This window comes from Amphiura filiformis, chromosome 16 (assembly GCF_039555335.1).
Source record: "Amphiura filiformis chromosome 16, Afil_fr2py, whole genome shotgun sequence".
Taxonomy (NCBI): Eukaryota; Metazoa; Echinodermata; class Ophiuroidea; order Amphilepidida; family Amphiuridae; genus Amphiura; species Amphiura filiformis.
In genome coordinates this window covers 23,011,827-23,083,915 of record NC_092643.1, presented here as the reverse complement: position 1 = coordinate 23,083,915, position 72,089 = coordinate 23,011,827, and the positions used below count along the sequence as shown (strand labels likewise).

Below are 72,089 nucleotides of genomic sequence, written 5' to 3'. Positions count from 1 at the left end.
TTAGCAAAAACACATCACGATTTAAAAATTGAAAGTAAACTAAGCTTTGTTTACAAAATCCATCAGGTTTTTATGTGTAGAATGGATCTTTGTAAGAATATCCTACAACATGTTTATTATATAAGAAACGTGAACGTGATAAAAGGTACAAACGTTTTGCAATTCTTCTTGAGTATGTCAAGAGATGATCAGTTTAACATTTTGTCATACAGCTAGGGCTATATCTGTACCAAATGGGGAGTCGGCCCGGGGGAATCAGTTACATCAGATGATCTTGTTCAGTGCAGCTTTCCAGGAAGTGACCTTTACCTGATGCAATTGGTTGTCAAATGTTGACAGTTGGTAACAGGTGTCATGATAGGCAATCAGTTACATCAGATGATCTTGTCAGTCCAGCTTTCCGGAAAGTGACCTTTCACCTGAGGCAATTGGTTGTCAAATGTTGACAGTTGGTAACAGGTGTCATGATAGGCAATCAGTTACATCAGATGATCTTGTCAGTCCAGCTTTCCAGGAAGTAACCTACACCTGAGTCAATTGGTTGTCAAATGTTGACAGTTGGTAACTGGTGTCATGATACCCAATCAGTTACATCAGATGATCTTGTCAGTCCAGCTTTCCGGAAAGTGACCTTCGGCTGAGACAAGGCAATTGAATACATGAATACAAAAGCCACCTAAGTCCATGCGAAGTTATTTTGAGAGAAAAACCCGTGTATCATTTTAATTCCTTCAGTTAGATTTACCTGGTTAATATGGTAAGTTTTACGTGCAAATGAGTGGATTAACCTGTATTAGGTATGACGATTAGCATTTCAGGGACTTCGTGGGGTTCATTTTAAATTTTGGCTTAGGTGGTTTTTTGAATCATATACAAAGACAACAATGTTAGAATGAGATTACCACTAGTAAGATAATACAAAATAAAACACACAGGTATGTATAATGTTGATAAGCATTCTGCCATGTAATATAAACCACACACTTTCCTTTATTAAACCCATTTTTTGTTCAAAAGTCATTCTCTAGCAATGAATGTGTTACAAGTGGACTTTTATACATACTGGATTTCAATCAATGTGTTACAAGACTCAAATCATGGAATTGGGTGATTCTTTCATACATGCTATTTTTCACATGCCCAATAGACACAGAGAATGAATTTGAGTTGTTCTTTCATGCATATGACAGGCCTATGTATAGCAACAATTTCCCATGCTTAACTCAATTTGGCCAAAGTATGGACTTAGGTGGCTTTTGTATTCATATATTCAATTGCTTGTCAAATGTTGACGGTTGTCCCGCTGGAAGAATTTTATGGACATGGTGTACGGTTTCCACCCAGATGGAGGAGGAACACTCAGGTCAAACCAAATACTAAAAACAAAATATTGTCTTCCAAAAGTATTGTTTTAAACTCCACGCCATCCAGAGTTGGAACGTTGCCTTAGCTCATATACAATATTGGGGTGGAGACCGGAGAGAGGGGGAGACGTTCATGGACTTCCTGCATGATTAAAACATGTTGACAAAGATGTAGATGAAGAAGATGAATGGGTTATTGTCATGTTGTACAGCAGAAACGTTGCTGAGTTTGTAGCATAATGACCCACATTCAGTCTTGAATGGTATTCAATTGCGCACATAACCAATGATAACGTTCAACTGGTTGTCAAACATAAAATGCGGTGTATCGTAAAGTATCGTATCGTGTCGTATCGTATTATATTGTATCGTATCGTAAAGTTGTATCGTATCTTATCGTATCGTGTTATATTGTATCGTATCGTATTATATTGTATCGTATCGTATTATATTGTATTGTATCGTATTATATTGTATCGTATCGTATTATATTGTATTGTATCGTATTATATTGTATCGTATCGTATTATATTGTATTGTATCGTATTATATTGTATCGTATCGTATTATATTGTATCGTATCGTATTATATTGTATTGTATCGTATTATATTGTATCGTATCGTATCATATTGTATCGTATCGTATTATATTGTATCGTATCGTGTCGTATCATATGTAATTACTTTCTTTTCTTCTTTTGCAGTTGAAGTTATAGAAGTTGGAGTTATACAATCAGGTGATTATAACTACCGTATTGGTAATTATAAAAGATTCATTTTAAGTTTTAATGAACATGATTCTATCTGAACTCCCAGTCTGCACTCAAGAGCAAGGTATAATCACCATGCCTGTGCCGCAGCATTCAGTAGGTAATATTGAAATATACGCAGGACAAAAAGGAAGTCCTCACTTTATGTAACTCGTCATAAATCCAAACCTACTCATGTTATGATAATTTGATTTACACAATCGTGAGCAGCATTTTGTTGTTAGCCCCAATTTGTTACCGCATTACTACATGTACTCAAAACTACATGTACTCTAAATTGACAGAGATGGATACCCTATTCACAGACCGAAGGAGGGTCTACGCAATACTGAAATAGGCTAGTCAGAATTCTGAATACTGGTCATGAGACCCTTTTAATGTAAGTAAACTCAAAGGTTAAAAGTCTCAAAAGTGAGACGACCCGGCTGTAGTCAAAATCATTGTTTGTTCTTTCGTCATTAAAGTTGTGTGTCAAAATGTTCTAACTCTTACCTTACATTGCTATGATATTGCTTATCCATTAATGTAATATTTAGACGGGTACGACTGTCGCATTACATTTGGTGCTATAAAGATGATGAATCGGGACTCCTTGTCAGGGAGCTTGGCACAAGGTAGTTCAGCGCTATACAAGGACAAGAAAGTTGCTTTAAAGTTATTGAAAGGTAAGAGAAACATTTGTTAAGCATGTAGATGTGTGTACATTTTGGTTGCAAAACTGATCTAGCTTATACCAGAACACTTTAGGGTGGGGGTTACGGGATCATTGCTACTTGTTAGTCTTTTCCAGCTATTGCTGATTGCACTTAATTCAATATCACTAATAGTATAACGTTCCCCTTACAGCAGTGTTGACAATTTTCCAAAGGGTAAGAATGGTTCTAAAGTTGATATTACACTGTTGAATGTCCTTACCCTGACAATAAGAGAATACCATATATATCTGAAATCCTCTTAGTGCCATTCAGGTCAGCTCGAATGCACCAGTCGTTTGGTGAAGAAATCTTGTGCTCGATCTTGAACTGGAACTGTATGACCTGGACTGATGCTTGATGCCCAGGGCTTGATGTTGGTTGGAGCTTTGGTTGTGTTGGACATAATCAGATGATAGCTCATACCACTTTATAGTTCATTTCCCGAAGTTCAATTTATATCACTTATTAACTATTATTCTTCAAATATCATTTTACCTACTTATAGTAAAAGAAGGCCAAAGGTTGGATGAAAAGAAGCTTGAATCTACCGTTAGAAGGACAGTTCAGGCGACCACCAAGCAAAAAAGCGCAGTGAAGCAGAACAAGAAGAATCAAAATATAGTTCGTGTGAAAGGATGGACCAAAAATGGCAAAGGTAATTTTAAAAATTTGCTTAAAAGCAAAGGGGAAGTTCAACAACATCACGGTCACTAATATTCAACGTGAGATTTGGCAGGTACCAAATAAATAGAAAACTCCTTCCAACCCAAACTTTTGACAAATAATTGTGGACAGAAAATCTTTTAAAAGTATTTGAATTTCACTGTAAAACGTTGTGACCGATTTCTCTTCATGCATATTCCCTTTAAACTAAACTCCTCAACAAAAGTTTGGAAAGTTTGGAAAGCATCTCCAATTATTTGTGACATATTCATATCGTGTTGCATATGGCACTGGATAGCTACAATACTCCCCTTTACAATGACACCCCATTTGAAACAATAACATTTTTCACCTCTGAGTACGCGCCTTATGAATGTATTGGGGTCTCAAACAGAATTTGCCAAATTGACCATTATGATTATTCTGTGCTCAAACAACGCTAGCCACTATAAACCTCAATAGCGGTGGAAAAACCACAGGCAGCCACAATAGTCAGGCACCTTATCCTCATGCTGCTCAGCGACCTGATTACACGTTACTGTGGGATGGAATTCCATTCTTCAACAAGGATACGTCGCAGGTCATTCAATGTGGTTGCATGTGGGCTTCTCTGGCACGCATAGCACGATCAAGCTGGTCTCACAAGTGTTCAATCGGGTTGAGGTCTGGCCCCCCGGGTCTGGCCTGATGACAGGCCATTTTGACTCTACATTCATATTCTGTAGGTAGTCGTTGACTACCGTGGTTATGTGGGGCGAGCGGTGTCATCTTGAAGGATCGCATTAGGTCCCAGATTGTGAAGTTTTGGGATTGCAGCTTGCTCACTATACATTCACAAGGCGTGTACTCAGCCGTGAAAAATGTTATTGTTTCAAATGGGGTGTCATTGTAGCTATCCATTGATATGCAACACGATATGAATATGTCACAAATAATTTGAGATACAGATGCTTGAAAAAACTTTTCAAACTTTTGTTGAGGAGTTTAATAGTCAAGAAAAATATGTAGGCCCTACATACCCTAATAGTCACAGGAGATAGACGTGGCGCGTTCAAGCTCTTCATTAGAGAGCGTGTAATTTCCAAACGTAGGTATCATACGCCCATGCATCAATTCAAAATCACTCTCATGTGACGGGATTTTGAATACACGGGCGTATGATGTGTACGTTTGGAAATCGCAAGCTCTCTAGAGCGGTTGCGACTTATTTCCAAACGCCGTGATCGCACCGTATACCCCGTCTAGTCTTAGCTTATCTATTCCAAATCACTCACCTATATATCAAGGGCCCGATCAAGGGGCCCTGTCAGCGGCAACTGATGACTTGCTGCTGCCTTTTAAGAATTTAAAAATCCGCCACTATGAGCAGTCGAGAAAACCCGTGCTTCACGTTTACATTACAAGGAATGTCGAGACGCGTCATGGTTAGAAAATCTTGTCCGTTTATTACTACGCCTATTTATATATCTTCGCTCTGGAAATTAATTCTAAATTCCCACTTACTTTTTCTGCAGGTGAAATTTTCATCGTAATGAAATACGCTAAAGGAGATCAGGTTGAAAATCTTCACGACATTTTAAATAGGACACATACCACAATGAAGGCAATGACTATGGAACAGAAGTACGACGTTGCCATTGATGTAGCAAGGGGAATGAAACGCCTTAGTGAACAGAACCCTGTATGTTGACCATTATTGTATGTGTGGGGTGGGTGTGTATGTGAGTAGAGGGGTGGGTGTCAGGCCTTGAAATAAGAAAAACTATCAATTTTCAAGGGTAAAGCTTAGGTACTTTATTGAATCAAATAAAAATACTACAACATAATTACACAGGAAAATAGGGTATCAAAACGCAAGGAACCACTGCTGCGGGAGCAAAGACAATTAAACGCAGGATCATAAATAAAGACCAAAAAAAGGCTCCTATGAATTATCAACATGATTAAAAGCAATTTTGAACAAATGTCTTTTAAGCTGACTTTTGAAGTGTGCAAGAGATGAAGAAGATTTAATGTGAACAGGAAGTTTGTTCCACAAAAGGGGCGCAGCATTACAGAAAGCCCGCTCGCCATAAAATTGAGTTTTACCCCTTGCCGGTAGACGGAGAAGGTTTTGTGATGCAGAGCGCAGATATCGATCAGGATTGTATGTGATTAAAAGATCGGCAATTCTGTCGGTCCGTGTCACGTCACTTCCGGTTGATGATGCGACTCACGGTCGAGTGAAAACAAGTCCTTGATTCGATTTTTGTTGATGATTTCTGTCATTGGTGTTGTGTTAATTTGATCGCAAATAGTCAGTGGAATCAAACAATCGTTTCTAAGTCTACTGAGTGGAAGAAACTTACTGGATTTACCATGTATATACTGACAAACTTAAAATTAAATTCCATGGTCGAGTGCTTTTTTCCGGAATTCAATGTCACTCCAACAACATCGCTATGTAGCCTCCTTCACAGCCGGTTTCTGTCGTTCATAACAAACCGTGAGTCACATGCAGTTTGGGCCCGAGACTAGAGATAGCCCGGATGTTGGACCAACAGAATATAAGATGGAGCAAGACCATTTAAAGCTTTTACGAAGATGAGAAATACACCAGTCTGGGTTGATTCGTTTCCGTATGTTGGAGGCAAATTCTATCTTTGATTGGTTAGATCACCCAAACTATTTCTCTCGTGACCCAAATTTCAAAAGAAAAATATGGCGCATAATACAAATGCTGTTTAAATGTACGGAGATGTATTATTGTATTTTTCCCGAAGAGTCCCGAGACTCCTTTTGGAAGAAGCCACGTACGACCCCCAAAAGGGTCGCGATCGGTACGACCAAGGGGGTGACACTAAATTCACGGTTGTTCTATTAGCAACGCAAATCCTATGAAAAATTCCGCTGGTTTACTAGCTAGAAAGTGAGGCCAGTTTATTAATATCGATCCGTTATGAATAATTCATGTTCGACCCCTTGGATCATGATAATTGATATTGGCAAATAACAACGTTGTTAGTTTTGCGAACTTTGACTGTTCAATTAGAGTATAGCGCGCCCCCAATACATCTGGGCACAAACCAGGCGAAAACGATCCAGTTTAATGAAATGGCGGACGGGTATTCCTATCAGGCACCAGTGATATGTTTTTTCAAAGAAAGTCTACTAATTTGATATGAAATGACATGTTGCAATAGCAAAGTCAAAATTAGGACTTGCTGTCAATAATATGAAGGAAATATGTGACAGAGGCAAGGTGTGAAATACAAGTAGTATTTTAAGTTACAATAACCTTTGATACCCGACCTGACCTTCCATCATGACGCCTTATTCGTCTTATGTATTCCTATTATGCTCTCAAGTAAAATAAAATACCAATCTGCACTAAGCAGACAGAATGTTACTTGGCTCCCAGCATGAATTATTGATTTTATACGGAGGTAAAGAAATGCACAGTTGACTATACGACTATGCAAGCCGTGCAACAATACTCCAAATATTTACGGTAAATCTGAATAGTGGTCACATGTTGACATATCAAGTGTTCGGGAAATCACGTGGCAACATTTTAAGATTTCAGGCTTGTTTACTAGTTAATTGCCATTTGTACTCTTTATTATTTATCTTTGTTAATTAACATATATTTTAAATGCTGATAAATCGTGGTTGGCTGCCCATGATATCTGTTAAATTCAATGTTTTATGAATATAATGCTACCACGCAGAGGGGGTCACGCAGCAGAATTTCACACCACCTGACTTAGCTAGATTTCGAAGCTCTGCTCTTCAAATTCATGTAAATTTCAAAGTTTATACACTTAATATATTTAATATGATACTAATTTTTTGTTATAACCAACTGGTACACGAAATATACTAGCTTATTACCTATACAGAAAGGTGATTATCAGCCTTCACCCCCGCCTTCACTCAGCAATTTGACTTGCCCGGCATATGCAGCCATTCTCCGTCTGGATAACATGACTGTCGCAGTCAATACGTCTGGGCACAAATTTAAATAACAATACGCTATTTACATATCAATGCGGCCTCATGCTAATTAAAGCTGCCGCTTCCAGGAGTTCTTCTATGGTACGACCCACAGTTTGTGAACCGCTGAGTTAATCAATACGTAACTAAATATAACTGAGACGAATCAGGACAAACGATTTAATGAGGTTCGGTCGTTTCAAGTATTGAGTTTCAGTATTAAATTGGGTTTAATTTGGTCACGTATTATCCTACCTAAGCTCTTGACTGACATCATTATCGATATCTTTGCTTGTACCCTTTGTTAGAAACTTAAAACTTGTAGCAAACAGTATTGGTTTTCATTTCAGTTTGTTACATAATCGTGTGAACGCATAATCGCTTGGTTTGAAGTTTAGTAGTTTAGCTGATCAAAGTATACAAAAGAAATGTTTACATTTCGCAGTGCAATATTCACGAGGAGAGAAATCGAGCATGTCAATCTACATTTAAAAGCGTGGTTTATAAAATCCAATATACCGTAAAACCTCGTCTACAAGCATATATAGTTTTTTTATGAAAGCTTATTTAATACGACCAGCCGTAATTGTCAAAACAATAGATTGGCCTTACAATAGTATTTGTTTGTATATGCTTGTATATTATTTGCTCAAACTCAATAATGTTATATATATTTTGTCGCTGGATGAAGCCTGGATTAATTTACCTTTCATCATGAGCATTCTATGCTAGGCTATTTTACGTGTGACCATCGAAATATCTAATTGCTTGTTTGTTTTACATATTTAAGCCGATTGTCCATCGTGAACTTACTACCCGAAATGTATTGATGAGTGTTAGTGGAAGGAAACATGTTTGCAAAATTCTGATCGTTGACTTCGGCTCAGCAAGAAGTCAATCTGATGAAGCAGTGCCAACGGTAAGAAGCATCTTAAGTTGTATATCACGCAGTTTTCTCATCATTGCTATATAGCGAACGATGTTATAAAAACGTTAAAGGAAGTGTCCGGTAATCACAACATTAAGCCTTATATGTTAGAAAAATAATTATCAAGCACGAATCACATGGTTTTATTTCAAACAAACTCATATTAATCATAAAAACGAATAAAAACAGCCATCTCTCATCACGCGATATTCAAAATTCCCGCGCCGAAATTGTCTAGAGCAGTGACGTCCCAATAGTTCAATGAAGCCTGTCGACAAATGAGCACAAATAACCATGACGTCACTGCTCTAGAACATTTCGGCGCGGGAATTTTGAATATCGCGTGTTGAGAGACGGCTGTTTTTATTAGTTTTTATGGTTAATATGAGTTTGATTGAAATAAAACCATGTGATTCGTGCTTGATAATTATTTTTCTAACATATAAGACCTAATGTTGTGATTGCCGGACACTTCCTTTAAGGGTATCGATACATGATTTACCGACAAGTGACTTTCGGGATGCAATCATGCATATAAAAAGAAAAGTACTACATGTAGTCGTGGACAAAAGTTTGGAATATTTTTTATTTTTTGCATAGCCCAGCTGTTTTTAAGAAGTGCAGATTTCTACCATCAATGACCCGTCAGCCATGCAAATGATGGATCAAGGGGTGTCTAGCAAGGTCTTAGGTACCATTCCATATCACACATTACGTAATGTAGGTCAATGGCTTCTTATGCCTGACCAATGAACCATCGGGCATCCTTTTCGCAGTTATTTTAGCAATATGATTAATAAGGTAACATTGGCTTTTGCATTACCGTGTGAAGAAACCAGCTTTACGCTGTTGCATCTGTCTGACACGGTTGTAGTATTTCTGATCATTGGGTGCGAGTTGAGCGCAGATTAATTGACTTTCGGAATCGCGGCTACAAACAGAAGGATATTGGTGCCGCTTTAGGAATTACACAAGGTGCAGTTTCTAAAATTTTGAAGAGACCGGAACTACTACACCTAGACCAAGGTCAGGTCAATCCCGAAAGACAAGAGCCAGTGAAAAGCGATCTCGAAGTTCAGACTAAAATGGGGTATGAGGTTAATTTGGTCCGAAACCCACATACTGTGGGAGATGATTGTATGGACCATCCCCGCTTATCAAAATATTGGAGTGGGTTCATCCCCCCTATCCAGCTCTATCCTCCCGGATCTCCGCCTATGATCCAAAGATCGTTTTCCCCGTCGTTTTCCGGGGGTTTTCTGTTTAAATGTGGAATGAATAAAAACACATTTGGAGGCCTGTTTGAGTTTTCTTTCTCATTTTGCTTTAGACTGACGAATCAGGAACAGATCCTGCTTGGCTGGCTCCTGAATGTAAGAGGCGTGGTACGTTCGACACCAATAGTGACGTATGGTCATTTGGAACATTACTGGGCGAATTGATGAGTGCAGGTATATATTCCAATTAAAGAGGTGCTAACAAAATAAATAAAATAAATGCGAATACAGGCCAGGCTCTCGTAGTCCGACGTCTTTGCTGGCGATTTTCTGTTGCATCAGAAGGGGCGAAGATTTTGACATTTTATCTTTAACAAGTGACCATACGGTAGGCGCTACTATTTGCATCCCAAACCATCGAGTTTGTTGAATGGCAGAGATGTATTTTAAGCACAGATTTTTAATTCTCACTGCACAAACGTGCCTGGAGGTATATTAAAATAGCCCTGCTATCAAAGATCTTCGCGATTCAAAAGCTGATGCCTTGGTCCTCTTAATTTCATTTACAGAAACGACCCACACAGAATCAGAAAACAGACTCAAGGAGCAAATGTAAGGCTATTTTTACGGGCAGGTCCAATGTCCATACCCGTTTGGTTTACGTAAATCCTTTGTCTTTCTCTTGTTACTTCTGTCTTTTCTTTACCTTTTTCATTTTGTTAGTATTCCTTCCTTTCCTTTTATTTCTTTTTTGTTTTCTGGTAATATCTTCCTTTCCGCACTTCCTTTCGTTGTTTACTTAGTTGTCTTTGTTTTTAATTGTTCTTTATATTTCTTTTATCTTCTCTTTTGTTCTAAACTTTTCATTCTATTTTCTTCCATATTTCTATACGTTTATTATTGTTCTTACTTTTCAGTTTTGTATTTTCCTTGCTCAGCTTTCTGATTTTCATATCAGATTTTATTTTTATACCATATATGCTAATACTATATACTAGCGGCTTGTAATTAAACTGCTACATACATATCGTTATGAATTCGGCAGACGGCCGAATCCAGATTCGGCTTTTGGTAAATTCATTTTACGCATGCATAACATTTGAATTAGAGAACAAGGGATCAATGATGTACATAATAGAGGGCAGCATATCAATTTTTAACGGAGATCAGATGATAACAGCATAATAAGTAATCAAAAGAGGGCGACATACAGGGTTAGCTAACGGTGCATCGCAGTGCGGTCAACGACGATATCCGTTAAATAATCGATATGCTGCCCTCTATAGGTAAAGCATAGATCCCTTGTTCTCTAATTAAAAAATAATGCATGCGTAAAATGAATTTACCAAAAGCCGAATCCGGATTCGGCCGTCTGCCGAATTCATAACGATATGAAGAACTTTGTTGCAAAACCCTTTACATCCACATCCACGTACTTGAGCACTAGTCAGAAAACATCAAAAAAGTACTGATATAATTATGAGGGTTTGCAACAAAAGCCGTTTCTGGCCGGGGATGCTTGGGTGTGATGAGCATCTCGCGAAAACTGCTTTTGTTGAAAATTCTCTTATATCAGTGATTTTTGATGTGTTCTCAAAATTGCCCAAATGGAGGGGATTTGCAACAAAGCTCTTCATATATAGTTGGTTATAGTTATCCCGATAGTTATACTGTCAACCTAACAACGGGACAAACCGTTTGATTATTTGTAAAAGAACCATTATCTGACCTATAGTATCATCTTCTCTGCAAAAACGTACCTTCTTAATCAGTGATCAGCTGATCAGAGAGTTTGTGACATATTTTCACTAGACTTATGTGATGAGTCATGACTATAAAATCCGTGCGCTATTATTAGTAGGCCCCTACTTTAAAATAATTGTTTTGACTTTCCCTCCTGATTGTTCATGTAGGACAGCTATAATGGAGAAATGCAGGAATGAGGAACCGGAAGGTCGCCCATCATTCAAAGAAATAAAGAAACAGTTGAAAGAAGCGAAGGTATGCGCATTTTAATTGTGTGGGGTGTGTTTGTATTATGTGGGTGTGTAGAGAGTGGGGGTGTGTATGGATATTATTAAAGGTAACATGATTGACAGCTTCATCCCCCCTAGTTCGCAACACAAACTTAAATAAGACCACGAACACAGCCGTGCTGTGACCCCTTATTGACCTTTGACCCCAAAATATATGAAAGTCCCATAGACATTGGCTAGTGTCAATGTACATTTGCATGTGGCATCACTATGCCATGTTACTTGTGGCAGTAGGGGCATTTTGAAGGTTTTTCGTCTCAGACCGGAAGTGACCCCTTGATGACCTTTGACCCAAAATAAAATAATATCACATATACACTGGGTAACCACAATTCATATATGAACATACCGTTACTGACCTTTGTTTTTCTTAGCTAATAAAATTTTTTGAAGGTATTTCGTTTTATACCGGAAGTGACCCCTTAATGACCTTGGACCCCAAATCTGTGTACACCCCATGTACACTGGGTAACACCAATGCATGTGTGCAAGTGGTATCACTGTCCTACGTAATTTGTGGACGAAGATGCATTTTATAAGTATTTCGTTTTATACCGGAAGTGACCCCTTAATGACCTTTGACCCCAAATTAAAAAATACCACATATACACTGGGTAACCACAATTTATGTGTGCATATACTGTTACTGTCCTACGTTTTTCTTAGCTAATAAAAATTTTTGAAGATATTTCGTTTTATACCGGAAGTGACCCCTTAATGACCTTTGACCCCAAATCTGTGTACACCCCATATACACTGGGTAACACCAATGCATGTGTGCAAGTGGTATCACTGTCCTACGTAATTTGTGGAAGAAGATGCATTTTATAAGTATTTCGTTTTATACCGGAAGTGACCCCTTAATGACCTTTGACCCCAAATTAAAAAATACCACATATACACTGGGCAACCACAATTTATGTGTGCATATACCGTTACTGTCCTACGTTTTTCTTAGCTAATAAAATTTTTTAAAGATATTTCGTTTTATACCGGAAGTGACCCCTTAATGACCTTTGACCCCAAATCTGTGTACACCCTATAGACACTAGGTAATTACAATACATGTGTGCAAGTGGCGTCACTGTTCTACGTAATTTGTGGGAGAAGATGCATTTTAAAGGTTATTTCGTTTTATACCGGAAGTGACCCCTTAATGACCTTTGACCCATATAAAAAAAAATCACATATACACTAGGTAACTGCAACTCAGATGTGAACATACCGTTACTGCCCTATAGTTTGTTTAGCTAATAAATTTTTTGAAGGTATTTCGTTTTATACCGGAAGTGACCCCTTAATGACCTTTGACCCCAAATCTGTGTACACCACATAGACACTGGGTAATATCAATGCATGTGTGCTAGTGGCGTCGCTGTCCTACGTAAGTTGTGGGAGAAGATGCATTTTTAGTTGAAATCACGTTTTTGACCCATATGACCTCTGCGTGACCTTTGACCCCATGAGTTTCATGTAACTTGTAGGTGCACGGTGAATGATCATTGTGACTAAGTTAGGTCAAAATCGATGTAAGCATGTGAGTGCTAGAGCAATGTAAAAATTGACAGAAGAAGAAGAAGATCCTGTAAGAAAAAAGACACAGCCGTGACTAACGTCACGGCTGTGTAATAATGGGCATCATTTATCGGTATGACATTTTCGTGTGCTGTATTGTGCAGAGCTACTACGGTATGGGTTCCTCGTACTACATACCCCCACACTTTACCTCCATCAAAATGCAGCTTTTGGTATCAGGTGAAATCGCATATTTTTCTCCTTAGCTATAGACAAATTTAGTTCTTAGCTCTTTTTGATATTAGGTGTTCCAAATCGATATATTTCCGAAGAAAGCATAAAAAAACTGCCAAATTCAGTGCCGCAGAGAACCATTACGGGCCCGGGCGGGGGCAATGTGAACGCACGGGCCCCTTTTGATCAGTGATGACGGTGTAGGACTTCCGCCCAGATTAACTTTCTCTTATCAACTTCCACGCGAAGTGGAAAAATGTTGTCAATTTTAAGACAATTTGAAGCTAAAATGATCCAAGTATGAACCGTTGAATACAAACGCGAGCGAAGCCCGAGAAATTTGCAATTCAAAGTAGCAACTTTTGCTCCCAGATAAAAACTTATTGAAACACATTCCGTAAGCGCGGAAAAATTGCCAATTTTAAGGTAAATGGTCAAATAATAAACTGAAGGGCACAATGCGCGCTAAGTATTTCATTATATCGAGGATGAACATTTTGGCAAAAGCAAACAGTCAATTCAAGTGAAATATTTATTAGAATGTGTGCTTCAATTCAAAGCCTATCTTGTATTTTTTTTTAAATGCACGTCTCTTTTCTTTGTTTTTTACGAGCCCGCTACTTTTGTTTGCTTTTTATGGGCCGTAAAAGAGCAAAGAAAACACCTTATGACCCGTAAAGGCAAAGAAAAGAGACCGTAGTAGTAGTGGGCCCTCAAAAAGCAAAGAAAAGATATCATAGGCCCGTAAAGGAAAGAGACCTTATTGAGTATGTTAAACAGCATAAAAAGCAAAGAAAAGATACATTATTAATAGACTCATAACGAAACCAGACTTCGGAGGGCCCGTAAAAAGCAAAGAAGAGATACCTTTCGGCCTAATGGACAAGAAAAGAGACATTTGTTGCCCGTATAGTAAAGCAAAGAAAATGTGCCTTATTTTAGGTATCTTTTCTTTACCTTTTACAGGCCCCCCGGGGGAGGCACTCCCTATCTGAAATGGCAGGGATGTGCCTCGGCCATGTTAAAAGTAGGGGGCATTCAGGTCAAATGTACAATTACAAAAATATGGGGTCATTCAGTACACAACCTGAATAAAAATGGGGTCATTCGGTATGAAACTTTGAAAAAAGGATGGTCATTGGGGTAACAAAAAGTAAAATGGGAGTCATTGAGTACAGGATTGCCAAAAGAGTATCATTAAGTACACATAAATAGGTGCCAAACTGCGTAAAAACAACTTGGCCACCTTGGAAATGTGTAAAATCTCATTATTTCTGGAGGAGAACACAAATACCACCTAAATTTGGGAATTAAAAGGGGGGTCATTGGGTACAGCAGGAAATAGAAAAAGGGGGTCATTGAGTACATGATTTTTTTTTTTAAAGGGGGTCATTGGGTAATAGGTAGGACCATAACACAAAAAAGGGGGTCATTGGGTACAAGCCGGTTTGAAAAAGGGGGTCTATCTCGAGGCACATGATGCATATCTGTCATGAAAGTGCCCCCCCCCCCCGGGACAGGCCCCTGAGGTCCCTTTTCTTTGCTTTTACTGCCCCATAGTAAAGTATGTTTTCTTCACTTTTTACGGGCCCCCTAGGGCCCCGGGGTAACGCACCCGGTTACCCTCCCTTGTCGGCGGCACTGGCCATGATGCAGTCATGTCTACAGTAGAATTCATCTCGACCTTTGCAAGACTTAACCCCATTAAAAGCTATTAAACCAAGATAACACTCATTGAAACAGCTCAACTGATTAAATCGGATCTTCTCTGGTTGTGCACAAGTGACTGTTTTCATGTGCGATATCGCAATAAAGCTGGTATTCATAGCTTCAGTTGGGTAACCGATTATAAAGGAAACGAAAGGAAACAATGTTATGTGTGGCTTTGTTCACGAAATCAGACAATGTCGTGCTTTTTGTAAACCAGCATTCTTGAAAATGAGCAACATAATGATTTTTGACTTAACACGGTTTAGAAATAATTTCTTCATATTTTTGGTGTTATCTGTCGTTTACATGTCCTTCCTAAAACACAAAAGTACGACCCTCTCCAAACACCTAAATTAGCTAAAAATTTAGGACATGTTACAAAACTTTATTTTCTAGAACCTATTTAGAATAATTTAAATGTAGCTTTTACCGGTTTTTTGTGGCATCCTTCAGAAGTGAGCGGTCCGATACCAATATTTTCGGTCAAATCTCCATTCAAATAACACGGGGAGTTGGCTAGCTATGCCTTGCCCTCACTCATATTTTACAAAAGTGCGACCATTTCTGAACATCTAACCTAGCTGTAATTTTAGGTCATGTTAGAGAAATATATTTGCTAGAAGTTTTGGAGAATAAATAAAATATTGGCTGGTTATTTTTCACACAGTGATGTTAACTAGGCAAGTGTCCATTCTCCCAACATACATCATTTGTAGGGTCACGCGTCAATGGTGAGAGCACTGTGTATTGTGTATAGGAAAACGGACAGTAACTGCAGTATGCCAAATAGGTCTCAATTGTGTCGATATGTTAATGAGAAAATAGGATCCTTCATTTGATGCATGCGTGACCAACAAAACAAGTAAAAAAGGGGTGTGTTTTTAGGTTGCAAGTTTTGCGCGTGACGTATTTATGGTCTAAAAAACGCTGATTTTCAAGAATAAGGGTAGTACTGATTTCTAATACTGCATCCACTCTTTCTTTTGTTTCTTACAGGCCAATCCTTGTTGCTGTTTAAGAAGTGTCAAAGGTCAAAACACTAATGAGTAGCGCCAAATTATCGTCGACATCGCCGTTTACTGTCATCCAAGTCATCATCACTTAAATAGTCCATTTTCTTCGGAGGGAGTACAAAAAGCTGGAATCAAAAAATTGCACCCCCCTATTTCGGCAACAAAATTTTATGACCCCCACCACCAATACACCTTACCCCCTAAACAGACTAAAATTGTATTGAAATCGGTCTTTTTGAATAAAATAAACACACTACAATGTACCTGTGGTCATCTTGTGACTCCCTACATTTTGGCCATCAAAATGTTTATGACCTCCCCCTTTTGTTTCCAAAAATAAATTCAAGCGCATCCTTAAGACTTATCCAGCTTCGTATTACTGCTTGTTTTTGTATTTTTACTTTATTTGCTGCTTTGTATATTTGTGCTTGTTTGATTTTGTATGTTTTTTTCTGTTTTATTGCAAGGCGCTCTGTGCTTTGTAGAGTGCCATTAAAATGTTTTCTAACAATAATTAAGAGATTGCAATAAATGTATAAAAACAGGGAAAATCTGTTCCAACTGACCAGCAGGGAACCAAAGGATGGATCCAAAAGGATACAACAGTGTCACACTAGCAATGGATAAAATTAAAAACATTAATACTATTAATGTAATCATTTTTTATTTATTTTGTTTAAATATGACAAATTTATAAATAATCATGTAATCATTTATCCAATACATACACATAATGATACAAATAAATATATATATATATATATATAAAGCTGTTAATACATGTTTATATGTTGCCTAAAAATAGTACAAAAATAGCATAATAATTTCTAAAAATTCTCTATACTACAAAATTGGCACATAGATACAGAGCATATTTACACAGATACAAATTGAGGGTGTGGGCAAGAAGGACCCACCTGCAATAGCATGATAGCTGCCCTGTATACATTTCACATTTTCTGTATACTATATTGTACATGTACACTAGAAATGATACCTGGCTGCTATTGCATGTGGGTCGTTCTTGCACTTAACCACTCAAAATTCATTATAAAACATATATAATGGTAGTTTATATACATTGTATATATATCAAAATACACTCCTCAAAGTAATTAAAGGATCAAAAAATTTCATTCACAATTTTTCAAAAACAAAATTATCTTTCAAGATGTTTTAAGTGCCAGATGAAACATTCATGATGAGACTTTTTATAGTGTTTAGTAGAGCATGGACAAGGCCACATAATATAAAAAGAGGTTTTGATTAGGTATAAGTATGGTCAAGATAATCTGGATGAAATTTTTTGATCCTTTAATTACTTTGAGGAGTGTAGTACATAGTGGCCTAATATTTTTGATTTAGTCCAACTTTATCAGGAGATGTGTTACAAATTTGATTTCATTCTTAAATGAGTTACAGTATTCATTCCATTATAATGGCTCTAGCCAGGCCTCGAAATAAGAAAAAAAAATCAAAGGGTCTTCTGGACCCTTGCCTTTGAAATTTCAAGGGTCCTCACCAATTACGTATAGATGCTGACATAAAGTGGTACATATAGGCCAACATGTGTTGTTGTGAATATAAAATTAGAGAGAATTAGCTACGGCGATCACGGTATGCAGATTGTAGAAAATTGAAAACCCGGGTTGAAAACTAAAACGAAAGTGTACTCAGCGAGCTAGACTTATTATATGAACCAGATTTTACAATGGAACTACAAAACTAGGATTTTCTGCTCTTTGCTTTGTTCAATTTTTACGGGTCACCCGGACCAGTATCGCAGGAAATTTGCGGGTGCTCGCTTACTTTCACGGGTATTTGACGCAAGGACGCACCGTATTTCGCGCTCTGGCTCTAGCTTTTATTTGAGATTAAACAAAATACATTTGTATATCAGTTTGGGCCACATCTAAAACAAAACTTGTACAAAATCAAAAATGGAAGATGGCTATGCAAGTTTATTCTATACATAATTAATCACATTTGCCTAAAAAAGATTTACCAACAGGCAACATAACGTTCGAGTTGGCATGATTATTATGTCAGTTACATGAAGGTTACAAATTACTGTCCTACCCAACAAAATGGGCTATTCCAGTTGAACAGTCCTGTATTCCCTATTTATAAATAGCTATTTATATATCACCATGGGGTACATGGGCGCAGCCATTACACAACATCGCATCACCAAAGAGTATCTAGATAAGCATTCACTCCATACAAATGAATAGTAAAACAAGATGTCGGTATTCATGAATTTTCACAAAAATGATATGTGCAAAAAATCTGAAGATTGGGGGATCCTGTAACTTACATATGTTATGAGAAACTGATTTTAGAGAAAAGTTACCGAAAGCGTTTTAAAATTTACCGAGCGCCATTAAATTTCGGTAAAACACACTCAATTTGGAGCGACTAGTTGCTGAAGTCAACTGCCTTACCATTGAAAAGTACAGGAAGACCACCCACTGTGCTAGAGGTCAACTCTCCAGACATACTGGCGCCCAGCCATAATGGCAACCTCCATTTCTCTTTATCAAGAATTTATATATTGCTATTTACATTTAAATAGCAATTTAAGCTCCCTTCTTGGTTGAGCACTTTACTGTGGATGATTTACCTTACTTGGATTTATTTATATTGCTATTTATAAATAGTGAATACAGGACTGTTGAAACCTACACTCCTTATGGAAGATATGACCTTAATTTCCCACCAATTTTTAAATGGACCCACCATTCAGGTAACCAAATTTGAAATTCACACTCATTGAGTGGAAGATCAAGATCATGTCTTCCATAGGGGTCTATGGATTTCAACTGGAATTGCTCAGTGGGTCTAACATATTGAATACTAGGTGGTTAATGGTGTGACGGTATCTTAAACGGACGAGGTATAAAATACACCAAGGATCGAAGGATGATACCAGAGGATACCTAGAATATATAAAAAATCGAAAGATTTGAGCCAGGTATACCAACTTGTACATGTATACAAGAAAAAAAAAAAAATGCATTATGTAAACCATGGTGGTGTACACTGATACTGCTCTAGTCAACTTATACTGCACTTAGTATACCTGGCTTGAATCTTTATATTGAATACTGTATGCATTGATGACCAGTAATAAAGTTTGATCAATTGTCATTTAAATAATTAATAATGATATTGTGCCAGTTTATACATTCTGTTCTCAATTCTTAATTTTATGTGAGAAAACTGTTGGATAGACATAATCTGGTCCATGGGGGCCAATGGTGGCAAATTTGAAATTGAGATAAAGGTAAAAATATGGAGTAAAAAACAATAAAATACATAAGAAAATAGACATCAAAAAACTTCATAACCCTAGAACCAAGTATGCTAGACCTTTGATGTTTTCAGTAAATGATAGCCTATTGTATGTATAATGTAACTCAATTGTCAAAAATGCCTCCTTTGGCCCCCAAGGACCAGATCGTGTCACATATAATTTAAAACTTTTGCAGAACAAAACTGCATTCCATAGTAAAGAGGTCAGAAAATAAATTTAAAAAGGCTGCAAATACAGCGAGAATCGATTCTCGCAACATTTCTCATAAACTCAGTCAATTTTGTAAGAATCAAAATTGATTTTCCTAAATTCATGCTTATTCCACACGCAGTGAGATATTCAGTCTCTTTTAAGGGGGTACTACACCCTTGCCAAATTTTGTGCCTATTTTTGCATTTTTCTCAAAATTATAGCGCATTGGGGACAAGTAAGATATGTATATTATAGGGGCAAGGACTACAACTACTGCACTGGAAATTTTATTTCAGCACAGACAACAGTTGTGGAGTTACAGTCAAAAATGAGGGAAAACCAATATTTGATCAATAAATCAATAACTACTTGCTTTGAGTTGCTGAATTTTCAGTACAGTAGTTGTAGTCCTTGCCCCTATAATATACATATCTTACTTGTCACCAATGTGCTATAATTTTTGAGAAAATGCAAAAATAGGCACAAAATTGGCCCAGGGGTGTAGTACCCCCTTAAGACCGTATTCATGCCATTAAAATTCCTGCAAGATGAGTTTGTGAGAATTAATTTTGATTCACCCAAAGTTCAACAAACTTTCACCCTTAAGGACTGTGCCTGTGACCAACTGGAATCTGTACACCCCTATGGAAGATATGAACAATCTCCCATACTGGGGATGTAGATTTCAAAATGGAGTCACCCATTCAGGTAACCCCATTTGAAATCTACACTCCCTGTGCGGGAGATTAAAGTCATCATTATACACATAACGTATTCATCACCAATGATCGATATACACACATATGACACACTCATATATTTTTTTTTATCTTGATTCACATTAAGTTGAAACTTTTACTCCACCCAAAACTCAAATTTGACCACATATTGATGTTGTGTATTTTAAACTAAAAAGCCCTTCATACTACATCAACACCATTAGCCTTTTTGAAGTATTGACGGGCACAAAAGGAGAGGGCGTACTTTGGTTTGGGTAATCTTTTGTATGCTTCTCAGCTGACAAAAGATTACCCAAATCAAAGTACGCCCTCTTCTTTTGTGCCTGCCTTACTTCAAAAAGGCTAATTGATATGACGACTTGTAACTCAATTGTCACCAGGTGACTTACAGTGCTCTATAACAATGACTTTCATTGGTACTCCATTGCCTACAACCAATGACATTAATTTTTTGCTTCAAATGGAAGGAGGAAACATCAAAATTTGTCACTTTTGAAAGTCTACCTTTTGTCATTCAATTCGTATATCTTAGTTGAATACGGTTGAATCGTGCCGAATGAGGTATCAAAGTATGCAGAACAAAATTCAATCAATTACTTGCTGATTATCATGTTGCACAGTTGTTCATTTCAGTTATGTGGTTTCTTTGCTGTTTTTTCTTCTCTCAGCTCCCTAAACAGAAAAAATAAATAAATAAATAATGAACTAAAATGACCATAATACACTATGAAAAATAAAATAGATTCATATTTTGAAATTATATTGAGACATTCGCCTGTATATTAGTATTATTACCAGCAACTGGTGCAGTGACAAAGCCAGGGGGGAGCCTGGGGTGCAAATTGCCCTCCCACAGAATTTTTTAGGGATTAAGTGGGACAGCAGAGAATAAAGGGTCATTAAAATGACTAAAAATCAAACAAAAAATTGACAAATGGGGACAAAAACTTGACTTTTCCCTCTACAATATAACAAAAAATTCGCAAATATGACAAAAATTTGCCTTTGCCCCTCCACAGTAAAAGGCTGGCCACTCCCCTGGCAGGTAGCATATTATATCAAAAATACATCTGGCAGGAAGTTGCAAAGGTACTGTGTATTTTAGGGATTTCATGTTTCACTGTTGTTGTTCATCAGTGTTTAACAATGACGTGTCTGCTTCATCAGTGTGGTTTACTTTGCAAGGCATCTTTAACTGCCTGAGCGAAGTAAACCATGCCAGGTGCGAGTTGTTAAACATTAACAGTGACGAATGATTGATTTCCTTTCAACAATGAAAACAAACTCAAAGATCATCTTATTCACATGATTATTTCATGATGAGGAATGTCAGTTAGTCATTGCCACTCAACATTACAAGAACTGAAGATTGATGATTTCTCTGTTGATATTAACATTAAAACTAGTAGCTATACAGAATAAAATGGAACTGTTTACTATGTTTATCTATTTCCCCTAAAATATTGACTTCAATATGTTAGTTGTGTATATGCACATAAGTTCCAGGCATGACAAATTTTACATGCTCACACGTAACACGTATAGAGGCTTCCATTTATGCCTTGTGTTCGCATATACATTGTACACTACGGTTAAAGTGTGGATTCATCCTGTACAAAGGTAAGTTGTTGAAACCAGGGATACGAGACATATATCCCTGTTGAAAAACTGATCATTGGGCTATTACAGTTGAAACATAACCTTAATCTCCCACACAGGGGGGGGCAGATTTCAAATGTTGTAAAGTAAAAGTTTGTAAGTAACAAGTTTGAGCACCCCTGACCTGAGATTGTGCAGCTTTTCTTGCCATTCATCAAATTCCTTTTGTAGTCTTGTATTGCGATCATATTCATGTCTCAGCTTCTCCTTCAAATGATGACTGCCACTTGTCAGCGAATCTTCTTTCAGTTGATTGATATAAAGTATAGCTGAAATTTGTAAAACAAAAAAATGATACAGAATGTTATAATTCAAAGAGCAATGTAAGGTTTGGAAGTAATTATAGAGTAGAATGGTCCAACATTTAAGGTCTTTGACTGTGGTGCAAGATCTATGGATCCCTTAGTCAATTCCCAGCGGTGGCAAATAACAATATTATCTGCTCTACCTCTGTCCATTTCTGCATTTGAATCAAAGACTACCGTCTTTGCCATGTTTATGTGTCACTCATAGAGATAGATTCAAAAAGTACCAACTCCGCCATGTTTTTTACTAAAATGAATCAAATAATTAACATGATGAAATTGAATTTTATTTATCAAAATATTTCACTCACTACTTTTGAGAATTGCATTTTTTGTCAGTGGCGATCGGCTGGTCCTGCGCTTCAAAACCGGCACTAAATTGATCAAGGCATCATAATGGTGCTGTACAGCCTGTCGTCTATTCTTCTGTTTCACCTTTTGCCGCACTTTATCATAAAATCCATGATCCTCGTAATCAAAAGATGAGTTGTCGCTTTCGCCATTCCATGAAAACGACTTGCTTTCATAATTACTGTTCTCCTGAGAGTGCTTATTATTGTTATTGTTGTTATGCAGTGAAATAACTGAATCTGGACTCTGGGAGGCACTTCCACCACTTGGGCACTGATCAGGTGTGTCTGATGATGATGATGTCATTGTAGTGGTCTCCTACTAGGGATGAGTTCTTCTCATGCATCTTTACAATAGGTTCAGGTGGATATTACAGTAGGGCTGTATTGTTTTTTTGTTTTTATTTTGCAGTTTACATCTTGTTGCTTTAACACCTGTATAATAAAGATATTAAAAGAAATATTTAGACAGGGCTGTCAACTTTTTGGAAATGCTTGGCGTGAGACAGAGGCGTACCGGGATTTGCTGACTCCAATGTTCATTTTGTACCATGATTATTTGAGCCACGGCGCTCGAGAATGTGAAAATGGGGGAGGGGGGATGGGGGGTAGGAGCAACAAATTATTCACGATGCGTGAGATGTCACTCATTTTCCAGCTTTTTGGGTGATATGTACTACCTAGGCGTGAGATTATACTACCTTGGCGTGAGACCGTGAGAAAGTGACCCAATGCGTGAGACTCACGGCCAATGCGTGAGAGTTGACAGCCCTGTATTTAGATGTTGAGTAAAGCGGGAACAGAAAGTGAGGGCGATGCCGATTGTGTAGTCAGCCTTCACGAATAGTCACATGATTGGAGTTAGCCGAGCCAAAACACTATCATTGGCTGGAAGGGGCCTTCGAAGCTTGAGAAGTCTAAGCTACGAATTTTCTAACCGATAGCTTCACATTCGAGGCTAGAGACCACTGCATTTGAAATCTAATCGGACTGCCACAAGCACAAAAATTTCCTGCTATACAGTAATTTACATCCAAATGACAACATTTCAACACCACTACCAATGACTACAGTCCAATTAGTTAGTTTATCATGTAAATAAAACTAAATATTAACATCAACGTTGACCAACCGAAAAAACGATAGTCAATGGACTCTAGCATAGCATCGAATGAGTAAGACCTAAGAAAGTTTGATTGGCGTAACCCCGATTAACCTAAAAATAGGCCCGACCCTAGAAATTGTTCTTATTTTTTTGCAAAAAAATGAGAAAAACAATAAAGCTAAAAATGTTTGTGTACTGTAAAGAAAAAAAATGCTGACCGACCTACTCTAATTTTTTTTATGTTACGCCAATCAAACACTTTTCGTGTAAATACTACATGTACTATAATAAAATTTATTAAATAAATAATACTGTGAGTGTGAAGGTAGTCAAATTCAGCACCCATGACACAGTCACAGCACACTGCACAGCACACACCAGTCAGCAGCACACAGCCACAGTCAGAGTGCACAGTATGCACTGAAAGCATGAATGTCAGTGAGTCTTTTTTCAAGTTGGTTTTGCTGTCAGCTGAACTCTGCGTGAAGTACATCTTTTCTATTTAGATCAAAGCTTAAAAGAAATCTTACCACAGATTTGTCAGATACGGAAGTCCTGCTCCGATTTCACAACAAACTTGACCAGCATTCGCATACCCAAGGTGCAATAATTACAACTGTTGATGACCTGCGAGTGTAGATTAGACTTTACCTTTGGGATGATATTGCAGAGTTTACTCAGGGTTGCCAGTTTGTTAAAACCATTCCTTGCATTTTCTGCTGAAAATCGCTGGTCTGTAGCAAGACACATAATTGGGCCTGCACGCCAAACCTACTTACTGCAAGAAAACAAACGGACAAACCCCCTGGGACAAACGGGACAAGAGCATTTCCACAAAACTTCACGTGGCACTTTTTTTTACCCTTAGGCCTACCGCAACGTTTATCGCCTTGCAATCAAAGTGATTGTGATGACCTTTTTCGGCCGTTGGCCATCTACCCCACGACGACTAAAGGTTATAAAATAGCTTAAAATCTCAAAAGTCATGGCCATCATTTTTTTAAATATCGGCGATTTTAATTTTTGACCCCTATATTCCCCCAAAAGCCGCTGACAACGGCCCCAGATTTGACTTTTTACTTAAAACTCATTGAAAAAGATAGGCCTATGTCGCCGGGTTATAAGGGTGTGTTTGGCTGGGCACTTGGAAACTTTTGGAGTCAAGACTTTTTTTTGACCCCCTCATTAGATATAGCCTTCAAAAACTTTTTGACCCACCGAGGTTAAAAGACAACTTCCTCCATTTGTGCACTGAGTAACGAACTTCCCCTCTAACACTTGAGACCTAAAACTTTTGACCCCCTCCTATTTGTCCAGCCCCCCCTGGCACCAAATTTTTTTTTTCTGAATCCTTGAAATGCAATGGTATGCATGGCTATAAACTTACATCCAAGTTGAGCAACTTTGATCTTCAATATCTTTTACATTTTCCAAATTTGACAAAATGTTAAATATCAGGGATACTTCAGAACATGACATGTGTATTAATTTCCCTTTTCTGTGCCTTAAAAGCTCTTAAATTTTACATTCATAAAATACAGACCAACCTTAATTTCAATGCTTCAGGTCAAATTGAAGCAGAAACGTGAAAATTTGCTGAAAGGTAAACTGCGGCTCCTCCATCATGTCCATTAAAAAATGGATTATTGATCTTGTTTTCCTTTTCTTCAATTATTTTCAAATTGATTATCATTACATGACGGGGTCATGAAGGGTACAACTAAGTAATCATTACTTAGTTGACTCCAAAAGTGTACACTTGTTCAGTGTGTGTACTTGTTAGCCTCTTGTTGACTGTTTTGTTATTGTTGTTGTTGTGTTTGGCTTGTATGAAAGTTTGACACAAGACCGGGTATTTGCAGTGGCGGCGCCACGGGGGGCATGGGGAAAATTCCCACAGTCAGAACTCTTGCCCCCTGTTCCCCCAAAAACCAAAATTACGAAAATTTTGTGTTGAAAAAATGTGTTGATTTCCCCCCCTGAAATTCACTTTGCCCCCCGAAAAAATTCCTGCGGGCGCCGCCACTGGGTGCTTGTAATTGTGTTACTGCGAGCGAGAGTGAACGTGTCTTTGCCTCAAGTTGTCCTTTTATTTTCCTGTTGTTAAAAAAATTTAAAACTTCAAGAGTCGTTGGGAACTGGTGTAGGCCTATGTCTATTCTCCCTCAGCCGAAAAAAAACCCACGTTGATCTTCAATATGGCCAGAGTAGGCATATTGTGATGTGCCCTGAGTAATTTGATTTAATGTAATTATTTAACTTTGTTTACAAGCTGAAAGTATTTCATGAGATGGGAAACCCCTTTGTATTTTGGAATTCCCCCAAATTATTGTAAACAAAGTCAGATCTATGTTTGGAACTTGGAAAGCCCCAGTTCATTGTTGTACCATCAGGAAAACCCCCCAGGAAGTGATGTAATGTGAATGTGTATAATTAATCTTGGGAAATCCCAAGATTGCAGGAATGTTGTGAAAATGTGATTGAAGTAATGGTTTATTAATAGATGATGGGGTTTTTTGCATGAGTACTGCTATAAAAAGCTGGAGGCTTTTGTTGGGACTTGACAGAATGTCATGGGAGATTGAAAACTCCACATGTGTGTGATGGTCTTCGTGCTTCAAAAAAGAAGTACATTTTAACCAGTTTATATAGCCAATAATTGAGCTAATTTTAATACAGCAACGAAGAAGACAGCGAGCACACAAAAGTGCTCTTCCTCATCAAAGGATTAAAAGTTCTTCTGTCAAATTGCTGGAGTTTGCTGGGTTTGTGAAGGCCACGCATCTGTCAAGAAACAGTGGAGCTGTGTTAAAGAAACCGGTTCCCTGGAAAAAGAGTGATTGGTGAAAGAAACACCATTTTTGGGAGAAAGCAGCGCAAGGAGATATATTTGAGGAGAAAGCAGCACAAGGAGTTGTGGAGATAACAGCGCAAAGGAGATTGGAGAAAGCATCATCATTTTCGTATGAGGATTTTATACGCAAGGATTTATAAGCGCAAGTGTACACTGGACTTCGCAGGACAAGCGAATAAGGATATATTACATCAGTCGTCCAGAACATTGCAAGAACTCTAGGATCACCAACAAGAAGACAGCTGGTTAAGTAGTCATAGAGTAAAACTGTCATTGTGTGATTTTATTGTATATGCGATATTGTTATTATATGTACCAATCATACTCTGTTTTCAATTAAAGACTTAGATTTTGTTAGCTTAAATAAACAGTGTATTTGTGTTGTGCATTCGTGTGAGTTCGGGTAAAAGGTGATTTTGGCCTTGAGTCAAGTACGACTCGTAACAAAATTGGGGGCTCGTCCGGGAAAATACACTGTAAAAAAGTTGACATTATTATACTGAGTCTTGAAAGTGAAAGTACAGTATGGCAGAGTTCAAAGCAGAAGAGTTTCTTGAAACTATAGATTGGGAGAAATTTGATAAGTTGAAGAAGCTTGATTTATTAGCATTTGCCAAACATTATGACTTGAAAGTTAAGCAAGCTACAAGAAAGCAAATAATCAAAAATGCCTTGATTGATGTTTTGGTCGGGGAAGATATTTTTGATGAATCCTATTTGGAAGAGAAACTTGAAGTAGAAATTGGTGGGGATTCAGCATTTAAGTTGAAAGAGTTGGAAATTCAATTAGAATTGAGGAAAATAGAAATGGACCAAAAGAAAATGGAAATGGACCAAAAGAAAATAGAAATGGACCAAAAAGAAAAACTGGAAATGATCAAGTTAGAGAATGAAAATAAAGAAAAACAAGAACGGCTAGACATTGAAAAACAAAAACTAGCAATGGAAGACAAAGCATGCCAAGAAAAGATGGCGCTTGAGCACCAAAAATTAGAAACAGAAGAAAAGGAAAAGGTAGCAAAATTGGAACTTGAAAAACAAAAACTAGAAATGGAAGAAAAGGAAAAATTAGCAAAACTAGAAATGGAAGAAAAGGACAGGCAAGCAACGCTCAATTTGGAAGCACATTTGAAAGAAAGAGAAATTGAGGAAAAGTACAAGTTTGAACAAGAGAAGTTGGCAAAGCTAGGTGACAAATATTCATCAAGTTTCTCCTCAAAGTCAGGGTTTGATGTTACAAAGTATGTAAAGCTTGTGCCTAAATTCAAAGAGAAAGAAGTTGACGAGTACTTTCAACATTTTGAAAAGGTAGCTACAAATTTGAAATGGCCTCCAGAGCATTGGACCCTACTGTTACAAAGTAGTTTTGTGGGGAAGGCCAGGGAAACTTACTCAGCTCTACCAATAGAGAAGTGTAATGATTATGAAGAAGTCAAACGCAGTCCTTAAGGCCTATGAACTGGTGCCTGAAGCATACAGACAAAAGTTCAGAGATTCAAGAAAGCAAGCAGATCAAACCCATGTAGAATTTGCTAGAGTAAAAGAACAAATGTTTGACAGGTGGCTTGGGTCAAAAGAAGTCAAAGATGATTTCGGCCAACTTAAGCAATTAGTTCTTATAGAAGAGTTCAAGAAATGTGTCCACGTTGACATTAAAACCCATTTGGATGAAAGCGCTAGCAAAATTAAGACGCTAAACGAAGCGGCGACAATGGCGGACGACTATGGTTTAACTCACAAATTGAATGCGAGTAGATTTAGTCATAACAGAAGTTATTCAAACAGGTTCAGCCATAATCAACCTAGAGCAAATCAGGGTGGTACACAAGAAGTGAAACCTCAGTCTAATTCACAGCATAGTGCTGGTGGTAGAGGGACCCCAGGGAGTTCAGGTCACAGAGCAAAATTTGGGACTGAATTTAAAGCCAAAGTAACTTGTACTCATTGTAAGAGACCAGGGCATACGATGACCCAGTGTTATTTCTTAAAAGGCAGACAAGACGCACAAAAACAGCAGCAAACTGCTAGTAATACTGTAGGATGTGCAGTGTCACTTGTGTCAAAGAAACAAGTCAGTCAAATCAAGAAACAAGAATTCCCACAAAAGGGAAGTGAGACAAACAAGGTGTGTGAAGAATTTGAACCATTTGTGTTAGAGGGAGTGGTATCACTTGGTGATAATGGTAGTCCAAAGCCCATTAAGATTGTGCGAGATACGTGTTGTGCACGGTCTATGATTCTGGAAGGAACTTTGCCCTTTAATGAGGATAGTTCAGCAGGTAATGCTTTGATCCAGGGTATTGGGATGGAAATAATTAGTGTACCTCTCCACAAAATTAACTTGAAATCTGACTTAGTTTCTGGTCCTGTAACCATAGGAGTTAGACATGAATTGCCAGTCAAGGGAGTGTCCATGTTGCTAGGAAATGATCTGGCAGGGGGGGGGGGGAAGGTTTTTCCTGACCCAATAGTCACAGATAAGCCCTGTATACAGGATGATAATAGTGAGGAAGAGGAGATATTTCCTGCATGTGCAGTGACACGGGCAATGAGTAAGAGAGCCTCATTAGAAACAATTGAGGACAACCAAATTGATGACTTAGGCTACAATTTGGAAGACACATTTGTGTCAAAGTTGAATGAGAAAGAAGATAAACTTCCTTCTCCTGGGGATAAAAATACCCCTAAAGAGGACGCAGCCTCTGAGCATGAACAAATTGGGGAAACCATGAAAGACCCATTAAGTCATGACAAGCTGATTCTGGAGCAACAAAATGACCCAGAACTCAAAGAGATCAATCAAAGGGCATTGACCCTAGAAGAAGCAGAACAAAATTCTGTGTGTTTTTACAAACAAGATGGTGTGCTAATGAGAAAATGGCGCCCACCTGATGTACCTGCCGATGAAGAGTGGAAGGTAGTGCACCAAATTGTGGTACCAAAAGTCTACCACACTGAAGTTGTTAACATAGCACATGATAGTCCCATGGCAGGGCATTTGGGTGTTAAGAAAACTCATGAAAGAATTCTGAGACATTTCTGGTGGCCCACTCTCAGAAAAGATGTTTCTGAATATTGCAAAACATGTCACATATGCCAAGTAGTAGGGAAGCCAAATCAGAAAATACCTCCTGCTCCATTAAAGCCAATTCCAGCCTTTGATGAACCATTTAGTAGGGTTATTATTGATTGTGTAGGCCCCTACCAAAGACTAAGTCAGGTAATCAATACCTTCTGACAATTATGTGCGCGTCAACACGCTTTCCTGAAGCCATACCCTTGAGAAATATTAAAGCAGTGACAATAGTGAAAGCTTTAACCAAGTTCTTCACATTTGTGGGGCTCCCCAAGTCCATACAGTCAGACCAAGGATCAAACTTTACTTCTGGAGTATTTCAGCAGGTCATGTATCAATTAGGTATATAGAACAGTATACCTCAAGTGCTTACCATCCAGAATCACAAGGTGCACTAGAAAGGTTCCACCAAACATTGAAAAACATGATCAGGACATACTGTTTGGAATTTCAGAGAGACTGGGATGAGGGAGTACACTTGTTGTTGTTTGCTGCTAGGGAAGCTGTTCAGGAAACTTTAGGATTTAGTACTTTTGAGTTAGTGTTTGGACACACAGTGCGGGCCCTTAAAGTTGTTGAAAGAAAAGTGGCTCAATGAGAAATCAGATATCAATTTGTTGGATTATGTCTCCAATTTTAAGCATAGGCTTAACAGAGTAACTGATATCGCCAAAGAGAACTTGAAACAGGGTCAGGCCAAAATGAAACAATGGTATGATAAACATGCCAAAGAGAGAGTGTTCAAACCAGGCGACAAAGTTCTAGTACTGTTTCCAATTCCAGGACACCCATTGCAAGCCAGATATCATGGCCCATGTGAAGTAGAGTCAAAAGTGGGTGAAGTAGATTATATTATCAAGACTCCTGGTAGACGCAAGAGCAGGCAGTTATGCCACATAAATATGCTCAAAGAGTATGTTGAAAGAAGTGACAGTGGCATTCCAAAACCTGTGTGTACAGTAAAACATGCTGATAATGTAGACAAACATGCCGATGTAGACAAAATCGCCAATGTAGACAAGAGTAAAGATGACAATTCTGATGTCACATTTGACCAGGATAAAGAGCTGGAGCACAAAGAGTATAATGTAAAATTGAACAATTCTGATGTGCTCACTAATTTGGACTCAAAGTTAGGTCATCTTTCTCAAGATCAACAAAGTCAAATTGCAAATTTGATTCACAAATTTGACAATATATTTCCTGATACGCCAAGTAGAACAAATGCTGCATTTCATGATGTAGATGTTGGTGATACAAAACCAATCAAGCAGCATCCTTACAGAGTCAATCCATTGAAAATGGAACATCTCAAAATGAGATCAATTACATGCTAGACAATGATATCATAGAACCAAGTAGTAGTGAATGGAGTTCACCGTGTATACTTGTTTCCAAGCCTGATGGTTCATACCGATTGGTTGCAGACATGAGAGCTGCAAATGTTCATTCAAAGACAGACTCGTACCCTATTCCAAGAATTGATGATTGCATAGACAAAATTGGGAATGCAAAATTTGTTAGCAAATTTGATCTTTTGAAAGGGTACTGGCAGGTTCCACTCACAGACCGTGCCAAAGAGATTTCTGCTTTTTGTACACCATTTGGTCTTTACCAATACAAAGTTATGCCATTCGGTTTGAAAAACGCCCCAGCAACATTTCAGAGAATGGTGAACCAAATTGTGGCAGACATAGAGGGATGTGAAGCGTATGTAACAGTCATAATATTTCATGTTTTTGTCTTGTGTTGCCTTCCATACCCCATGTATTTTTGTTTCCCATTTTGACCCTAACTGCTTCCCATATCTAACATTACATCACCATCCTTGACCACTAACCTTGACCATTTCCTGTGCCCATCCCCCAAATTGTGCTACCCTTGCAAGTTTGACCTGGTATCCATGGTAATCCCATCCCATAATATGTTCTTTACCATGTGGGTTGGACATGTGCTCCTCACTCCATCACTGACTTCCAACCAGTCAGCATCTCCACCCTGTCTGTGTCTCTGAATGTTATCTTTATGTTTTGATATATATCTTCGTCTGTTAATAAAACTGTTTTAAAAAGGAACTCATCATCTGTTATATGGTGCTAGCATTATTTAAGTTTTGCTCAAGTTTATATACCCACGAGCCCCCACGGCCACATGGTCAACAACAACTTTCCCTAGCTTCAACATCGAACCTTTTCTCATCTGTCACATTGGCGTTCCAACGTGGGGCTTTGTTTTTTATGTGACCATCGTGGCCAGGGCTACTACATGGATGTATGTTTCAGGATCAATTGAGCTGCCATGACTTCGACGATAGTGGACATTTTGTTAAAAAGACTGAACCAGTTAGAAAACAAAGTCTTTGAATTGGAGGATAAACTGTTGCATCAGCATTGCAAGTGTAAGAAAACAAAGACTGTGATTTCCACCCCATCTGTAACACCTCAGACACCTGTGCCTATTGCAGCAAATGTTGAGGGGATTGTCAAGTGGTTTAATGTGAAAAAGGATATGGCTATGTCACAAGAACTGACTCCGGGAAGGATGTTTTCTTACACGCATCAGGAATTGCAAGGCCCAACCCGGTGCACAAATGCCCTAGTGTTGGCGAAGGAGAACTTGTTTATTTTGACATTGTAGACTATGGACGTCCTACGGTTGAAGCGGTACGGTTGTTGGGACCTGGTGGTAAGCATGTTGAAGGCAGTAAATATGCTGGTGTTAACACAATTAGAAACTCTCAACTCCATAAACCTCAAGTGCAAACATCAGGTTCAAAGTCATCCCATCCATCACTAGACAGTGATCAAGAACGTTCATCCAATGGAACTTCTCTTATAACTATTAATCATCATCATGTTTCTAACCAACAAAGTAATTGTACATCACCATCTACTGCAAGCGCTACTAAAAGGACATATGATCGAGATCCACCACCTTCTCCGATTGTGAAACAACCAACTACTGTGAGACCGCTGCATCATTTTGTTGACATGGACAGAACAGTAAATACACATAATCTTACAGACTCAATTCCAGTATCAATCATATGGAAACAACTAACTAGTTTATTCTGATCCAGATTTCATAAATGACATTAACTGTTAATTTAATACATGTTATTTGGAACTAAACATCCTGCTATATCTGCAGACTTGACTGGACTGATGAATAGTTTATTTATTACATGTTAAATAATTTTTTACCTGTTTATGTTTCACTCTGAGGTTATGGTAAGAAATGTAAAGTATTCATGACAGTTTTACAAAGTCAGTTTCATAGTTTGGACCGTGCAACAAAATATTTTTGATCGTGACAATGAAATTTGAAGTGTTTGAATTTTAAAAATATGTGTTATGATCATTGTGCTGAATTGTGATTATTTAACTAAGGTACAGTTTAGAAAAAAATCGAAGCTTTTTGAAACAATTTTGGCTCACCCGTTTTTTTAAAAAGGTTTTAGCTACTGTTCTTTATGATTTCTTTAGAAATTTGTGATGTGATTTGTTTGTTTTGATATCATATCCATGCTTTCCGTTAATGCTGTCGTTTTGACAAATGTTGTGGACAACATTTTTTTCAAACAGGGAAGTGTGTATAAACTGGTATAAGAACCCCACCCGTTATTGTTATAAAAATGTATAGTCTAGAAAAAGTTCTGGGTGTTTTGAAAAACATAGTAGCATTTTTGGCTCACCCACTTTTATTTGTAGTTTTAGCTTATTGATAGTAGGTATGCAAAATAGATAGTAAGCTGCTGATGATTCAAATGTTTCTGACTAAAGGTTGAATCAAACTATAGATATTAAAGATTGTTTACATTCCCGGTTTACATTTTGTGTTTATGATGTGATATGGTACATTCAAAGTATATTTTACCTGTTTTAAGGTATTTGGTATCATAGAAAAATGGATACCTTGTGTTTTATGTTTATTGTATTTGCCATGGATGTCGTAGGAAAAACGGGCATCCTGGTATTTGTATTTATGTATGGCATCGATATCGTAGGAAAAACGGATATCATGTTCTTTTTTTTGTACGTTTCAGCAGCAGAGTATTCCTTTAAAGGCTTTGTTGTAGACATGGATCTGGTAGGAAAAACGCAGATCATGGTCGCGAAACATGTTCAGGCTTTTGTTATTGTTGAATAGTTTGGAGATTGCACAAAACTGCAATCTCGTACTGGACAAATGTAATTCTCAAAACATTCCTGATCGAGATTAGTATTGATTACTGAACTCATGTTATGTCATTGTTGTTTTGTTTTTGCACTGCATTTAGAAAGAAATTCTTTTACCAAGATTTTCAAAAAGCTTTGATGAATGCTTGCAGTTTGTGTTTTGTTTTATGCTATAAAATTTGTGTGTACCATGTCACAAAATTGTTATATCATAGTAAATTCCGAGGACGTAATTTCTCAAAGCGGAGGTGAATGTAACAGTCATAATATTTCATGTTTTTGTCTTGTGTTGCCTTCCATACCCCATGTATTTTTGTTTCCCATTTTGACCCTAACTGCTTCCCATATCTAACATTACATCACCATCCTTGACCACTAACCTTGACCATTTCCTGTGCCCATCCCCCAAATTGTGCTACCCTTGCAAGTTTGACCTGGTATCCATGGTAATCCCATCCCATAATATGTTCTTTACCATGTGGGTTGGACATGTGCTCCTCACTCCATCACTGACTTCCAACCAGTCAGCATCTCCACCCTGTCTGTGTCTCTGAATGTTATCTTCATGTATTGATATATATCTTCGTTGAATAAAATTGTTTTAAAAGGAACTCATATCATCTGTTTTGTGGTGCTAGCATTATTCAAGTTTTGCCGAACTTATATACCCACGAGCCCCCACGGCCACATGGTCAACAACAAATTTCCCCTTCTTCAACAACGAACTTTTCTCATCTGTTACACGTATGTAGATGATTTGATTGTTTACAGTCAAACTTGGGAACAACACATGGAACAACTCCATCAATTGTTTGAGAAGCTGTCAGAAGTACAATTGACAGTCAACCTGGTAAAAAGTGAGTTTTGCCATGCCACAGTCACATACTTGGGATATGTTGTAGGTCAAGGTCAGGTAAAACCTATCAAAGCCAAAGTTGAAGCAATTGAGCAATACCCCACACCTGTAAACAAGAAGGCACTCATGAGATTTCTAGGAATGGTTGGCTATTATAGAAAGTTCTGTCCAAACTTTTCAGAGATAGCAAGTCCTTTGACTGATTTGTTAAAGAAAGATGCAAAATTCATTTGGTCAGAACAGTGTGAAAATGCTTTTCACAAAGTCAAATCTATACTCATGAGTTCACCAGTGCTTACGGCACCTGATTTTCAGAAGCAGTTCAAGTTGACTGTTAGCTACTGTTGATGCCAGTGACATAGGCTGTGGAGGTGTTGTGATGCAAGAGGGTGAAGATCAAATAGATCACCCCATTTGTTACTTTTCAAGGAAATTCAACAAGCACCAGAGAAATTACTCCACAATTGAGAAGGAGTGTCTAGCATTGCTATTAGCATTGCTACATTTTGATGTGTATTTGGGTACCACAGTATACCCTGTGCTTGTTTTCACATATCACAATCCCCTCACCTTCATCAACAGGATGAAGAACAAAAACCAAAGACTGGTGAGGTGGAGTTTGACCTTGCAAGAGTACAATCTGGACATAAAACATATTAAGGGAAAAGACAATGTAATGGCTGATGCCCTGTCCAGAATTGCATAAAAAGGGCTGATAAACAAAGATTTCCTTTAAAAGGGAAGTTGTGTGTGACAAGTAGTCACTGTGTATGATGAGTTAAACACTCAAAGTTGATAATAGGTTAAAGTTGATGTAAAGGAAGAAAATATTTAAGAAAGTTTTCATTACATTCGAACTTTCTTCTTTTAAGGGGAGGTGTGATGTGCCCTGAGTAATTTGATTTAATTTAATTATTTAACTTTGTTTACAAGCTGAAAGTATTTCATGAGATGGGAAACCCCTTGTATTTTGGAATTCCCCAAATTATTGTAAACAAAGTCAGATCTATGTTTGGAACTTGGAAAGCCCCAGTTCATTGTTGTACCATCAGGAAAACCCCCCAGGAAGTGATGTAATGTGAATGTGTATAATTAATCTTGGGAAATCCCAAGATTGCAGGAATGTTGTGAAAATGTGATTGAAGTAATGGTTTATTAATAGATGATGGGTTTTTTTGCATGAGTACTGCTATAAAAAGCTGGAGGCTTTTGTTGGGACTTGACAGAATGTCATGGGAGATTGAAAACTCCACATGTGTGTGATGGTCTTCGTGCTTCAAAAAAGAAGTACATTTTAACCAGTTTATATAGCCAATAATTGAGCTAATTTTAATACAGCAACGAAGAAGACAGCGAGCACACAAAAGTGCTCTTCCTCATCAAAGGATTAAAAGTTCTTCTGTCAAATTGCTGGAGTTTGCTGGGTTTGTGAAGGCCACGCATCTGTCAAGAAACAGTGGAGCTGTGTTAAAGAAACCGGTTCCCTGGAAAAAGAGTGATTGGTGAAAGAAACACCATTTTTGGGAGAAAGCAGCGCAAGGAGATATATTTGAGGAGAAAGCAGCGCAAGGAGTTGTGGAGATAACAGCGCAAAGGAGATTGGAGAAAGCATCATCATTTTCGTATGAGGATTTTATACGCAAGGATTTATAAGCGCAAGTGTACACTGGACTTCGCAGGACAAGCGAATAAGGATATATTACATCAGTCGTCCAGAACATTGCAAGAACTCTAGGATCACCAACAAGAAGACAGCTGGTTAAGTAGTCATAGAGTAAAACTGTCATTGTGTGATTTTATTGTATATGCGATATTGTTATTATATGTACCAATCATACTCTGTTTTCAATTAAAGACTTAGATTTTGTTAGCTTAAATAAACAGTGTATTTGTGTTGTGCATTCGTGTGAGTTCGGGTAAAAGGTGATTTTGGCCTTGAGTCAAGTACGACTCGTAACAAAATGCCTACAGAGAATTCTTATTGGACACAGTTCCGTGATGGCTTCCGTCGAGTCTTCGTTGGCTAGTCCGGGGGTGTGTGGAAATGAGAGTGTTCAGTGTAGGTCTATAGTTGTAGGCCTATACCCAGGGGGGGCACTCAACTTTAGAAGTGACGGGTATGTGCCTACCGGTGTCGCGAAGTAGGGGCCTATCGGTAACAATTAAAGCGTTATTTTAAAATAGGGGGTCATTGGGTACAAACAAAATAAAAAATGGGGGTCATTGGGTATAATATTTTGAAAAAAGGGGTCATTGAGTATAAGATTTCAAAAAAAGGGTCATTGGGTAGAAAATTTTGAAAAAAAATGGAGCAAAATTTTGAAAGTTTCGGCATAATTTGAAAAAATTGAGGGGTCATCGGGTATGACTTTAAAAAAAAAGGGGGTCATCGGGTATAGTCGACTTCAAAAGAGGGGCCTATTGACAGGCACATACCGTCACTTCCAAAGTTGAGTGCCCCCCCAGGGTTGCCATAGGGCCTACTCTAATTCTGTGAGTACGTCAGTATAGAGCGGGGAGTGTTCGCCCTAGGGGCAGGTTCGCCCACCCCTTGTTTCTCAGCACTAAGGCTATCGGGAGATTTGGTGATGGCAAAATTAGGTGCCATAGGTAATTATAAACTTCTCATGTTAGCTACGCGACATATAGGGACGTATTCATCGAACTGCAGCCAAAACAAAAAAATTACACCAAAACGTAATTTTTGCTTGAATTAATAATGTTGTATTATCATTGATACATAAATACAGATGGTTTTAATGGAAATCTGTATTTGGAACATATGGGATTTGTTAAAGATTTAATGCAGTTATAAACTCCTTATTCGATTTGTATTTTGCATACCCTGAAGAAAATACAAAAATATGCACAAGGGGCACGTTCGCCCTTTTGAGGATGGGGCAGGTTCGCATATCTTCCCCGGGCGGACTTACCCCAAACTGCAGGGCGGACCTGCCCCATTAGCGTATTATGCAAAATATTGATAATTATACCATTAAACAAGGTAAAACTACTGAAAAGCATGTTTTTTAAAGTTATGTGGTATTAGTATTACTCATACCACCGTTTATATCCTAATCCATAATCCCCCTGAAGTTGTAAACATGATACGTTTAAGCTCACTTTGGACCCCTACATTTTACCCTGCAACAAATTTAGTGATTCCCAATGCCCTGTATACTCTTGCTAAATGTTTGCATTGAATATGTTATTGTTACGCAATGTTTAAACCTTTTTGGGGCGCCCTCTACGGAGGCGGCCCACAATATAGGCATGAGTTTGTGAGAAGCTTCTAATTTCACTCTTACTAGATTTACTCCGCAATTGTTTTGCTAAAATTATGCCCTTGCTCAGAAATAAAACCACAATATGCTTGGATTTTATTTTATTATTGTTTTCTGTTATGCACAGGATAAAATGGTGTGCGTATATTCTTTGTTTAAAAGACAAAATTAATGGATTTGTAAAAACACCAAATAATTCGAGACCTTTGACCTTTGTAACCACTTTGACCTTTGTAACCAATTTACCGCCTCTTAGAACCCGATAGACGGTGACCAACACTATGGACTACAATAGCCTAATCTGAATGGCATAGTCCAATAACCTCAAATAAACAATCATAGTGCAAAATTTGACCTAACTTGCAGAGTATGAGTTTTTGTACCCAAAGTTTCAAAGTCAGGCATCTTATCAAGATCAAGATAGTGATAGTGAAATAACAATTAACATGCGTATCTTACCAAGGTCTTATCTATCTGCATGGGGTAATTGGAAATTATGGTGTAGCCTATTTGTTTTAAGGATGAAACAACTGGCTCCTTTTGCATGGAAATTAGAACAAATTACTATACAAGCTGTATCAAAAGTTTGGTACCCAGCAGTTTTGATAGTAATTGAAAAGCCTGGTTCTTCCAAATGCAATATCGGGTCCCCTTAAAATGATAAAATGATCAGACCATAAATCTTTTGTGACTGTTTATGACATTAATCAACAAATTATGCGGATCCTAGATGTGTCGAGGATGTTATGTTTATGAACAAAACGTTACGTTTGTATTTTCAACATTGTTAATCATTGCTACGTGTATGTTAACAAATGAAAGTTCTGTAATTATTTTAATTCTTCAATGCTAAGTTAGTAAGTATTCTTTTGGATATCATCAAATTGTAAATCTCTAGTCAGATTTTCAGTGTGTTAACAACTATGTATCAAAGATGTTACGTTCATGTACAAAACATTAACGTTCTTATCTTGTGAACATTGTATACCCATATAGCTACTTTTATGAAGAATGAATGTTCTGTAATTGTCTTTTATCCTTCATCTCTATTAGATTTTCATTGTATTAGCAAGTAGATGATGTATATGTATCACAGACGTTATGATGTATATGTATCACAGACGTTATACATTCATAAAAACTTTTCTTTTGGTCAACATAGGGGTAGATCCTCTTCTATACTATCCATCATATACCCCCCTGCATAACGAAATTCAACAATATTCAATATCCAAAGCAAATGATATCATCACTACAATATGCCCCAAAATTGAACTCCCCCACCCCACATAATCGCAAATTGACACGACAGCTTCATTCCAATTCAATTTATTTCATCCAAAACGGTCCTGTGATACACCTTCCCCAATCAAACACATTTCTCTTGCATTTGATCATCTTCTACTCTTCCCTAGAAAAAATCATTATGATACCAAATCCCCGGGACCAAATCTAAACACCATGCCATGGAATTCACCATATCACGTCCAAGCTCACATAATTTGGGCGCCCCATTCCTTTTTTAAAGGAATTTTCATTTGTGATTAGGGTGAACTTACCCCACCATATGGGCGAACCTGCCCCAATACGGGGCAAGTTCGCCACTTTGCAAAACTTTTTTGTTTGCTTTATCCTGTTGCTATTGTAAGGCCTATAGTTCTGGGATTGTGGTCATATATAGCTAAGACATAGGGCTTTCACATGGGCTAACCAGGTCATCCCCAACCTTAAAATTGACATCGCTAGGCTGGTCAGAAAAAAATAGGGCGAACACTCCCCGCTCTCCCCTACAGCTCAGTTTAAACTCTCATTTCCACACTTTGAAGCTCTTTGACACAGTCACACCGGTGTTTGTTGTACTATATAAACGATGGTAATGGCATTGGATGGCCCAGGAGAAAAACAAAACATTTTCGACATCATTCGCTAAAGGTTAGAAAAGGTTGCCAGAAAAGGTTTAAATCAGGGAAGTGCCACTAGGTTGGGTTATATAGAGGGTATATAGGGTATAAAACGTTTTCATAACATTAAAAAAATGTTTTGCGATAACTTACTGTAAATAGTCTAACATAATGTTATTTAAAAGGGCATTTCGTTTAGCAAAAATATCGTCAAATTTGAATTTCGACGAAATTACAACACTGGCCTATATGGAGCTCAAAACCTCAACGTCTAGCGCCTGCCCATAGTTTGGCCTGCTGTCTGTTCTTTCCCTGGGAAATGAGGTTTTGCAATATTGGGCTTTTGTGGTTCATTACCCCACCCAGGTTCTGTTTGAGTTTTTGCACCACCCTTAATTGTGATTTTAGTAATGTTCCTATTATAATTATTCCCCTATTGTCCCGGGCTATTGTTAGCCCATGTAGCCGGTACGGATCACTAAGTTGAAAACTAAATTTAGTATAAATTCATTTAACTAGATAACAGCAACATGGGTTTCCCGAACTCTGATTGGCTGAATATTACAATAAGGTTCTATTTTTAGTAACACAGGGATTACGAGTATATAAAGCTAAACAAGCACGGCGAAGACGATCACTCGATCTCTGTTTTAACCCTATTTTCTTGGGTGAACGATATCATGTGGATCGGTTAGAACTTGCTTCAAGATGTAAATAATACTGGTCATTTGATTTCTACTTCACTTGAGCTACCCTTTTCGCGTCTTTCACTGAATTCGGTGAGTGCAAATTTTATTTACATCTCGAGATAATTGATTTTCTGAACAGGTGTGCAAAATTCGGCAGTCTTGCACCGTCTATTATTTACCATTTATCCTAATTAAGCTTAGATAGACTCACAATAGGTTGATCATTATAAAGGTATAGTTACAAGCTTCTACCATGTAAAAAGTGGGATGTAAATGTATGCTGCCTTTTTTACTTGCGAAACACACAGGTGTTTTTTTGTGCAATTGTGTGTCATGCAGCGTGATCGTGATATGCTGAGAGTGAATGATGAATCATTGAATGTAACAAATATACAAACAAGCAAGTTAGCCAGATACATGAATCGAATCCATGGGTTCCTCCCGGGGGTTTCTACAGTTTTAAGGCCAATGACAAACATGCGATGGGTGTACTACAAGCCTAGTTCCAGTAACTGTAACTCGTCGTACCTAGGTCAGTAGATGTCATTATGTTTATGTTTATGATAAAGACTGAAGTCTTGCTGGCAGGACTACAAGCCAGGCCCTGGGGCTACATGGATCGAATCCATGGGTTCCTACAGTCACCCATGGAAAACAGGGTACTGAAAAGTAGTACAGAATGTCCATATGGGCCAAGGGATGGTTTGTTTACATGGCAATCATTCCTTCAGAATAGGCAATACAGATTCCAAACATATAAAACTTACCTCATATCAGTTTTAGTTGCCCCTAACTAAATAACTCCAAATTGACAATTAATTCTATTTGCTCAATTTCATACCAAAATCAAGGAAAACAAGCAAAATTTTAGTAAAATTGTGAAAGCCACATTGGTGCACCCCTGGTATAGACGAATCCAAGTAGCCAAGTCATGGTCAGGATTTGGTCGGACATCTTTGGGTAGCCGCTAGCACCAACCTGGTGCTTTGAGCGTCAATTGTGCAAATAAAAGCCGCCTAACACCTAGAGAAGATGCAAGGACGAGGAGGGTTAATAGAATAATAGCTAATAATATATATAATGGAGGTAATTCCGCAGGTAATCCCGTCGCATCTATTCATACATATAGTCCTTTTGTTCGCAAGTACATCAATGCATAGATACCGCGTGTAGTTAATCCGATTATTATGTCACTTCAACAGCGAATAGACCATGCTGTGTGTTTTGTCGAAGGAACTGTATTGTGTTATTCTTTTGTCTGCCTGTGTTTTCGCGGAAGGTGTAAAACGGGTGATGGAATGCAGTTTAAAATTTCCGCCAAGGCCGAATCATTTCACATTTTGAGTGCATTGTAGCCGACGGCTACCCAACTAAAGGCTGCTAGTCAGGTGTAGGAATGCGTGAATTTAGATTCGTCTATATTGCGTACATCTACATGTAGGCTAAAGTGGCAAGTTTCCTGTTTTCTTTTCCGTATTCCTAAAATCATAAAATTAAACTTTCTAGAAATGCTGTACATGTACCATGAACTTAAACAAAATGATGCCTAGATATGAAATTGAAAAAATATCAGTAAAGGATGTGATTTGCTTGGGCCTTTTGCTGGATGTACAAAATAGTCAATATTGGAAATTGTATTCCATTTCTACTCCCAATTCCATGATTTTTGTTCGTTAGAACTTGCCACATTTACAGCTGTTTTTACTGGGACTATGTTGAAGGGTTTAGTGTCATTTGTTCTGTTTGTTTGCTTGCGTTATTTTAATTATATTTATTTGTAAATTAATGTGCATACATGTATCAAAAGTAATAGGTTTTTTGTTTTGTTTTCAGAACTCCGATTCAAAATGCAGGGTGTGGCAGGAGCAAGCAAAAATATCTTTTCCCGTCATCTTGACATGAAGTTTGATCTACCAGACAATGCTTACAAACCTCTAGATAAAATTGGCACTGGTAAGTAATAACCGGAGAAGGTATCTTACCCTTCCCAGAATCCTTTGCATCATATCTTTTCCCATCATCTTAACATGAAGTTTGACCTACCAGACAGTGCTAACCAGTGGCGTAACTTTGGGTCAGGGTGCCCGGGGGCTAAAGTAGATAGGGTGCCCCTGGCCAAGGGTGTGCATGTTTGCAGAGCAAATCAATTTTGGTATTGAAAGCCATTATACCTACCGCAAAACTATAGTGTTTCAGATAAAATTTATTTCATGTTTTCAATAGTTAATAAAAGATGTTTTCATCTTGTCCAATGTCTTTACTTTTGAAGATTCTTCACTAGCGGCAGTGACGTAGCTAGGGGTTGTTGCGCTCGGCGACAAGAACACAAAATACCACTCTTCCTAAAACAATTGTGCGCGGGCGCACGAAAATGTGCATAAATACCATTAATTTGGTATAATCAAGTTGAATTATGGTGAATGGCATGCATGCAGTTGGGCACAACACTTTAATGCTGGTTGTGTGTCGCATAATGCACGCTTACAAAAAAAACATAATGTATGTGAATTTATGTGAGCGTAAGTTGGAAATATATTGATGCGCTTAGTAACAAAAACCAAATAATTTTAAGCCAAACAAACTTTAGCAGCTAATCAGGATAAGATGAAGTTGATAAACTCAATTAAAGGTGGGTAACCTGATTGACAATCTCATCCCACACTTTACCTCATCAAAATGCTGATTTTTGTATCAGATGAAAGCTCATATTTTTCTCATAAACATTGAAATTTGGCATTCCAAATCGGTATATTTCCGAAGAAATCATCAAAAAACTACATAATTAGTCTCAAATATGGTATACCACATGAAGACTAATTAGGCAGTTTTTTGATGATATCTTCGGAAATACACTGAGTTGGAACTTCTAATTTCAATATGTTTATGAGAAAAATAGGGCCTTTCACTTGAAATCAATATATTACATGATCATGATGATTATCATTAATAAAAACACGGTAGACTACCAATATCACGCTGTACAAATGTCGGTAATTCCATTAGGAATTAGTCACATTTACAAAAAACATTTATATGTTCTTTTTGCATGAGTGCTTGAAAAGATGACATTTTATGTTATACGTAAGTTTTAAAATATTTGATTTTCCAAATATATCAGGTCACCTTCCTTAAAGTTCTTGTATTATTATTTGTTTAACAGGTGCATATGGTGTTGTATGCTCAGCCACCCACAAGAAATCTGGAGACAAAGTTGCAATTAAGAAGATCCCCAATGCCTTTCAGGAACTCACTACGGCCAACGCACCTACCGAGAACTCAAGATTCTTCGCCACTTTGACCACGACAACATTATTGGAATCAGGGAGATATTGAATCCGAAGGGTGGTGTATCGGAGTTGAAAGATGTCTACGTTGTTATGGACTTGATGGAAAGTGACTTGCATCAGATTATCCATTCTACTCAGCCGTTCTCTTTAGAACACACTAGATATTTTCTCTATCAAATCCTGAAGGGTCTCAAGTACATACACTCTGCCAATGTCGTACATCGAGATTTGAAACCGAGTAATCTGTTAGTCAACGAAAACTGCGAGTTGAAGATTGGAGATTTTGGAATGGCGAGAGGTATCTCCATGAGCGCCGACAACTCAAAACGAAAGGTCTTTATGACGGCTTACGTAGCGACACGTTGGTATCGTGCGCCAGAGCTCCTCTTTAGCAGCGATGATTACTCATTTGCGGTAGATATGTGGTCTGTGGGTTGTATATTTGCTGAGATGATTGGTAGGAAGCAGATATTCCCAGGCAAGAATCCAATGCATCAACTCACGCTTATTGTAGAAGCTTTAGGAATGCCGCCTGATAAGATGCTGAAGAGTACAAACAGTGATCAAATCTACAATTTCTTTCATAAGAACTTCAGTAACCACAAACCGGTTGATTTCCATGCAAAGTATCCAGGGTGTAACAAGAAGGCTATCGATCTACTCTCCAAGATGCTTGTGTTTAACCCAGAGGAAAGAATGTCGGTGAAGGATGCCCTCAGGCACCCATTCTTATCGAAGTACCACGATCCAGACGACGAGCTAGATTGCTTGCCAGCATTTGACTTCTCATTCGAACAGGAAGATCTCAGGAAAGAACAGATACGACAAAGAGTTGGAAAAATGATCTTAAAATATCAGAAGAATGTATTCGGCCCAGCAAAGTTGTCATTCCCAGCAAAATCTGATACATACAGTGGTGCTCTTCAGCCAACCAAAGTCAATCAAGTGGCATCCGCTAAACCTATGGCGAGCCAAGCCCAGGGTCTAAGTCAGATGTTAACAAAGGAAAACTACTCCGGAAGGCTTTTTAAAGTACCTGTGGCACCTGCATCTCAAAATGTAACAACGATGGGTAGTTTTAAGCCATTGGTACCAAAAGAACCTGTCAACTCTACAACAAGATCACTATGTGTAACCACAGAACAAGTTACAACAGGCAACACAACAGATATAGACATGAAAAGTGCTTCCTCCGAAGGACAAAGTGGACTGTCATCAAATCAGAGCTTCCTTGGGGCAAGTTTACGACCGGCAGCTACCAGTATTACCACAGCGTCATCAGATTATGATATGAGAAGTGCAAAATCATCAACTCCTGCTCAACAAAAACAAGTTACATCTGTCAGTACATCTGCTGTACAGACACACACACTAAGCGTTTCCCCAACAGCACAGTCAACTTCCTCGGCCAATGATGTCGAGATGATAAGTGCCAAAGGAACTCCTCCAGTAAGCTCAACATTGATGGGGTCCAATCATCTGTGTTCAGATATTGATGTGCAGTTGAAGCCAACTGCAGATGTAACTATGCAAAGTGCTAGAAGTCCCAATTTAATCCCAAAAGAGGAAGCTAAGACTGAGGATAACAGCAAGAAGAATGAGAGCCAGGCTGTAGTGAACTTATTGGCAGGATTGAAAGGTGCAACAACAATAGAGACATCAGAGGGCCAAGGATCAAAGACCATATCTGAAGATACGAAGGCGCTCATCAAAGCAGCTCTGATGAATTCAGTGAAAAACAAGTTAAGAAAAGGTATGTCTTCTATGTTTTGCTAACATTGCAAAAATGTATGGTAGTAGTTTTTGATAGCTTTTGATACAAACCATTTTTATGATCTTTATATACATGTAATATTCCCAGGCCTTATACATTATGTATTAAGTATGCCTGGACCAGGAGCTAAAATGAGCTCCTGGTCCCAACGATGGCTCCTGGTCCTATAGTTTGTAGTGAAAAATATTGCACACACCAGGAGCCAAAACTGGGCAACCATGGGGTAGAAAAGCCTGGGTGCCTGCATAATATAAGCCTTGAATATTCTAAATGTTATAAAAAAAAACCCAATGTTATAAACATTCATGTTTGCTTGGATGTTATAAACATTCATGTTTGCTTGAATGCGTAAATTGACAGGTAATTGCTGTCTGTGTGGTCACATTAATTACAGGCTTTGTGTTTTCATTTAGTCAATGCTTGCATTAATACTCTTTCCTGAGAAATTTAGAGCAAAAAAAAATTGAAAGTGCAATTAGGATTTCCAATTATGATTGAGTCATTGATCGATACAGGTTTGTAAGGGCCGGTTTCGCGAAACATGCTAGTGGTCAATTAGTCATATATACCAGTGCTTACAATTTCACATCATACATCACTTAGAAAGATGAATCAATAAAGTGGATCCACATTGGTAGGGCTAGCCTGCTGGCTTAGGAAGCCTGACCACTAGCCAAGCTTTGAGAAATCTGACCTAAATGTCATCCAAATACATACATTTTGTACCACTAAAAGATAAAAATGTGATCAAATCTGAGGACCTGATAAATCATTAAAATGTTCCAACTCACTGCTGAACTTATATTTGTGATTCTCCCATATACTCCTTGCCTAAAAATCAAATGATAAGAGTACCGTGTATGTCCAATCCGTTTTGCAATAATCCCCCACCACAAGTGTGGAATGTTCATCTCCAAACGAACATTCAACACGTGCGTTGTTTAGTATGGGGTGGATGATTATCGTAAAATGGAGCAGACATATATACATGTACTGGTACTGGTACCAATATTTTAAAACTCATAGCTCGACCAATAAATATGGGCTCAATCGATCCAATTTTATATCAGTATCGTTCAGATTTTTTAGGCAAGGAATCTGTATAAATTGTAAACATATTTCAAATAGCAGCATGTAAACTGATATTATTAGTCTATTAGTTTTGACAGTTTGCTTATTAAAAAATGAGCTTTTTTGGTCTTGTTTTGTAATCATGTAACTTGAGACATCATCACAGTATCTTCATTCAGTGTTGTTTTTACAATCCTCCATTCACATGACCACCCGGTGACATCAGATACAACCTGCTGCCATCTACAATGATCTGCTGACACTTGACCACCCACACTGTGATGGTGTCGCAAGCTACAAATGTACATCATTGCAAGACACTGAAAAGGTAACTTTTTAAGCAAATATTTCAAATACATGTACTGATGTAATTGTCTTTATCATCTTTCCAGATTCAACATCGAGTGTGTGCAGCAAGGGAGGAGGCAAAGTGACGGTCACAGCGCAATCAAGACAAAGAGAACGAGAAGAAAAAAGACGTCAGAAGTTGAAACGCTCTCAGGAAAGACAGAAAAAAAGTAAATCCAAATCCCAGAATCTAGAAAACACTGCCCTCTTGACTGACGAAGATAAAAGTCTCCTAGAGCGATGGAGTAAAATGCAAGCCGGGGGTCCAGGTCAAAGTTCGCAAACAAAACAGCGACTGAAATCCGATTCCTCAGTTGTTGGAAATACAGACGAAAGTGCACCACTGCAGCAAGGGACTGGACAAAATGCATCGGGCCCGGATCAAAGCATCTCATCGATAACTGAGAATAAGGGCAAAAAACCTAGCAACCCAACATCAGTCCAGATGTTTGCAAATCCTAACAAACTACAACTTTCTTCTTCACAAAATTTAGTTGGTAGCGTTAAAAATGTCACTCAGATTAATATGACCATGACTGCCAATGTTAATAGACCAAGCGTGCCCAATCAGCGGAGAATTATGCCCAAGGAGACGCCTACAAACCCATACACAGGAGCGTGTGCTGTTAGCAGCACGGTTACTACCATACCAAACACTTTCACGATAATGACGCAATTACCTGTTAGACAAAATGTGGTTACGAATCCAGTGAGTTCACAAGGTGCTGTAGTGTACGCAGGGAACATAGAAAATGGTGGGATTACATTAGCAAATACATCCACCAGTAACAAACAGCAAACTCAATACGTATTACCACAGCATTCTGTGTCTTCAGCAGTCCCACAGCATTCAGTGTCTATGACAACCACACATAATACCGTCTCAAGTGTCAGTACGCTTGCAAATCTTCAAGAAGGTGAAGTAACTGATGCCAGTAATTTTCAGCCAATCAGTTCCACCAAGCCAGAAACATCTTCCATATCTGATCAAAGTTCTTACCGTACGCGTATATATTCTGATCGCGAAACGCCATCCCCACCGCAGCCTTTATCACCACCGACTTACGAGCAAGCTATGAAGGCGATTCAGAATTCCCAGTCAACAAATAGCAGTGAGACACAACTCGATAGCCTTGGGTCTTTGGATGGCATTTCTCCTTTTAAGCCTTCGCCACAAGCGTCTGGTCTACCGTTTGGAAGGGCAAGTGAGGCCCCCGATATAGCATCGGTTATTCAACAGTTTTCCAAACAAGCAGTGGAAGATATTTACCCGCCTGTATTAGCTTTGACGCCGCGAGGCGATGGTGCTGGCTATGGGCTTAGCTTAGACTTTGAGGACTTGCTGGGAGGAATGGGAGGAACGTTGGATCTTCCATCAGTTGGACACCACCCTCAACCTGAAACAAACAAGTAAGTACCAACTTTTTTAATGTAGATCCTTTGCACGATTATCTCAAAATGAAGTTCTACACACACTTGCCCAGTGTTTGTTGTTTTAGCAAAATTATGTCTCTAATAGTAATACACATGTTATTCTGGTGTTAATTTGTCAAAGGAAGGGAGGAAGAACAAAAGTGCACTTTCACATACATGTATGCATTTGTATGCAGAACTTATTGGCAAATCTGTGCAAAGGCTCAATATTTAGTAGTGCTAAATTTCTTTTGTACTAAATTTTGTGTATAAAGATGGCACATGTAAGCATGTCATACTGTAAAGATTCGCCTAATTGTGCATATGGGCTGTGACAAAGCTGGAATTTTAGGCAAAACTAAAAGTGCCCTCCCATACAAGTGATACAACTACCACCAGCATCAAGGGCATTGACCCTTAATTCTTGTTGGGATTCTCAGAAGAGAGTACTTTCTTTATGTATGGGACATTTATCCTTAATTTTTACAGTATATGTCATATACAGAGCTTGGTATAATCGAAGACAAGAGATAAAAAGACTAGTTTGCGTCTGACGTCACTGTCAATCAAATTCCCTACGATCCTTGATTGGTTAATAGCGCATAAAACAGTGTTGCCAGTCTTCAGGAAATTTACTGATTTCAGGAAATTTTACTTGGAGGATCCTGTACAAATGTATAGGCAAAGTACATTTTAAGGAAATTTTTTTACCATTTCAAGATTTTTTAACAATACTAACTGGCATCTCTGGTAGAAGGTCGATTTATCTGGTGCTGGTTGGAGAAAAGGAATAGCTCAAAATGGCTAAAAATTACGTACTTTCACAAGGCAAAAAGCAACTTTTCTAGGTTGTTGACATGGTGCCTTCGCGAAAGAAAGTTTCCTACTATAAAGTCCTAACTTTTGAGATGGTTTGTATGTTTGAAGGTGCAAAATTAACAATAAGGCGCCCTGTTTTATCGCTGCGTTCAGCAACTCATATCATCACGACACTTGTAAACAAACCAACCGTGCTCGAGTTTGATTGACAGATGACGTCAGACGCAAACTAGTCTTTTTATCTCTGTCTTCCAGTATAAGAGCTGAATTATTCTTTATTTTGTCATATCAAGGGGTAGACTACTCCGTAGTCCGTAGTCCACTTGCCCATTGTCATGATTGTGCATACTCTGGATATTGCATTTAAGCTTAAAACTCCGATTTAATTAATTTGTGCACAATTGATAGATTTTCACAACTGATCATCTTTTCAGTCACCATACTCCCTCTGTATGTTAGCTTCCCAAGTGGACTACTGACTTTGGATTGCGGTTAACATTTTTAACATGGGACTCTATGGAGAGTTAGGCCAATTTCTGGCCTAACTAAAATTGGTCATGCATCTTTAAATGAATCTGGCTTGTGATTGGTCGCCCAGATCTCGTTATTGTTTAAATCCTCCCGACACGTACCATTACCATTAACTATACATGGTACACATCTATCTTTGAATGCGGCGCTTTTGTGCTGGCGCGAAAGCTGGTAGATTAACGTTCGCATCTAGCGCGTATTGTACCACCATGCTTAGTCTTGTGGTTAGATTTGATTGATAAACAAGTATGATTGACAGTGTGTTTTAGAGAACGAAGTCCCTGGGTAAAGTTCTGCTTAAAAGTGAAAGTCCATAGTCGATTTTTAACTCGTAATAAACTGGCAGATTCTAAAATTAGAATTGTTCAGTATTGAAGTGCCATTATAGTTACGCCATTATAATATGTTGCATTCAATAATATAAGCCTACTTTACTTTTACTGTCACAAATATAATTATATAAACTTTTTCATAACCATTTTATACTAGTATTTTGATGTTCGAGTTCAACTGAATGCGTTCATCATGATTAATAACATATTTTTATTTATCAAAAATCGACTATGGCATAGTCTAATCAAGGGGTAAATGGAAGAAGGCTCTATCAGCAATAACAGTCATGTGATGTAATTTTAGCTGTGTTGTGTGTACAATATAGAATACTCTGCCAAAAATTGATTTTAATAATACTTACATGTTTTTTGTTTTCATTGCAGTAGACCTCTGGACTCTGCCCCACTGTCTCCAACACTGCTCTCTGATTGGTTGGAATTACGTAACTTAAATGTTGACGATATGCAGGCAGTGCAGCAAGAACTGGGAATGACGTCCCCTTTCAACATGGCGGACCTGGCTAGTTTGGGTAACATAAGTCCACCCACAAAGAGTTGAATAGGAAGAAGGACCCATTGCAATAGCTGCCAGGTGTTAAATTTGGTGTGTTGAGCATGTGCTAAGAACACAAGTTACAAACAGCAGCTATTACAAGAGGGCCTTCTTCAAGGCCCCAACTGCAATAGCTGCCAGGTTGTTTTTATTGGTAGATTTGGTATATTGAGCACTTGATAAGAACACAAGTACAAATGGCAGCTATTACAAATAAGGCCTTCTTGCCCTGAACTCATTATTTGTATAGTATGTCTCGTCTCAAGTTCAGAGTAACGCCACGCTGGATTTTGCAGTGGCAGCTCCGAATCATGCTTTAACCTAATGCCGCTGGGCACACATAGAAGAGAGATTTGACCGTATGTTGGCAATGCAACTTTTTCAAATCTGCCGCTGTGAATTCCAACATGGCATTATTCTCAGCTTGAGATTAGACAGACTGTATTTGACCTAATTACCACCCTATGCACACAGATGCAATTTTGTTATAATGGTGCTTTTACAGTGAAAGTTGTGGGTGAGAATATGCCATGCAAGCAAGAGAAACTTACAACACAGGGTAATAAAATCAGTATATTTCTAAATGTTTCTGCGATTCCCTTTGGATTCTGAACCTAATACATCGTTGACAGGATTTACATACATCTACAATCATATTGAAAATTTCAAGGGTTTATTGGAAGAGTAGTAATTATATATGTAGGTCAAATGTTCTGCAGTTGGTATAGTATGTGTGTCTCTCTCAAGTTGAGAGTAACACCATGTTGGATTTTGTAGTGACAGATCCAAATTAATGCATTCATGCAGGTGCATCACCAGTGTATAGTCAAATCTCCCTTATACACATGTGTATACGCCCTGCGAGATTCGATTAGCATGCACAATTCAAATGTGCCACTGCAAAATCCAACATGGCTTTACTCTCAACCTGAGACAAGACGGACTATAATTATGTACATGTAGTGCTACACAAATCTGTGTGCTTGAACAATTTAATAAGTATTACCTCAATTCAAAAAGGGAATAACTTCCACTGTATAGTGTGTTCGGCTTATAATTGGCTAACAAATGAGACTCGTAACATCGTATATTGAAATAAAATGATGTGCATGCAGTTGGCCGCTGCACATGTATACGCTAGTTGCATGTTGCGTAATGCATGACTAGCATGCGCTTATATTATATGAATTTACTTAAGTTGGTACTTTATTGATACGCATACATGTACTAACAAAAAACAAATAAATTTTGTTAAATTACATATTAAGTCAAACAAACTGTATCAAGGGTGTGGGGCCAGTGGTGAGTTCAAATGAGGCTTGGGCTATTCCAATTGGGCTATTTCAGTTGAAATCCATACACCCCCTAGATGGAAAACTTGACCTTAATCTCCCACACAGGAAGTGTGGATATCAGTTAGGGGTTACCTGAATGGGTGACCCCCATTTCAAAATCTACACCCCATGTGTAAGAGATTTATGGATTTCAGCTGTAATGGCCCATTGACATACATGCCAAATGCCAAGGGTAGATCCAGGTGGTCTCTGAAAAAGAAAAGGAATGAATTTGTTGACAATTTTTGACTCAGAGGGAGGGGGCTCAGGCTGAGTCAAATTTAGTGTAAAATTAGAATGAGCTTAGCGAGCCAGAACTTTTTTCCAGGATTTGGGCCCCTCCTTTCAAAGATCGGGATCCGTCCCTGCCTAATGCCTGTATAAGCAGGCACAGGTAGTGTTTTAGGTAAGGTATTTTTGCGCCTACATCCAGTCACGCCTTATTGGAATGTTTTAAAACAGTTTCTTTGTTGTAACATTGGAGAGTTGCATTTGTAGGATTGTTCATATAATTGTTGAATTTTTGATAGACAAAGTCAAAATTTGACTTTCATTTCGTAGCTTTTGATATAAAATATGCCATCTTGATCACATGTGCTTTCCAGGCTCGCTGCATCTCCCGCTGGAGCTGGTAATCTTGTGCCTATGTTGTGCTAGTATGGGCATTTAATTACAATGCCAAAATTGTACACCTTGCTATAAATACTGCCTTAATTAATGTCATGGATGTTGTTGGTGTAGTTTATTCATGAGTACCGTAAAGATTGGCCTAATGGCGCATATGTGCTACTTTGCCTTTGGACAAATTTCACATACAAATTGTGAGCTTGTTCCAAAATCCAAACAAGAACAATGGTTCATGCCTTTATTATGTTGATGGGGTTTTTACGGCAAGGCACTTTTATATGTAGTTTGTGCCTAAAGTTCCAGTTATGTCAAGGCCTTGAGCCCATAATTATATGCTGCATCTTTACGGTAGCTGAAATAAATCATTGCCTTGGACTTGTGTCTATTAAAACAGTGGTCAATCAGTAATGTATTCACCATTGACTGGTTAATGTTACTTCAGCCAATGCATGCAGTGGCGTAACTAGGGAGGGAGGGGGGCAACGTGCCCCAGGCGCCACCCTTAGGGGGGCGCAAAATTGAACAATTCAGCATCGATTCTGCGCCCCTCCAAGCGCTGAAAGTCAAAATTTTCACGCGCTTCGCACACATTTCAGCACAAATTCAATTGAAAGAACATTTTAAGACAGATATTCAACTTCAAGTACCCAAAATTAATTAGTGGTAGACCTTATTTGTCTAAATTGTGCAATTGTTTCAAGAATTGGGGGGGCCATTATGTATCCTTAGCCCTGGATGCCACAACCCCTATGCCACTGCCCGCATCTAATATATTCTCGGGTGGGGGTAGGGGCGCCAATTTTGTTTCTTGCCCCGGGCGCTACCAACCCTAGTTATGCCACTGAATGCATGGTAATGAAGTGTTGATGGTAACAAAATTAAATTTTACTATAAAATGAATTTATGGAATTATTGTATTGGGTGACAATATATTTTTTTAATGTTATAAACTGCTGGAAATTTGAATTATGCAACTCATTTTTCTGTTATTATGGTTATCATTATAACAATATATCATGATATTGGACTCTGTATAATGCTGATAATTGCCAGGAAAGTTAGCTTTTCATTGTCTTGTGTTGAGTAAAGTTAGTCTTGTGTTGATTAGCAATGTAGCTTTGAAAACCATGGCATCAGTGGCATAGCTTGGGCCATCATATTATGGGGGCACCAACCATGATTTGGGGGGGGGGTACCAGGTCTTATTGTTTTTTTGCAATTTTCCTATGGGATTTTCTAAATTTTGCAATCGATGGGGCGGGGGGCAAATGCCAATATGATGCTACACCACTGCATGGCATCATACACCATTAATTGCTCACGCTCAATGTGGATACCAAAGATACCAGTCTGCCATCTGTACTGTGTTCAGCTCATAATGGGCAAGATTCATAACATTGTGGATTGATATAAACTAGCTTATACAGTTGGGTTTAGCACCTGCACCAAGTATGTTTTGCATATTATGTGACTGGTGCATGCTTTTGTGATTTATGTGAGCTGGGACTTTTAATGTGGGCAGAAACAGAAAACTAGTAATTTTTGCCTGTACTACTACTAGTTGAGCAAAGTATACAATTGTCTGGGGGGGGGGCTCCAGTGGTGGCACTCCAGGGAGGGCGTGTTGTCCCCCATTTTTTTCCTTTTCCTCCAGTTTGTCTCCCCAGTCGGGACAAAAAGTTTTGCGACAAATACTCCCAATTTTAAGAAAATTGTCTGATTTTACCTCCAATTTCACTTTGCTCCCCCCTCATCCCCCCCAAATCCTAGTGCCAACAGTGGGTGCTGGTTAAAATTACCACACAGGGATGTGTGATAAATTGATAATTATGTGTATGTATTTCTATGCAAAAATGCAGAGAATTTTGTAACAATATGTTTATGTTCATTTGTAATACTGCCAATTAAAATATGAGTGCATTTTTTTGTCAGACTATGCAGTCACTCTTTCTGTCTGCATGTCTATGTATGTATATTATGTACGTGTATGTGCTAATTTTGTTAAATTTTTGTAAATAGATGTTGTTCCCAAAGTGTCAATACTTCTGAAATTTACAATCTAACTTGAAGTTGGTAGCAGTGGGGGGGGGGGGGGGGGTAAAACCCCCAAGCCAAAACACTCAATGCATTCACTAATTTTCTATCTGGAGTTTGCGCTGTCACAAGTTTATTTTGTTTGTCTTTAAAGTTTTAAATATAACACATTGGTGTGTTTATAATACCTGTATTGTATTGCGGAGGTATGTGTTACCAGATCATATACACGAAACACATAAGTATGATATGCTTTATGAAGAATGGTAAAAGAATTGACGATATAAGCATTTTCTTCACTTGGGTAGTAACATTACAAAAAACAAATAAGACATTAAACAAATATTTCTGGAATTTGAGGGGAAAATGTGGTTTTTTTTTAAATTTTCTCATCAAGCCTGTAGGACTGTGTGTTTTTTTTTCTCATTGCCTGTCATATCTTGATCTGGAGAATGTGTCTTGTTTGAATTTGTTACCATGGTTACTGTGGAGTCTAAACAGTATTTTGTATGATAAGTGTTGTAATGTATTCTGAAACTATATAGTCTTTTATACAGTCTAGTTGTCTTTACAGGAAAAAACAAACAAATAAAACCTGTTCATTGCCATTTCTGACAATTTTTCTCTTCTGCATGCCCAGAGATAGTTGAATCTCAAATGTGTTGAATATAACATTTGAAATATAAAATATGTCTTGCTTTTTTTATTTATTTTATAAAATAAGTAGTGTTTTACACATGGAATTGGAACTACAATCTTGGAAATAAGTCTTGGAATGCTTGCTTGTAAAGAACGGAAAACTGTCGCCCCCTCTCCCGGTGCAATGTTGGGAAATGTCAGTGTCTTCAGAAGTTTTCTAAAGTGTTCCATGCAACATTGATTGATGGGGTGAGGGGAAGAGTAAATCACGGGTGTAGATGTCTTGTTTCTTCATAAACAAAATTACACATCCATTTCCATGATCATTGCAAATTCTGCACGGAATTACGACAAAGTGTACCAAGTGTTTCAAGTACCTTTTTCCAAGATTGTAGTTGAATAATATAATATGGTGATAATTGTCACAGATCCTGGAAAAGGGTTTACCTGAATGGGTGACTCCATTTCAAATCTTCACTCCCTGTGTGGGAGAGTAAGGCTGTGACTTCCTTAGGTCTTTTGGTATGTTTGGGGAAAAATGTACATCTTCAATAGGGATGGTCCAAATTGTCAAATGATAGACGGCTTTTCATCCCAGCTACATACCCTTGCATATCATTAGATTTGTTAAGTTTAGTTCGAGGACTGTTTGTTAAATATAAAAAATATCAATTTTTAATAATTTGACACAAAATTTACATTATATCGCGAATTCAAAAAATTTAATTGATATCAGAAGAACATCCCTCGTAAATATGCAATTTGAATTAATGTGTCTGATGTGCTCTCATGTCCCACAAAAATACTGTGAAAACGTTGCTATCCGATTCCTTAAAACGAGGGGCCATAAAAAGACAAACTGGTGACGTAGATCACTTATAGTGAACAATTTAGAGTCCCTGTTTTATTGCATTCTTATTGCCCTTTTATGCCAGTATTCGGTTTCTAACAATAGTTGTAGTTAACTAATAATAGGAATGGCAAGTGGTTCACAGTGTGCCAGGGACACTTAGAGATAATTATAATTTCAGTCTTTCATCTTAGCTTTCTTACGATTGGGACATTTTTTTATTTTATTTGTGCTTTGTTTTTAATGTTTTATTCATCAACCCATATTATTTATTAATAAATATTTGGTAACATCCTATTTTCGTCTTGGCCCATTTATTTTATTTTATTTGTCATGCGTGTCGAATAATATTAGCGGTGTTATTGTAATTCAAGGCCCAGAAAGAGGCCACACGTGAAAAAAGTTTTTGTTTATCACGGGCACACAACAGGATATCTTTGCACTTCGAGAAGTACGAAAATTCTTTTACAAGCACAAGTAGGCCCTGCGCAATTTATCAACTGATCAAGCAGATGAACAGCACAAATACTGGCTGACCTAATCTCATATGATATTCAGAAAAATAAAATTCAGTTTGTCAACTTTTTGCTGTTAGGGACCGCTCACAAACATTTTTATCGCAAACATTTTTCGGGCCTCCCCCTTTACAGATCTCAAAAATATCAGGGCCCCCTTTTTGACATGAAAATTATGGGTCAACCCCATAGAAAAGCATATAAACTCAATTTTCCCAGGAAAATTTATGGTCATTTTTTTTCAGGCCCCCCCAGGAGGGTCAACAAATTTCAGAGCCTCCCCTTTTTGCATCAGCCCCCCCCCCCCTAACAAGTGTTTGTGAACGGTTCCTTATCATTTCACCTTTTATTGACAAAGTTGATTTTATCCTTCCTTACGTTTTATAGTAACTTTAAGCCTATTGATACTTTTTGTATCACATTTTTAGACTTGTACTTACTGTAAAGGCTATACTCGGCGGTGCGTTCTCTTATAGGGCCATGTGTCCTGAACTCGCCACCCTTAGCGTTACATGACAAATATTATGAATTTTTACACCAACCGGGTTTCTAATTAGATTATCTCCACAATCATCAACCCTAAACTAGCAAAAGTATACATTTTTGGAAAGCTGAAGGCATAAGCAATTCAAATATATACGTTTCAACTCATTATACAGGGTGACCTGCAATTTATACAGGGTGGAATAAAAAAGATTTTGATAAAAAATGGGCCACTCAATGCATTGCTTATTACCAACTTACAGTAATAAACTGGAACTAAACAACATTCATTTGGTTAGTTAGAGGATATGGAGAGCCAACTGACTTTGGAAGAAACCAAAATCACAGCTGTTTGGTAATCTCGGATATAGGGTGTCCCAAAGTATGTTAGATTTTTTACAATTCAACATATTTTGAACCTAAACATTTCCCCTAACCCATACAGAAAAAAATGTCCATATTTAGATTCCTCGTCACATTTCACTTCAGAAAATCTATACTTTGACTATGATAGATAAGTAATTAAAATTTTACAGTAACTTTTAGATTTTGAAGACATCTGCATTACTTACTACAGTGTTTAATATGACAACGGGTAGTTTTGTATGGAAAAGTTTGTATTTTCTAGACTAAACCAATCATAAATGATTAAAAACAATTAGTAGAATTGTTTAGCTGTAAGGCCATTAGTCTTTTAGATGCTAAATAGAGTCCAAATCCAATTTAGAGCCTTTACAGAAGCAGATTACGCACTAAAATACCAATCCCATAGAGTTTGTGTGTACCACATCCCCCACCACCACATCCCCCACCACCGCCACCCTGCCCATTCCGAATTCTATGAAGCACAGTGTCAGTATTAAAAAAGTTCAAGTATTTCTTTTTACAGGGTTGAAAGTGCATTTTATTTAGCAATAAAATGAGACCACAAGCATGACAATAACTTCTTGCTTGACAGAGATATCATCATTTGTTTTGAGTCGACTTTGGCAAAATGTAACGTCGCCACCTTTTTTTGGTGGCGAGCTCAAGACACACGACCATAGGCTAATTACAAAATTTTATTATCGAAAAAGAAATTGTAGTCCTAAAGACAAAACAGGAGTCATATAACATAATAAAGATCTTTGATGGCCCTCTCAATCTCATCTCTAGATCTTGCTGATCACCCAGATCAATTTTAACTATTCACTTTTTTCCCTGTATCCCACCAAAGTCATTCATTGCCTTTGAATTTAGGCTCTTTCATGAAATGCATGGGATTGCAATTTTTGAAGAGCCCATCCAAAAACCATTTTTAGTTTGTCCGAACGAAAAGACCTTATGGCATTACGAGTCGTGTTCCGTGTGTCCGTCCGTCAACAATTTGGTCTGTGTGTATTGTCCGTCAACAATTTGGTCTCCTATGAACAGTTCAACAATTGACTTCGACGAGGACTATCAAATTTCAAAAGTATCAATTTTTAATCATTTGCCATAAAAATGTGTAGGCATATAGCCTATTATATCGCAAATTTCAAAAAAATCAAAATTATTTGATATCAGGAAGGACATTCCTCGTATTCAAAATACAATTCGATATGTCTGCCCGGGTATGTCTGATGTGCTCTCAGGTCCCACAAAAAAATACGTGAAAACGTCGCTATCCGAACCCTTAAATTTGCCATTATAACTGCCAAAATAGGCCGTTTCTTTCACGTTGTTTCGGCTTAAAATTGACAGAAACCCTTCCCCGGGACCCTTTCCGCCAGTTTAATTTTTACCTGGAGTTATAATATTATTATTTCAGCATTTTGGGTAAAGAATAAAAATTGACGGAAATCGTACATTAGGCCTAAATTAAGGAGACAACATAAATACTCCATATTCCAGAAAAATACAGCACTATTTTTGGAGGATAGAAAATTTTATCAAGTTCTGCCAAATGAAACATAGCTGAATCCTAATCATTCATTTTAGTACTAACCATGCTAACTGGAGATAAAAGAAAAAGTTCATCACTCATTACTAATTTCTTGAAAAAAGAGCCAAAAAACATGCATTTTCGGCACATTTCTGACAATCGAGTCACAAAAAACTTGGAACAAGTCTAAGCATTCAAAAATCAAAATCTTGAGTATATAATATGCCGAAATTTTGCTCTAATTTTCACTTTTTTGTGTTACTTTGATTAAATGATTGGTTAATGAAACATCATGTCTTTTCCAAAAATTAGAATGCATAAACTGAAATTAGTCTTAGAACAAGTCTTTGGGCTTGATTGTCACAGCATACGAAAAACACCCTAAAACGCATGTTTCCAAAAATTGACCAAATTTTAAAATAGGACTAGGCCTACTAGTACTAGTGGATTAGGATTTTATAGCTAAAAGTTTAATATGGCAAAACAGGATAATTTATTAATCCAAAAAAAATGGGTGCTGTATTTTTCTGGAATAGGGAGTTGTGAGCAAATATATTGTCAAGATAGCTCAAAACTTTCATTTTCATGTGTGATTTTCCATGTGCCATTGAGTTTCATCAATGGGGCGTGTCGGATTCAATAATTCAATTGACCCATGTGACCGAGCGTGAATTGAAGAGGCCGTTATTTATGAACAGGTAAACCGTGTAAACCCAGTGGGTCGATAGTGAACAAGTGAGTCACGGTATACAAGTGCATGAACTGTAACCTTCAATATTAATACTGGCAATTTTCTACACGATGTCGTTGTTTTCAATGTACCAAAAGAGCTGAATTCTACGCATTTTAAGAGTATAGGCCTATTCAAGAGTGTGATCGGCGGGGTGATCGGATAAGCGCAGTTCTGGTCCGCTGCAAGTGACTTCCCTTAATTTGACACTGCATGTCTACTCGTATTACACCTGTAACTTCATGCAGTGAAACTGAACCATTGCTTGTTAAAAGTGAATTCAATATGCCAGGGTGTAGATGCAGGCGACCAAGGTGTCGAGATTTTGGTCTTGGTGCATCAGAAGCAGGATTTTTTACCCGTCCTTTATCCCAGGTAAGTATGAAACTGATGAAACTAAAATGTATATGTTCAAAATAGGTTAACCGTGTTAAAAATACACCTACCATTTTTGTATACACAAGTTTGTATACAAGCTTATACATAGCGTATTGAAAAAGTATGACCTAAAAATCTACTATCATACATGCCCTGTGTACTGAAACGTGTACAGTAGGCCTACATTGTATACGTTGAGGGCAAAAGTCAAGTCAGAAATATGATAAATCGCTTTCAATTTTATTCACCCACTTTGATATCGAAGTGATTGATTGAGTTTGATAAACGTGATAAAATTTGTACACACTGTGAATCTGTATGTAGGTTCTTCATACATGTATGCACATTTTAATGACAAACCGTTTATTGATAGCTATTGATTTTGACAACCATTTTACTGTTACACATGAAAACAAATACAGCTAAATACATTGTGACAGTAAGTATTATTATGTTCAAAGTTCAAGTGGTATATATTTTCGATGCAATGCATGTGATTTCCCGAGATTAATGGAAAATACATGCCCCTATGTCAGGCAAATGTTGTATCCTGATTTGTATTTAGCCTACATTGGAACTATTAATGAGATAATAGGCCTATTCAGTGATTTGCTCATTCAGGAAATTATCAAAATACAGTTTTTCGCACCTTTGTTAATAGTAGTAGCATAAGCTATAGCATATGTGCTTAATACCATGCTAAAATCAAGACAAAATGCACGTACAATGTATGGGGTCTATACATGAAAATGTACTTTCTCTACTCTATAATTACAAATTAGACACATTTTTACTGTCCTGCCATATAGTTTTGATGAGCATTCAGCAGAACAGTCGTTCCACATACAGATTTTAAATTAAAAAATAAAGGAATACTCCTGAAATTGCATTTGCTGTGTAAACGCTTGAGGACACTACTTAAATAATGCAATGAAAATGTTTCATGCGAAAAAATGTTGAAAATAAAATATCTGATTACCCCTTTAAGCCCAAAACAGAGTCTCCCTTTAAGTGGTTAACCCACATTAACACATCCATCATGACATCCGTAATGCTAAAAGGGCCAGTGACGTAGCGCCATAGGGGCACGGGCACGCATCCCCCCAATCGATTGCAAAATTTAGAAAATCCCATAGGAAAATTGCAAAAATGGCTTGTGCCCCTGCCCCCATCAGACCTGGTGCCCCCCCCAATTATGGTCGGTGTCCCCACCTCCATCGGATGACCCACGGCACGCAACGCCACTGAAAAGTATACCGACTAAAAATGTTTAAAAAATAAAATTAAAAATCAAGGGAAACCAAGTAGTGGCTTCAGAAACGAGGAGAAAGGGCAGCCCCACAATAATTTTGGTGGTCCCATTACAAGTAGGCCTACTTAACTTAGGGTCCAATAATTTAAGTTAGAAATAATAATTTAAGTTAAAATTCGTAGTTTTTGAGATAAATTTCATAATTTTAAGATAATTTCATAATTTTACTTAAACATGTTAAATTCATATAACTTAAAGGGGCATTTCGTGATCACAGCCTCATCCCCCCCCTTTTCTCAAAAAAAGTTGAGAGTTTTATATCACTGGAAACCTCTGGCTACATAATGTTTATGTACCAAATATTTCTTGCAGATTAATTCGTTTTGCAAGATATCGTGAAATTTGAATTTCGTTCTGGTGCACCAGAACGAAATTACAACGCATTGTCTATGGAGCAGTGTAATACACATAAATCATGCATAACTCGCAAACGCAAAATCGGAATCAACTGACATTTTGGGAATAGGCTTTTTTCGTGGATATGTACTGAAAAATGTCATAAAAAGAGGATGCTAGGATCACGAAATACTCCTTTAAAGGAAACCTTTTTCAAGGTTTAAAATTCTGGGCTATTCCAGAAAATAGATGCACACCTCATATAGAAGTTCAGATTTCCAGACTTTTGGGCCAGTCGTAAAGGTGAAAAAATCCAACAGAAAAATAGTTCAAAATCGGAAATCCTCAATTTGAGAGCTCTTGGACGACTCCGTGATTTTTCATTAATTAATTTTATTTGCATTTCCAAGCTTTTTTCAGTAACATTTGGCAACTGGAATTCCAGTCATTTTCAGAAAGCAAATTGGAAATCCAGATGTTTCTTTTTAAAAGTTACTCTTCTTATAGGGGGTGTGTGCTTAATTTCTGGAATAGCCCATTTTGTATTTACAATTCATTAAAGTTTAAGGATTTTAATCCTTAAAATTAAAATTAAAATTCGAAATTTTAAGGTAAAAATCAATTCATATTAAAATACATTGCATAATTTTAAGATGCAAAATCATGCAATTCATAAGGAAAAATTAATTATTTAAAGGTAAAGGTAAAATTTTACTTGGAGAGTGGGCACACCCGCACACTCTCATTTGCACCCACCCACCTCCACCTCCAATCACTACTTCGTGCCTCGGACAAGGGACAGTCTACTTCTAATAGTTTTCTGAAGAAACCAAGCGAATCCTGACCAATACTTGACACTTCATTTATATTATAAACTCCTAAAAAAAGTTTGGAAACTTTCCAAAACGGCTATTTATCAGAAATATTTGAAATCTATTTCCATAGTGTTTCATATCAATATACAAACATTGTTCTTTTCTCACCAAATTTGTGATCATAACTTATTCCATGGTTGCGTAACTGTCTTTAAAAGACAAGGAGGTCTCGAACAAAATGTGCCAAATCTGCCATTTTGTCCGCGCCATTTGCATCAGTAAGTACGTACATGAGTAAGGAATATCACTCTGTTTCATTAACATGATTAAAACAACCACTTATACCTAAAAATCATCAATGAGTAGAGAACCCTTATGTGTTCACTGTTCACAACAGCATTGCATCTTCTTCTCATGCTTCTTTATCAACCTGACCCATGCTCCTGATATGAGGGATAGCATTCCACTCCTCACTCTTCAAGCAAGATCTATATTAAACCAGCAAGGTGGTTTGATCTGTCACTCTAATACGTACAGCCCGTCCAAGTTGGTCCCAGAGATGTTCTGTTCTAGGATGTGAGTCCGAGCTATTGGCTGGTCACTCCATTTGTTGAATTCCTTCTTGCAGGAAGTCATTTACAACTCTTGCCCGGTGTGGTCAAGCGTTATCATCCTAGTAGAACAGCGTTCGGTCCAAGGTTGTGCGTAAATGGGACTGCGACTGGCTGAAGGATGTCATCTCGATAGTTGATTGCATTGATATTTCTTTTGACTGTATACCAGTCTGGTCTTTCCTGTCATCGATATTACCGCCCATATCATCACACTTTCACCACCAGTTACTTTGTCAATGCAGCAATCTGCAAAACGTTCGTCACGTCCTTTCCACACTCTCACATGGCCATCCAGCTTTCTCAAACAAAATCTTGCTTCATCACTAAACGTGACATTGCGCCACATGTGTATATAAGTTCCAACCGCGGTGTTGACGGCACCAGTGAAGACGGACAAGACAATGAAGTGCAGTCATTTTAGGCTTCCTGGCAGGCTTGCGAGCTCGGAGATCAGATTCATGGAGCCAATTGCGATGGTCAGATACTCTATTGCCTTGCGTGCCTTGATTGCAACGTTTTGGCACTTGGTCTACAGTTTCGAAGTGCTGCCAGCATGATGTACCGGTCTTCTGCAACCGTTGTTTTTCTTGGGCGGCCACTTCTGGATCTGTCTTTGACATCTCCGGTCTGACGAACCTTCGGGCTTTTGGCTTGGAGATCATACTGCGGGAAACTCCAAAAGTTGTCGCAACTTGATTCTGAGGTATGCCATCCTCAAGTTGACCAATAGCTCGAGCCTTATCCAGATCTGATGATCGAAACATGGTTGATTAGAACTGTCTTGCAAATGACCACTATATATATGATGAAGTGACCAGCAAGAGAGATTGACTGGCGTTGATCCATTTCGATCCACCTGTAGAACTGTTAATAGGGATGCCCACTGTCAATACAGTTTCCACTAGAACGATTTTTCATTTACTGTGTGCGTGCACTCACACACGTATTGTCTATGGAGAAACTGATCGATACAAGAAATCCCAGGCCTGTTAAATGGCGTACATATATGGTAGGTGCAGGTAATATGGGACAGCAGGTAATATGGGACACCTGTTTTCATTTGAACAAAAAGTAGCTTAGAGAAGGTAAACACTTTAAGTTGATTTGTTAAGTGTTTAGAGACATCAATTGTGCTTCTAGAAATGCAGTTTTGGAGTCTGTGTATCAAACTCTTGGAAATCAATGCCAAAAAGAGTGAAATTGCCCAAAAAATTATGTCGTTTTTTTTTGGCCTGATATAAAATCAATGACGTCACATTTTATGATTGTGTATCCAAAAACTCTGGTACTGAGGGGCATTTGTCATTTTTATGATCTTTAGGTGATGGGTTAAGCTTATCAGCAGGTAAAATTCCACTGACAAGTGGCACTTTCCTTTTATAAATGATTATTTTCTCTGATTTTCAACTGAATGGGTGCAGGTAATATGGGACACATAGGAAATTGTGTGCATTGTCAATGCTAAAAGCAAAACTATTTAGAAAATTGAATTTTCTTGTAGAAATTTGCATTTAACATTCAAAATCATGTAACAAAAATGTTTTTAGAACAAAAGAGTGATTTTCTGAACTTTTGATTTTCACCATAGAGATAACACAGTGTCCCATATTACCTGCACATGCAGGTAATATCGGACACTTGACGATGACGTCATTTTGACGTCATAGCGTCCAAACAAACATAAAAACAAGGTAACATTGCCTGTTTTATTAATCTTAAAGGACAGGTTGTTCATCATAACAATCTCTTGTGGGCATATCTTCTTTAGTTTTTATGCAAATAAGCTAAACGTCCTTAATGGTCCCATATTACCTGCAGGTACCCTACTTGTTTTGATCCAAATGTAGGCCTATATCAGGGTGTTTCAAGAAATTCCTGATTCCACCAGAAAACATTAACCAAACTTTTTCCTGATTGGTCAGTAAATAGAGAGGACCTTCCTTCATGAAGAGATCAACATTTTTTAATGAAAAATTAATGAGATGAGAACTACAACAGGTTGAAGTGACACCATTCCGTGCATCAGGTGTTCAAACGCAATTATCTCCGAATTTGGAGTGAATCAGACAAGCAAACTTACATAGTCATAAAATGTAACTGTTTTTGAAGACGAACTGTACAGGATGTTAAGAAATTTAAGAATGTTTAAGCCTACCGCGGCCCATCTCAAATCATGCACTTCTCACTACCATGTCCATTTCATATGCTATCCATCATGGCTTCCATGCACACACCCCGGCACACACAGTGTATTGCTCAATGTGGTAAAGATAACCTTTGAGTTTGAGCAAATTTCTCAAAATTTTAGTGATTAATGTTATCAAACTTATGCCATGATGAAATATAATAATTTTTGAAGATAAAATGGGCTGACCGTAAAAGATTGAACAATGTTTAAGACTACCGCTATTCATTTGAAATAATGCACTTATTGTTCATCTCCTCTATGGAGATATTTTCCATGGCGGCCATCTATGATCATGCTTGCGGTTTCACCAAACAAACCATGGGTTTTGAGGTCTTATATTTTTTGTTGTATGTCAACAAATCGATTAAATTTTCAGGATGATCTTATTTTCATGTTGTTATAAGCAAATATAATGTTCCAGATAACGCTAGTTAATAAATACATTAAGAAAAAGTACCTTAAAGTTGCACTTTCTGTTAGTATTCCTTTTTGGACTTTAACTTTTTAACATGTTCTATAGCAGCCCTATATAAAACCGTGACACTCAAAAGGCCATATCTCTGGAATGAAACGTCCGATTAAGATTATTTAAACGCCAAAATGTTTCTTTCATCAATTCCCAGCCAATAAGTTAGGTCTGAATCAATTTAAAAGTACTTCAATTTTTAGTGGACATGCCTACTGTTAATCCCATCCTACATTGTATAGCACTTTTCATTCAAAATGATATACTGCAAAAAACCCTTTTCTTTCATTCTTTTATTCATGCATTAACCCACTCATTCATTCAAATCAATGTTTTGAGCGCAGAGAGTGGTCAATTTGTCATATTTTCTTTGAGACTTCTGTCTTTCGAAGAAAGTTACTTAGCCGTGGAATAAGTTATCGTCACAAATATAGTGTCATTGTTGACAGGTACGTGTAACATGTAACAGTGGCGTAGCGTGGGTCATCATGCGGGGGGGGGCATCGACCATGATTGGGGGCACCTACAATTTCAAATTGATTGGAGGGCACGTGCCCCGTGCCCCTATGACGCTACGCCACTGAATGTTTTCACTGATATGAAACAATATTTAACAAATATCTGGTATACAAAATTATACAGCCGTTTTTGAAAGTTTCCAAACCTTTTTTGAGGAGTTTATACTCGTTCGACCGACGGAGAAAACCGTTTGAAGCCCGCAATCTGAATTGGCATATAAACTGAGCTCAAAAAGAAACTTATAATTTTTCACAAGGTCATATCTTGAAATCCTGTCCATCAAATTGAACCAAAATTACGCACAGATTTACTTCAATACTCTACTCTTAACACATGTCAGTAACCAAGCAGTTATCCAACTGACACAACAGCAAAATGCACTGACATGGGACAGCTTCCTGGACCACATTCACAGCCCAGCCCTGTTTCATGAAAAAGTGTATGAAAAGCAGAAAGCAGCACCGTTTTATCATCTGTGCAAGGATCTTGTGTGCATTCTCACAGATTTTTTGTCCTGGGTGCCAAATGTTGGGCTGTGAAAGTGAAGGAAGTCCAGGAAGCTGTCCCATGACAGTGCATTTTGCTGTTGTGTCAGTTGGACAACTGCTTGGTTACTGACATGTGTTTTGAGTAGAGTATTAAGGTAATCCTGTGTGTAATTTTGGTTCATTTTGATTGACAGTATTTTAAGATATGACCTTGTGATTCACAAGTTGTAAAAATTATAAGTTTCTTTTTGAGCTCAGTTTAGTTCGAATTAGTGGGGCAATTCTTGTTGTCATTTTGTTAGGGACATAAAACAAATAAAAAAAGGATCTTTGAGCATTATTTTTTTCGACCTTTTTACTTTTCAGTGTTGTTACGACATCATTTTCTTCCGGATTTTATGGTATATTTACCGTCTGATTTTACCAGTAATCTACATCACTTATCTCATCTGGTTTTGGGGATTCTTTAATGGTGTTGGAGCAAAAGCCATTTTATTTCTCACCACGTGGAGTGTCCTCGGGTTTACTCTGTATGTCATCGTTGCAGCTGGCAATGTAGTCTGGGATCGCATGTGCACTTGCGCCCGAGATGGAGCCATGTATGAGTCCGACGAACCAGGTTTGTTTGTTTGTTTGTTTGTTTGTTTGTTACATACATGTATAATGTTTTTTTCGCAGGAGTGCAAACAAACCCAACGCCTAATGCATCTTTCCAGCGGAACAGCGGAGAACCGATAATCGTATCGGAGATCGACATGAAAACGCATTTGACCCATTCCATGTCAACTCCAGGGATGTGCACCGCAGCACCTCTTCAATTTATTTCTTTTTCTGTGTGGTTGTAGATATTGATGAGAAAGTAAAATCCCGAAAATTTGAGCTTCATACTCCATTTCGTTTTCCCGTGGCATCAATTTGAAATTTATTATACATGTCAGCATAAAAAATGTCGTAACGAAAGACGACGTTTGGAGGTCCATAAATGTATAAAGGACCCTTTACAACTTTGAAAAGTATGTATCCTGGCGTACTTATTTGTGTAGAATTCAAATCTGGCATCAGAAAACTTGTAACTCCTTTACATTTGAAGATATGGGGCCCTCAAAAATTGTCTTCGTCCATCAGGACCAACTTCAGGGGGAGTCAAATGTCCAAAAAGTACAAATAATGTTTTGTATGGTAATTGCCAGTCAGAGCCCTTAAAAGTATTACTAATAGGCTCAATATTGAGATAAGAGTAATGTTTACCAAAGGATCTGACTGGCAAAAAAATGGACAGTTGTACATTTTTTACATTTTGACCCCCCCAAAGTTGGTCCATTGACGAAGACAATTTGAGGGCCCATCAACTATCTATTTGAAGAAAAGGAGTTACAACATTTCTGATGCCAGATTTGAATTGGGGTCTCAAATAAGTATCCCAGGAACATACTTTTCAAAGTTGTAAAGGGTTCCTTTTACATTTATCTCCAAACGTCGTCTTCGCGTTACGACACAGTTTTTATGGTGACCCCCCCCCCGCCTAAATTTCAAATTGATGCCACGGGAAAACGAAATGGAGTATGAAGCTCAAATTTTCGGGATTTTACTTTTCATCAATATCTACCACCACACAGAAAAAAAAAATTGAAGAGGTGCTGCGGTGCACATCCCTGGAGTTGACATGGAATGGGTCATTTGTCGTAACGGCAACCGTCACAGAAAGATGGTATCTGTATTGCAAAAACATCATGATGCCATAGACAAGTAGGCATAGGCATAATTATGTGTATGTAGTACGACGAATTTGTTCCTAGTTTCCAGTCGAGACAAATGCTTTTCTGTTCCTCACTGAGATTTTCGGTTCTCCAGGCGTAAGAGAAGACGAACCTTCAATCAGGAACTTCTTTCTCTGTGCGATATTTTAACAATGCTGCAGAAATGCAATTCGCAAATTAAAAATGACACACAAAACCTTGTAGGCCTACTGTTGTTTCTACTCTGTGCCCAGCTATAGCTGCTGCTATTCCGTGTCCCGTCTTGCTGTATTTCCCCTATACTGAAACTTCTCAGAACATCCCAGACTCGTTCCTGATTCGTCTGAAGTGTTCCAGAAGAAAACCGTCTGATGGCGAAACCGAAATAACTAACATTATACCAGACATTTGAAGCATTTTCTTGTAGGACAAACAGAATCACAACACACAAAGACTTGGACAAAGTCAAATAACTTACTATAATATCTGGAATTATGAAATTGCCATCAGGAGAATTTGCCCCTTGAACATTTCAGATGAATCCAAAACACGTCCGAGGTGTTCTAAGAAAGAACCAATAGACAAAGAGCAGTGCGTAGCCCTTTTAACACCTCGTTTATAAGCCCTTATTTCATTTTAGATTTTGCTCGGGGCCTCTGTTCGTCAACTCTGTCCACCTGCTTTATATACAGTAAGCAAAAGAATTAAGGTAGCAGTTGTGTTCACCCCTGTATATTCTAAATAAAGACAAATGTGTCAAAATTAAAACAAGCAGCCGATGCCTCTACTTTTTAGCTCTGATTTAAGACCTTATTTGTTGAAATTGGTTGAGAATTAAAGAAACGGTAGTCCAAAACCTGATGAAGATACGAAATAAAAAGTTGCACTTTTGTGTTCTTATCAATGAAAGCACGATGCTAGTTTTTCGTGCTAATCAATGAAAGCACAGCGCTAGTTATCTTGTTCGCGTACGCTCTGTGTACAAATCAATAGGGCATGTAATGTGGCAAACTGCAACTTTTATATTTGCATCTCCATTGGGTTTTGGATCGTCGTGTCCTTATTTCTTGGACAATGTCAACGAATGAGGTCTTAAATTCGAGCTGAAAGATGCAGCTATTGGCTGTTGGTTCCAATTATGACATGTTTGCCTTTGTTTAGGATATACAGGGGGTGAACGCAACTGGTACCTTAATTTTTTGGCTTACTGTATACGCCCCTGCAGAAGAGCAAAGCTAACCGTTTCTCTGAGCAGAATCCGCGCAAACGGAAAAAGGAAGAACGTCGAAGATCCGTCCGTGTAAGAAATATTTCGCAGGTTGTCCTATAGCATTAATTAAATCTCTGTTGGCCACACTTTTGGCATCCCCCCCTCCATGAGTTATCCGAGTGGTGCCGGTGGAGGACAACGAGCCCGATTAAGGGGAACCGTCGTTTTCGGCAATGGGGTTGTTCAAAATGTCGATTTTGGTTGAGGAAACACTTGCTCAATCAACCGCAAGAAGTTTACTTTGCGTGGTCATGGTCCCAAACAAACTAGTAGCATGTCTATGGTCATGGTGCAGTGGTGTCAGACTGAGGCTGCTTTTGCGTTTGGTGCGAGCAGGTGTACGTGCTGGGGCGTAGCAAGCGGGTGGACATGGTTGACGAAGTCCAGGGTCCGAGGGTTGCATGAGCGGGCCTGGCCAAAAGCGAAAATGAAAAAGGGCTGATATTGATGTTAAAAGGGTCCGCACTGCTCCTTGTCGATGTCCATGGGCCCCGAGGCTCTTGTTATAATACGTCCATAGGTGCGATGATGGCGCATATGTCCAATCAAGATTGCGGACAGGGATTGCGGTCTGCGGACCTGTATGTCCCTAGCTCTTGACGCCTTACATAACAGACTCTTTCGTAATTATATAGGTTATTCATGTTCACATACCGTGTCCTATAAAACAATTTTTGAAGAAATAACATTTCCCTCATTGTTTTTTTTTTTCAGACATGGGTGTTCATCATATGTTCCAGTGGTTTCTCTTCAATATTTTTGTCAATGCTGAAATCATAGTAGCAGTAGTTTACTGGACAATTATACACGATGGTATTAACGATACAGAAGAGTGGATCCACGATATCACCGCTCATTTAGCCCCTGCCATTTTCAGCCTCATCGATGTGTTTTTCTCCGCCACACCTGTCCGTGTTTTGCATTTCATTTATCCACTTGGGTACGGCGTAACTTATTTTATTTTCGCTGTTATCTACTGGGCAGCTGGTGGGAGGGGAGCCGGCAGAAATGATGATGGTACATATACAAATTATATTTATAGTTTCCTGGATTTTGAAGAAAATCTGCCCATGGCAATGGGTTTTTTAGTGATTATGATGATAACCTGTATGATAGTGCATTTATTAATTTGGGGTGTATATCATTTGAAGAAATGTCTAACCAGGGACACAGATGAGAGAAATGACCAGACGGCCAATTCAGAATTTACTATGGTGAAAACTAACTCGCATTCTATTGACGATATTCGAGTATAAGCGCCCTTAGTTTATAAATAAACTGTTTTAGAAATTCTCGATAAATATAATTGAAGACCGAATTAAAAAAGACTAGTTTGCGTCTGACGTCAGGACGTCATACGCAAATAAGTCTTTTTAATTGCAATTTATCCCGGCATCTTACAATGCAGGCCTACATATCCATTGTACAGTGCCAGAAGTATAGGTAAGTGCAATAGCTGTCATGTGTAGCTGCCATGTGTGTAGATCAATACAATGTACGTGTGTAAATTGCCAAATGTTCACAGGGCAGCTATTTTACTTACCCACTTCTGGCACTGAGCGGTCGATATCACGTCACACCGATACGTTCATTGTTATAGCACATTGGCGTGAGGTATGTATCACTCTTAGAAAAAAAAAACGGTTCTAAGAAGAACCTAAAATGTTTCTTGAGCTGTCTTGTACGTACATGTGGATAAACCTAAATGGGTCTACAGAAAACAGAAAAGGGTTCTGGAAAGGTTAGAAAGACCCATTTTAGACCTGAAAAGGGTTCTGGAAATGCCAGAAAGGACCATTTTGGGGTTCTTTAAATTTCCAAGAACCCCTTTCTCTGGTGGGTGCTACATACAGGGCAGCCAAGAACCGTTTTTTCTAAGAGTGTATATGGTTAAATGTTAAAGGCTTTCGAGATAAGATAAAGGTCCGTTCATGCTTTACTGCATCTGCGTTGCGTTACCGATATATCGATTATATGCTGCAATGCCGAAGGCCTATTTTTGCAATAAAGTTAAACATGTTAAATACATTTTAACTTGGAAATGCGTTGAGTTGCGGCAAAAATTAATCGTTAGGCCTATATCGGCAACGCACCGCAC

At 38.0% G+C, this 72,089-nt stretch overlaps 3 protein-coding genes across 5 annotated transcripts; 2 read left to right on the top strand and 1 right to left on the bottom strand.

Moving 5' to 3' along the window:
• Nucleotides 1–19,129: 19,129 nt before the first annotated feature.
• On the bottom strand, nucleotides 19,130–24,425 carry LOC140135744 (uncharacterized). Of its 3 annotated transcripts, none has more exons than XM_072157345.1 (4): nucleotides 24,319–24,425; nucleotides 22,645–23,118; nucleotides 22,153–22,297; nucleotides 19,130–21,041 (listed from the first exon to the last, which is right to left on the bottom strand). In XM_072157345.1, the coding sequence occupies exons 2-4, from the start codon at nucleotides 22,988–22,990 to the stop codon at nucleotides 20,999–21,001; spliced, it is 534 nt and encodes a 177-aa protein (XP_072013446.1). In that variant the 5' UTR covers nucleotides 22,991–23,118; nucleotides 24,319–24,425; the 3' UTR covers nucleotides 19,130–20,998. The 3 variants fall into 3 exon arrangements, with proteins under 3 accessions (XP_072013446.1, XP_072013448.1, XP_072013447.1); XM_072157347.1 differs by lacking the exon at nucleotides 24,319–24,425 and adding an exon at nucleotides 24,167–24,242; XM_072157346.1 differs by lacking the exon at nucleotides 24,319–24,425 and adding an exon at nucleotides 24,101–24,149.
• A 16,122-nt stretch (nucleotides 24,426–40,547) lies between these two features.
• On the top strand, nucleotides 40,548–53,437 carry LOC140135743 (uncharacterized). The gene is given in 6 exon segments (XM_072157344.1): nucleotides 40,548–40,716; nucleotides 42,460–42,579; nucleotides 43,787–43,882; nucleotides 43,885–45,666; nucleotides 47,151–48,516; nucleotides 50,586–53,437. Coding segments are annotated over 5 exon segments (3,525 nt in total). The 5' UTR covers nucleotides 40,548–40,716; nucleotides 42,460–42,473; the 3' UTR covers nucleotides 50,761–53,437.
• A 6,405-nt stretch (nucleotides 53,438–59,842) lies between these two features.
• LOC140135742 (protein rolling stone-like) lies at nucleotides 59,843–71,261 on the top strand. Its single transcript, XM_072157343.1, has 3 exons — nucleotides 59,843–60,244; nucleotides 67,352–67,604; nucleotides 70,706–71,261. The coding sequence occupies exons 1-3, from the start codon at nucleotides 60,083–60,085 to the stop codon at nucleotides 71,245–71,247; spliced, it is 957 nt and encodes a 318-aa protein (XP_072013444.1). The 5' UTR covers nucleotides 59,843–60,082; the 3' UTR covers nucleotides 71,248–71,261.
• The last annotated feature ends 828 nt before the right edge of the window (nucleotides 71,262–72,089 follow it).

Coding starts and splice junctions, on each gene's coding strand:
- LOC140135742 (XM_072157343.1), top strand. CDS start 60,083: ATGTCTACTCGTATTACACCTGTAACTTCATGCAGTGAAACTGAACCA. Junction 60,245..67,351: donor TTACCCGTCCTTTATCCCAG/GTAAGTATGAAA, acceptor TTTACTTTTCAG/TGTTGTTACGACATCATTTT. Junction 67,605..70,705: donor GTATGAGTCCGACGAACCAG/GTTTGTTTGTTT, acceptor TTTTTTTTTCAG/ACATGGGTGTTCATCATATG.
- LOC140135744 (XM_072157345.1), bottom strand. CDS start 22,990: ATGACATCATCATCATCAGACACACCTGATCAGTGCCCAAGTGGTGGA. Junction 22,298..22,644: donor AAATGCAATTCTCAAAAGTA/GTGAGTGAAATA, acceptor TACAAATTTCAG/CTATACTTTATATCAATCAA. Junction 21,042..22,152: donor GAAAAGCTGCACAATCTCAG/GTCAGGGGTGCT, acceptor TTTTCTGTTTAG/GGAGCTGAGAGAAGAAAAAA.